Raw genomic sequence first — 72,089 nt, forward strand, 5'->3', positions numbered from 1 at the left:
TTCAGCCATTGTACAATGCACAGCTTTCCTAATTGCCGGATCTTGATCCGTCAGAATAGCTGTAAGGGCTTTACCGCCCATACAATGTAGCCATGTCCTCATCACCCATTCATACGTTTCTGCTGTCTCTCGAGAGATCAATGCACAACCAAACAATATACTCTGTCCGTGGTGATTCACACCAACAAATACAGCAAAGGGCAAATGGAATTTGTTAGTCAAGTACGTACTATCAAAACAGACAACATCGCCAAACTCCTCATAGGCAGCTCTGCTCCTCGCATCCACCCATACAACATCTTGTAAGGAACCATCCTTCCCAAACCTACACAGATGGAAAAAATTTTGATTATCTGCACTCATTTTGTTGAAGTGCTCAATCATCCCATTTGCATCACCCTCGGTAAGCTCCAGCCTCTTTTTCTCCTCCTCAGCCACCGCATTCGTCAAGTCTTTTTGAGTAAAAGTCAACTGATCCACTCCATTCACCTGCCTACCAAAACAACCGTACATCTGGGAAACCTTCACCCTTGACTTCTTCGCAGAAACCACCTGTTTCACCAAGTGCTTATGTTTGGTAACCAAATCGTGCTTCCTGTACATGGAAACATCCTTGGACTTTCCCGGTGTAACTGGATGACCAGTGTGCTCCAACTTCACCCTACGAACAACCCAATTCCCTTCTGCATTAAAACTTGCATACAACTCCACCTCACATCCACACTTTTTTGTTTTCCTTTGTACAACTGTCTCCTCGTCCTGAATCAAACCTTCCTTCAGTGGATCAACTTTACGCTTCCTAGAAGGTCTTCCGTAGCAGTCACAGGTCCACTTAGCATTCCTCCGCTGCTTACAACACTTTCCAGTACCCAATTCCTTCTTCACCTTCACCCATCCAGAAGCAGCCCTCACTATTCCAAACCCCTTTTTCCTAGCATAGCTCCAGAAGTAAGTATCTAACTCATCCCAACTACCAAATACCATGCCCAAAATTGGGGGTGGTATTTCCTCTTCAACACCGAACACAATTTGCACCATTTGCCTGCCCTTCTTTGGTGTTGTGAACCCTTCACCATCAACTACGTTTTCACCATGAACTGACTCATAATCTGACCCCAGATTTTCTCCACCATGAACTGACTCATAATCTGAACCCAGATTTTCTCCACCATGAACTGACTCATAATCTGACCCCTGATTTTCTCCATCATCTCCTTCTCCCATTTCATTCTCCTCCTCCTCCTCCTCCTCCTCCTCATCCCATTCTGTAAATCCATCCTCACTCCCTAACCCCTCATCATACACATATACATCATCCTCACTATCATCTCCAACTGTCTCAAAACCAACCTACAACACATATACATCCACATCTCATTGTAGTGGATCATTATAGAACCAAACAAGACAATATAACCAACAAAAATATCATGCATTCTGCCCATATTCGAAATCACACAACCCACAAAACCAAAATTTTAGAACAAATGCCATCACAAAATACATAAAAAAGGAAAAATCAACATTAATATACATCTACTCCATCAATTGAAACTACATTAGCCTACCATCAATTGCAAACAACAACAACAAAAACGATTACAATTGAAAAACAAACTAATCCCTACTCCAAATTCATTACCTACATTACAATATACACAATACTTACTCAGTTAAATACTACCCCTACCAATAACCCCCAGCATGATTACTCAATTTCAAAATACTCAATACAAACCCTAACCTCTCCTTACCCAAGCTTTACTTTTTAAATTTTACAATTGCTTTCATTCATTACCCCATTCTCGCTAAGAAACTAACAACAACGCTTTAGAATACATAACTTACCATCTCAGAGTCGAATCTCAGCTCCCTTGCGCAACCATGCCCATCTTCTCTATCTTCTCGAATTGCTTCCGCCAGATCGACACCCAAAATATCTTCTACCCGATTTCTCATTCTACTAATCCACTGCTGCACTTACGAATTCACAATTTGACAAAAAAAAATTTGGCTTGCTGAGCTACATTCTTCGTCTCCATTGATGAAGAGCTTCCATTTTTTTTTTTTTAATAAAATTAACTGACATGCAAGTCTTTTTTACCTTAGTGAAAATGTTTTCCCGCTTCTTCTTTTCACTCCCCGTTACACTTCAGTTGTCCCGTTATACTAATGGCCCACTTGCATGATATAAAGTTACAGCTAATTGCAAAATTGCCATCCTATATGCTCCTTCATCCATAGGTGCTATGCGCCAAGACTTAACCATTGAAGGGTAGTTAATCAATAATTTGTAAAAATAAATAAAAAAAAAATTATTATCAAACCTTTGTCATAATTTTATATTTTTAAATCAAATAAAAAGCTCTTTACCAAATCCATATCTCTTAGAGTGCATTTAATATGTTAAAATAATGACCCTCCTCATCCATCCTAAAATAAATAATTCAATGACATACAAGCAATTAATGTTAGAGCAAGTTTAGCCCCAAGTCTTAACACATGGATGTGACATCATTTTTTGTGGTCCCCATTGAAAATGATGTCATCAAATTCTTGTTAAGACTCACTGGTCACTATACAAATTTATCACTTTAGCCCTAAGACTTAAATGTTTGACATATTATATGTAGAAAAATGTAAAAAAAAAAAAAAAAAAAAGTGGGTCACAATCTCAAGTCTTAAGTTGAGTCTTAAAATTTCAAGACTCAACTTGAGACTTGCTTGAGATTTTTGAAGAAAAATGGGAAAAGTCTTAAGTATAAATCTTAAGACTCATAATGATGATGTCACCCCAAGTCTTAAGACTTGAGGCTAAACTTGCTCTTATAATATGAAATTTCATAATAATCTTACAAAAAACTCTTTTTTTCTCCTGACATATTTCAAGTCTCTTATAATTGTAGCTTAAATCTAATCGTCATCCTTGCTATAGAAAATTTTTACATAGAATTTAGAGAGATATATACTTTTTTTTTTTTTTTTTTTTTTTTTTGGGAGCTTAGGTAGTGATGGGAAAAAATCTTTAGTGGAAATTTTGTACTTATATTAGATATTGGGGAACATAAAGGGTTAATGAGTTAAATGACTAATGTGATTAAATGGAATTGAAATATAGAGGGAGAAGAGGAGAAGGTTAATTGTTAAATTAGCGGAGGTTATAGAATATAAAGAGCTATTGAGAAATAAAGTGGGGGAGATGGAAAAGTTTTATGTAAACCTAAGAAAAGAGAATGATTCTAAAGAAAGGTAGAGGGGGAGGAGGACATGTGGCAACTTTGGTTTGTGTTTTTAAATACAAAAAATATAGAAGTATAGATGTGATTGTTTAACTATAAAAATTAGATTATAATTATGATGCCAATTTGCTTTATTTATTAATTAGGGAATTGTGAGTATCTTACCAAGTACTCCTTCTGTCCCAATAGTTTTTTCTCCATTAGTCTTTTCACTAAAACAAGTGTAAAAACGTTTATATTTCTTTCTCTATACGCGTACAAAATTATACAAAAAAAAGTGATATTTATAAAATGGAAAATGTTATACAAAGCCCTTAGGGATACATATAACCATTAAATTTACCCTTAAAAATCGTAAAAAGTTAAGAAATCATGAAAATATAAATACTAATTACACTGATTTACGCGTGTTTTTGTCATAAATTTCTAATTTTATATAATTTCCAAGAGTATATTTAATACTTATATATAGCCCTTAGGGCTACATATAGCATTCCCCTTATAAAATATACAATCAAACAAAATCTCACATCACTATATTACCTTTTTAGCCTTGTCAATTTTGACTCGACCCACAAACTGTACTCGACTTGGCCGGAAACAAACCCGTTTTTATGGGTCTTGAACAACTTTTTTTTTTTTACGTGTAACCCAATTTGCCCCAAACAAAACTGTTTAATTCGTAAATTATTGGGTCTAACCTGACCCGAAGCCGACTCGTGGACCCAATGTAATGATTATTTTTTTAAGTACATTATTTGAAAAGTAATATCTATTTCATTCAATGGCGTATCCAGGAATTTCGAATTGTGGGTTCGGATTCTTACAAAAAACGATGATCATATATTGATTAAATATTCAACACATAAGTTCAATTTCTTTTTACTAAATGTAGATGGATTACACAATTAAAGAAAAAAAAATACAAAAGCATTCTTCAAGTTTCATACTTTGAAAGCATGCTAATACCTTACTAGTTCTATAAATCTATAATTCTATTGCAAAAAATCAATATTACACATAAAGCAAAAGTCCCAAATTCCCAATAAACACAAACTTGACAATGTAAATTTGTTCTAATTATCAATTAAAAGAACAAGTAAAAATTTAAAATTCTAAGTTTCTACAATTCGATCAATTTGTCAACAAAGAGGAGGCCTCGCTACTCTATCTATCACTCCCTTACCAATATGCCAGACTTACACAATTGATTATTTACGTCACAAAAAAGTTCATGCCTTTTTTTTTCTTCTTCTTTTTAAAAATTAAAACTTATAATTTTTTTTTTCAGAAAATATGTGGGTTCAATGAACCCCCTAGATCCGCCCATGAGTTTATTGGTTAATTTTGATCATTTGTGTACCATCTAACATTTCTCTCTCTTTCTCATATATCCATATCATATAACTCTTCCTCAGATCCACATATACCAACCACTTCCTACACCAATTATCGACCCATAGCAATTTCAAACATTTAGCATACATCCTCTTCATGCAACCGATTGACAAATCTATTGATATTATGTCAAAAGATATTATACTCCACATATATAATAATGTTGGCCTCTTCATTAAATTAATAAATTTTGTGATGTTGAAAAGTTTAATTATTAATTTTTAATTATTATTTTATTAGTTAGGAATTAATGTGCTTTGTTGAAGTGGTACTAATGATTTAAAATATGTAATTGGCATGCAATGACTAAAAATAAAAATTAAAAAAATTATATATATAAAAAAAGTAAGGATGAAAAATCAGAAATTTCTAAAATTTAATAAAAAATAATTTTAAACCTGTTAGGTTTCCCCGAACGCAAAATTGTGGGTTAGGGTTGAGCATTTCTCGTCTCGTGACTCAACCCGAATTGACCTGTGATCCAATGTAACACGAATCGAATGATCCGATTGACATGTATATACCTTTTGTACAAAAAAAAAAAATATATAGTGGCATGTTTGTAAATAAATCAATAATTTTGTATCAAATGTGGTCCCACTGATGTTGAGTTATTTACAAAATTATAATGTTGTGACTAAGATTTTGTGTTGATTTATTTACATAAACTAGCCTTCTGGCCCGTGCAATGCACGTAATGTTTTTACAATATGGATTTTATTTTGTAATATGTTTTGATTGGAAAAAGAATAGTTTATAAAAGAGAAGAAGGATGAAAATTGAATGCAATTGTAGAAGATATTAAGTTGGGGGGAAAGTGAATCAAATAATATTCACATGTATTGCATTAAAGCTAGTGGGGTTTAATTATGATAAAGGGCATTTATGAATGAATTAATGAAAAGGTGAGGTGGCATGTGCCATCGGTGAAAAACAAGTTTACATGTGTCATGATGTAAATGATGGTTTGTGTTTTTAAATACTAAGGGCCTGTTCTGATTGACTGAACTCAGCTGAACTAAATTGAACTGAACTGAACTGAACTTATTAATTAGTAATTTTTAACTACGGATTAATGATCTTCGATTATTTATTGATTATTTATTACTATACATATGTGTATATACAAATGTACATATTAAAATATTTACGAAAAATATACTATATAATTATAAAATTTATGGAAAATATATTAAAAACTTGAAACCTCTAAATATTTTAAAAACATATACTATTTAATTTAAAAATAAAATAGTATTATGACAAAAGAACACAAAACACTTACATGTATCTAACCCATTAAAACAAATTTTAAAAAAAATATTTTTAAAAAAAAACACGAAAATTAAGCTAACAGAGGCAACGACCCAATAGTCCAACACCCTAACCCACTCTCTTTAATGTTTTAATTAATACATGTATCTAACTAGTATCTAACCCCAAATTATTATTATTATTATTATTATTATTATTATTATTATTATTATTATTATTATTATTATTATTATTATTGTTATTATTATTATTATTGTTATTATTATTATTATTATTATTATTATTATTATTATTATTATTATTATTTATTATTTATTATTATTATTATTATTATTATTATTATTATTATTATTATTATTATTATTATTATTATTATTATTATTATTGTTAATGTTATTATTATTATTATTGTTGTTGTTGTTGTTGTCGTCGTCGTTGTAATAAGAGCTTAAAAGAATGAAATTTGTCTTTATATCATTAGCAATATCATTAGACATAAATTAAGAGCTGAACTGAACTGAACTGAACTGAACTGAGCTGAACTGAACTGAACTGAACTGAATTTCAACGGAAGAGAACAGACCCTAAGTATAGATGCTACTAGATAAATGTTTTTTGTTTATCACATAGATAAATTGGGCTTTCTTTGAATTTATGGTCAAAGATTTTAAAATTTGACCCATTTTTTTTTGCCAATTATAGAGCCAAATATAGAGACATAGGGATTAATAAGGGTTAGATTTTGTTACGAGTAGGAGATTTTAATTCTCTAGGGGCATGCTTGGATTGAGAGAAATGTATTCATATGATAATAAAAGTCAAACTAAGCAAAATGAAATTGAATATAAGGAAGGAGGAGATATTATGGTGTGATTGTAAGGAAAATTATGTAATGATGGTGTGGTATGAGGTGAAGAAAGAAGAACTAATACCCTCATTTTGGAGATAATAGTTACACCAGGGAGAGGGTGGGTAACTATTACCCTCATTATGAGGATAATATAATTCCTCTCTCTCTTTTCCTCATGGAACAACTATTTCATTTCAATTGTAAACACACATTGTCTCCTACAACAACACTTTTAATTACTTACTACGTATATTTTTTCAAGTTTGATTTTTATTACCCACAAAGGCCACAATCCAAGCATACCCTACGTGGCTACGTGGTGTGCATAACACTATAACATTATCAGGGTCGTCCAAGAGGCAGTGTATAAGAGGGTGCTGACTTGAGCCCTAGGGAAGGAGGCCCAGTCAGTTTTAATTACTAAAAATAAAGTTCTTTAATTGTAGGAAGTTAGAAATTAGGTGAATGAATAAGAATACTTGGTTACAAACTACTCCGTACCTCTTTGTAACTGCACAATCCGCATAACTTCGTCCACTAATTTTTCTCATCAAAATCAGTACTTTCGAAGTAATTGGCACTCCCTACGTTTTATTATGTTAGTCCCAGTATTATTTTAGGCGTTTAAAAAAAAACTATCCATATTGAATATATTCTATTTTAAAGTTAGTTTATATTTCCTATTTTATACCCATTAAATTCTAAGTGGTTAAATTAATTAATCGTTGATTAATGTCATGGCTCTAAGTAAGCAAATCTCACTCTTGAATTATGCAATTATGGCTAATACTTTCCAAAAAAAAAAAAAAAAAAAATCAAAAAATTTAAATAAGGCAAAAAAAATTTATTTTTATTATTATTATTATTATTATTATTATTTTTTATAATGAATAAGGCAAAATTAATCATGAACAACTTTTGTACTTTAATGTAAGATTCCAAGTGTTATTCTTTTATTATTTTATGTGATTGATTGCATATGACACTATCATATTGAAACGGATGGCGTATAAAATATTCACGTGATTATCATCTTTAAACTTTCTTATTTCCCTACCTTATAAAAAGTGGGAAAATACTGTTATGAATAGTGTCAAGACTATTATACCCTTAAAAAAGCTAATTAACATATTTACCCCCAATTAAAATTAATTTTGATGCATTTAAGTATTTAACCTTTCGTATTTTTGTCCTCTATCTCTTTTGTTTATCTTCCTTCTTATCATTCCACTGAAAAGGCCAAAAATCTTCATCCCTTCCCCACCTTATAAAAAGTGAGAAAATACTCTTATGAATAGTGTCAAGACTATTATACCCTTAAAAAAGTTAATTGACATATTTACCCCTATTTAACCTTTCGTATTTTTGTTCTCTATTTCTTTTGTTTATCTTCCTTCTTATCATTCCACCGAAAGGCCAAAAATCCTCATTTCTCAATTTCCTCTTTTCTCACGAACTCCTTTTCTGGTTGCTGGAAAATACTGTTAACATGTCAGTTTCCATTCCCCCGGTCACCACCCATATCATCGCCGCGATAATTCTATAAAGATGATGACTCTGCTGGTTGGTTTTTTTTTTCACTAAAGGAAATGTAAAGTTTGTGCAATCTATTTGTTTATGTTATACAAAGAGGTGAATAAGCATACTATTAGGAGACGCCCGTATCCGGTTAGAGTTGGGGACAACTCAAGATTGGTGGAGTTGACAGATGAATGCAATAATGGTACCTTCGTAGTGGTGGAGTGTAAAGTGTAATTGCTTGAATACCATTAAAATGATAAACCAAAAAAAAAACAAAGTAATACTTTTAATGTAATCTCTTTTAGCTGTGTTTATAGGGGAGTCAAACAAAGCAACTCATTTGATGAGTCTTTTACGGAATGTAGCAGTTATGTCTTACATATGAGGTACTGTAGTCTTATGCTTTTGATTAAGAGGTTGTTTGAAGATGTATTTTGCTTTAGTTACTGTGTCATTGGCTCGATTTTTATCCTAGGAAAAGCTTATAGTTTATGATTATAGAAAAGAGTTAAGACGTACTCATACATCATCAGTTAAATACTCGTAGCTCATAAATGCTATCTCCTCCATTATATGGTCCAAAGACTATCTAATTGCAGGGAAGTATACTAATTCACATAGCCTTTGTGCGAGGGTGTTCAATGAGGGTTTTGTCCTCTCCATAACACTCCTATTATAGTTATAAAATGATGCAATAATAGCATTGACTGCCTTTTTATATAGTAATGCATACATTGGCGAGTTATAATATATATATGATCAATTTCAAAATAAATAATCATAACACAAAACATGTTTCTACAATAAAATAAATTAATACATAATCTCTTATTGATCGACCTAAGACAAGTATAATTCAAAAGCAACTCAAAGTACGTAAACTTTGAGGTTCGAATTTATAACTCCCCTACGATGGCTAGCTGTATCGCGCGCATAAGCTTCCCTAGTAAAAATTAAATTAAGATCTGGAGTGTAATTATATGAACTTATTTTAACTTATTTTAGTTGCAATTTGTATCTAGATTGATTAATTTATTACTCGCTCCATGTTTAAATAAGTGAAACGTTTTCCTTGTGCACGTATGCCTATGGCAAACTTGACCAATAATATCTTTGATTATCAATAGCTAAATAATATAACAATTGAATTTAATAAACTATTCATTGAGATGATTCCAATAAGTACCTACAAAACTATCAATCTCGTTAAAATTTTTTAGTCTAGCTTCGATTTGTTATTTTACCAAATTTCTTTGCAAATGTCGTTAAAAACGGAGATAGTATTTGTTCGAAATAAATTTCTTTGTAAATATCATATAACTTTTACACCCTCAACTCTCACTAAAACGAAATCCAACCATCATCACCTTGTGACCCACTTCCATTGTCTTACTCCACCACCACTTCCACCGTCTTTTTTGTTCTAGGTTCCATTGGCATTTTCGACGGCATTTTCAAGAGGAGAAGACATGGAGTTGGGTTTTGGGGGGTTTGAGTTGCGATGGCGAGTACAGCGGCGAGAGAAAATGGTTGTGGTTTTGGCGGCAACACTATAGTTGGAGTGTAAGAGATGCTTTGTTTGACTTAATGTGAAAATCCCAATTTGGAGGGGTTTCATGGATGTAATGAGGAGAGAGAAAATATTGTAGCCATGGAAAAAGAAGAGGGTCAGTGGCCTGGTCAATAAGAAAATAATGAATGGAAGGTATTAGATTATTATTGTCAGATATTAGAATATCATTGTCAGACATATTAAACTCACGGTGAGTCTAGGGATCTTTTACCAAAATAGCTAATATAACGATATTATTTACCCAAATGGCTAGTTATGAATTTTAATTACAAAACTAGCTACATTATTATCTTGAATGGAAAATTACCCCTCCTTTTTAAAAAACAAAAAATAATACTCCTCAAAATAAAATTCTTTGAATCGGTTTGCTTTAGCTTTATTTTTTTACTTTTAAGTTTTTTTTGGATTTTAATTATTTGGAAACTTCTAATGCCATAGTTCATAAATGTCTATATCCCATTAATATAGGAAAAACATTCAACGCAACAATTTTCAATTGTTTAAAGTAAACCAAAAAATCATCCAAAATGTTTCTCTAAACTTCAACAAACAAAATAAAAAAAATAAAAAACACCGAAAAAGAATCATAATATCTTGATTATTGATAGTAACTAGAGTTATACTATAACTTTAACGAGAGAAACATTTTTTAAAATCCAAACACTTCTCCCAAGAGCCTGGAGATGACAAGAATACTACTTCAATTAACAATTTTTTTGATTGAGCAATACTACGTTGAGCAATACTACGACGTAGTACTTGAATTGAATGTAAAATATTTGTGATACATTTCTAAATATATAAAAGTTTAAAATTTTTTATGATCTTGAAATTAGGATTTATTGCTTATTAGCGGCTGTTAGTAACCTGAATCAGGCTTTCTTTTTTTTTTTTTTTTTTTTTTGAATTAATTTAGCTTAGCTAGTTTTGGAATTAATTTTCATAAATAGCATTTTGGTAAATAGTTTTGTTATAATGGCCATTTTGGCAAAAGATCCGTGAGTCTAGTCTCATGCAAAACCTTCTCTTTCCTATATTGAATATTATCACTTTATTTGTCAAGCATAATGGCAGAATTAATCGATTCAATTAATTTAGAGCCCGGCCCCAATTTGTTATTTTACGATACCCGTAGGCCACCAAAATCATAAATAGGAACAAGCCTGCATAAAATTATATAAGATAGTATTAGACCAGACTATCCTGATCTGACCCGCGACTAAAAAATTGACCTGAAATTGAACAAACATGACCCGACTCGTACCCGAAACTAAGTGGAGTTGACCCAAATACCCAATCGTGACTTGACCCAAAGTTGACCGAAACTAACCCAAAGTAACCCGGCCCGATTTTAACCGAAATGATTGACCCAATACCCAAAGTGACCCAATATGAACTTGACCCAACCTGAACTTAACCTAAAATGTTAGACCCAAATTAACCCGATCCAACCAGAACTCATTCCAAATCTTTGCTGATTCGAAATGATCCAACCCAAACGCCCCATAGCATGTTGTCCATCTTTATGGATCAGAGTTCTGCACGGCTGATTGAGTGTTTAAGACCTATATATAAGATAACGCATGTACCATGCAACTCCTACAATTGTATCAAATTAAACACCCTTAATTCTCTACCTAAATATCTCCCCTTATATTCTCTAACAAACATAGATTTGTTGAGCTACATAAAGTGGATATTACCATTATATGCTACATCCTATTTAATTGTTTCACTTGCAAAACACAAGTCATACGTTAAAAACCTACCTCCTGGACCCTCCCCTTTGCCTATTATTGGCAATCTCTTGAACCTTTTACCTCACATCACCAAACCTCACAAGTACTTTGATGAACTTGCTAAGACTCATGGCCCCATCATGAGCCTTCAGCTTGGTTCCACGACCGCCATTGTCGTATCAAATGCCATGCTTGCCAAACAAGTCCTCCTTAATAGCCATGACACCCTATATGACCTTGATGCTTTTCGAGCTAGCGATCATGATAAGTTCTCCATTGGACCACTATCAGCCTCTTCTCCCATGTGGAGAATTCTTAGAAAAATCTACAACAACCGACTATTGAGTGAAAAGATGCTCGAATCAATGAAGTCTCATAGGTACCGAAAGTTGGAGGACTTGCTATGTTATATGAAAGAATGCTCGCAAGCCAACATTGTTGTCGATGTTGGACAAACGATTTATGATGCTTCTTTCGATATTATATCTAGCACTATTTTCTCTATGGATTCGAGTAGTGATTCAAGGATAAAAGAGATTAAGGATTTGATGGAATGTATCATAAATGAGATTGGGAGACCTAACATAGTAGAATGTTATCCCATTCTTAAATTGATCGATCCACAACGCATTAGACACCGGCTAACAAGTTATTGTGTTAGATTGTTTAAGTTATTTGATGAAATTTTAGCATTGAGACTAAAGTCCAAGAATGATCAAATGCACATTTCAAATTCGTACCACGATGATCTATTGGACGTGATGTTAGATGTTATGGAAGAACAAAGGGACGAAATCAATCAAGATCATCTTTACCATCTGCTGTTGGTAAGTGCACTTGTATACAAAGTATATACTACTCCGTACATTTTAATTGTCAATATGTTAGTCCCATATGGAATCAATCACATAAAATAAGAAAAGAAATATATTTGGAATCTAACATTAAAGTACAACATAATTCATAATTAATTTACCTTATTTAACTTTTTTGATTTTTTATTAGGAAAGCACAAGTCATAATTGTACAATTTAAGGTAAAGATTTCCTTACTTAGAGTCATGTCATCAATCCACAATCAATTAATTCCTATAAAAATCAAGTTATAAATGAAATATATTCAATATGGTAGATCTTTTTGAAACGCCCAATATAGTATGTGGGACTAACATTATGAAACAAATGGATTAATTAATACTTAATAATTAATAAGCAATAATTAATAACTAATAAGTAATAATAATTCATAATTAATAAGCAATAATTAATAACTAATAACTAATAATTAATAATTAATAATTAATAATTAATAATTAATAATTAATAATTAATAATTAATAATTAATAATTAATAATTAATAATTAATAATTAATAATTAATAATTAATAATTAATAATTAATAATTAATAATTAATAATTAATAATTAATAATTAATAATTAATAATTAATAATTAATAATTAATAATTAATAATTAATAATTAATAATTAATAATTAATAATTAATAATTAATAATTAATAATTAATAATTAATAATTAATAATTAATAATTAATAATTAATAATTAATAATTAATAATTAATAATTAATAATTAATAATTAATAATTAATAATTAATAATTAATAATTAATAATTAATAATTAATAATTAATAATTAATAATTAATAATTAATAATTAATAATTAATAATTAATAATTAATAATTAATAATTAATAATTAATAATTAATAATTAATAATTAATAATTAATAATTAATAATTAATAATTAATAATTAATAATTAATAATTAATAATTAATAATTAATAATTAATAATTAATAATTAATAATTAATAATTAATAATTAATAATTAATAATTAATAATTAATAATTAATATTAATTATTAATTATTAATTATTAATTATTAATTATTAATTATTAATTATTAATTATTAATTATTAATTATTAATTATTAATTATTAATTATTAATTATTAATTATTAATTATTAATTATTAATTATTAATTATTAATTATTAATTATTAATTATTAATTATTAATTATTAATTATTAATTATTAATTATTAATTATTAATTATTAATTATTAATTATTAATTATTAATTATTAATTATTAATTATTAATTATTAATTATTAATTATTAATTATTAATTATTAATTATTAATTATTAATTATTAATTAATAATTATTAATTAATAATTAATAATTAATAATTAATAATTAATAATTAATAATTAATAATTAATAATTAATAATTAATAATTAATAATTAATAATTAATAATTAATAATTAATAATTAATAATTAATAATTAATAATTAATAATTAATCCCTCCTTCCCTTTTGATAGTCCCTTATGGACAAATTTTAGTCCCAAAATATTCACCCCATTTGTTTTTTTCCAAAAACCATTAATATTAATTTTTTTACCAAAATTCCCTCCAATTTGCAACAATACTTGTGCAAATTTAAATTTCCCATGTAAATTTTGTTTCCCAATGTACTTTAAATACTTTCTCTCTCTACTTTTTCGCATACCCAATGTCAATTTACTTTTTCAATGTAATTTAAGTATGGTTATTTTAGATTTTAACACCTGCTAAAAACCCGAAAATGGTTTTTAACACCTCCAAAAAAAAAAAATTGATTTTAACACCACCCAAATTTCAAAAAATTGGGTATTACCACCACGTAACTGATTCCGTTTACAAATCCGTTAAGTAGGGCCATATAGACACGTGTCGCTTTGTTATTGGCCAAAAAAATTAAAAAAACTAAAAAATTAAAAAAACAAAAAATAAAAAATAAAAATTTTAAAAAAAATTTAAAAAAAATTTAAAAAAAATAAAAAAACCTAAAACTACCCCAGCCACCCCAGCCCCACCCACCGCGCCACCACCGGCTTCCCCAAACCCACCCCCTGCCGGCGTCCGGCGTCCCAGAGAATCGCCCGGCGCCGGCGACCCCACCCCCACCACCCTTTCCTCCACATATGCATCCCACCCCTTCCCTTTCCCCATTTTCATTTCCCGACCACCACCCCGAAACCACCCTAAACGCCCCCTCCCCCGGAAAACGCCCCTCCTCCCCTTCCTCCTCCCCCGGAAACGCCCTCCCTCTCCTTTCCCCCTCCCTTAATCGATTCCCTACCACCCCAAACGAAACCCTAAAACCCGTTTAGGGTGGTTTCGGGGTTGTGGGTCGGGAACGAAAATGGGGAAAGGGAAGGGGTGGGGTGCGTAGGTGGAGGAAAGGGTAGTTGGGGTGGGGTCACCGGCGCCGGGCGATTCACTGGGACGCCGGACACTGGAAGGGGGTGGGTTTGGGGACGCCGGTGGTGGCGGGGTGGGTGGGGCTGGGGTAGTTTTAGGTTTTCAATTTATTTTTTTTAAACAAATAAAATAGTGACACGTGTCACTGTGGACCACATTTAACTGAATTTTTTAACGGAAACCGTTAAGTGGTGGTAATACCAAATTTTTGAAAATTTGTATGGTGTTAATACCCCCTTTTTTTTTTTGAGGTGTTAAAAACCATTTTCGTGTTTTTAGCAGGTGTTAAAATCTAAAAAAACCTTTAAGTATTCTTATTTGTGTTTATTAATTTCTATGAAAAATGCCCATAAGGGACTATCAAAAGGGGACGGAGGGAGTAATAATTAATAATTAATAATTAATCCCTCCAATTTGTGTTTATTAATTCCCTCCTTCTCCTTTAGATAGTCCCTTTTGGTCAAATTTTAGTCGCAAAATGTTCATCCCATTTACATTAAATACCCTCCAATTTGCAATACTTTTGTGCAAAATTAGCTTCTCCCATGTAAATTTTGCTTTTTTCATGTACTTTTATTACTTAATCTCTCAACTTTTTTTTTGCAAATTTCACGTAAATTTACCTTTTCAATGTACTTTTATTAGCTTCCCCATAGTCTTATATATACTTCATTCACATTTTAGTTTCTTAATACTGATGAAAAATACTCAAAAGGGTCGTTATTTTAGGGACGAAGGGAGTAAATTAAAATAATTAATTATTATTACTATTTTTAAAATTGGGTAATGCTATATATATCCCTTAAGGATATAAATGAAAATTAAATTTCTTTTCCTTATTTGGTATTAGTTTAGGAATGCATGACAAAAACACGCGTAAATCAATGTAATCATCTATCAATCAATAACTATAAACTAAAAGACACATCAGTAATGACACGTGTCATCTCCTAGTGTGTCCTTAGGTTTTTTTTTTTTTTGTTAAGGAAATTTAATTATAGTATAATATCTTATACAAAAATAATTTCTTATATAAGTTAACAAAGATAATTACTTTAAATAAAAAGATTTGATATATCTTTCCACACAAACATTTATGACTATAGTAGAAAATATTAACATTTGTGATATATTTTAATCTACTTCAACGAAGTATTCATATTTTTTCCTAATAAAAATAGTTGTCATTTATTGATTAGAATTCACATCAAAGTAGTGTGTATATTTATTAATTTTTTTTTTATATTTTTAAATTTTTTGTAAAATAACCAATTATATTTAAAAGTTGATACGGAGTATTATTTTTTAAAAATTACTGTGCGTGGCGTGGGACCTGCTGCTTTCCTCTTTTAGATTCTTATTATTCATATCCCTTAGGGCTATGTATAACATTTTCCTTTATTATTTTATTGATGGAATATAAAAGTTGTGTGTATTAAACAAATTAAAAAAAAATATATCAATGCCCTTAAAGGTGATTTTGTAAAAAACAAACAACAACTATATTTATCAAAAATAATTATTTATTAATAGAAAACATTCAAACAACTAATATAAAAATCCAATAAAAACAGCTGGTTAGACCGGCCAAGAGAAATAGCCAACAACCAAAGATGAATCTAGGACGATTTCATAGGGTGGGTTGACTGGTGGTACCTATAAGTTTTTGTTTCAATAAAAAGAAAAGACAAAATAATGTTGCTAGTAAGAATTGAATACGGTATCAATACTAGATTCATTTGAGAGTTTAGGCTATATGGCAAAAACCAACTTAGCCAACACAACTTAATGGTATATATAGCAGCAATATTCTATTTGTATTAAAGAAATTTCTGTTCATGGGGCGGGCAATGGCCTGGGTAGGCCCGCGCCCTAGATCCGTCTGTGCCAATAATCAGTAGCTAGTCAATTGTCAAACAAGGCCTTAAACTGTCATCAGTTTTGTTTTGCTTGACATATTTCTGTATTGCGTTTATCATCTTACTAGTTTAACAGCATTGAACTCTAATGATCAATAAATAATAATTAATAAAGATTAATATTATGAATATATAAATTGATATTATCATAAATATACATTGAGACGATTATAAGAAAATAACACATAACTAGCTATATATACGAAGTACTTCCTCTATTTTTTTAGATGCATCACTTTCTATAAATAGAATTGAAGTTTTAGTTTAGATGCATCAGTTTTCTCTTAATAAATTCTCTTTATCTTTCTCATATCACATGGACCCCCTTTTTATTCTCTCTTTAATCCAAAAATTGTGTAGGATTCCATATTTTCAAAAATGATGTATCTTAAAAAAACAGAGGAATTATTATAATTACAAATCACAAATTAAGCCAAACTAGGGTTTGTAAATAGTGTCAAAAATTAAAGCTCATATCAACTACAAAAACATAGGAAGTAATTGGATAAATGGTCAATATATTTAAAGTAATATAGAGTACAATTTTATATATCATGCATGTAATAATTAATATGTATCTCACATATTATATTGAAACTTTGTTTATTTCTTGATATAAACTTTAGGATCTTCTTGGTTCTGGAATGGACACCACTTCAAAAACAGTGGAGTGGGCAATGACAGAGTTACTTAGAAATCCTATGGCTCTAAGCAAGTTGCAAGAAGAATTAGATGGATTGATGCTAAAATGCAATATGGAATATATATTGGAATCGCATATCTTTGAACTTCCATACCTACAAGCATTAGTTAAAGAAACCCTTAGACTTCATCCAGCAGCTCCATTGTTACTCCCTCGCAAAGCAGAAAAGGATGTAGAATTTGACGGCTTTCAAATCCCTAAGGATACAATGCTTATAGTTAATGCATGGACTATTAATCGCGATCCACATACTTGGTCTAACCCGAATTCATTCATTCCAGAGAGATTCTTGGGGTCGGAGATTGAGGTTAAGAGCCAATTTAGCCAACTCTTTACATTTGGTGGAGGAAAGAAAATTTGCCCGGGGATGCCCTTGGCCATTCGCATGATTTCTTTGGTATTGGGTAATTTGATTCACTCGTTTAATTGGAAATTTGAAGATTTTCAGGAGTTGCAACGGGTTTTAGACATGGATGATCTATGTGGAATTACAATAAAGAAGACCAAATCACTACGTGCTATTCCAATTAATCGTTCGTGATAATTTATGTTGAAGCTACAATTTTTATTTTTTAATTTTTATATATTTTTTTTTTAAATATGAAGCTAAGATTTATGATGCACGTACTAATTAATCCAAAATTAGTTTTTATGAATGTCAATTTCACAACTTCCTCGTTTCCTTATAAGTTATAACAGTACACATTAAATACTTGCATATTTTTTTAATAGAAAAATATTTCAGTAATTAAAAGTCATACAACATCTGATCTTTAATAGATATTCGACATTAACAAATACATAAGATATTGAATCAAATAAAATTTTCCTTCATAAAAACTACGATTGTCGAGTAGCTCTTGCACCGTGGAACATCTCCCGCTTATATCGCTGGAAAATACCCTACAACTTTGTTGGAGAGACAATCTAAGCTGTCAGGATGTTTTCCTTCTGATTCATCTATCTGTATTCGAAACTTGATAACTTTTTCACCAACAAAATAATCTTACGACAATCCATTAGATCTAATATCATGGATTCAAAACTAAGAAGTTTCTCCTCGAAAAGAGGATATAAACCATGTCTTTCAAAGGAGGTCGAAAAACCCTTGTCTTTTGAAGGAGCTTGAAAACTCTTTCTTTCGAGGGAGAACAATTCCTTCCAAAAGGAGGAAGCACTATTATAAACCAAAAAAAAAAAAAAAACTTTAAAGAAACAAGGATTGAGGCTTTCCACCGATTAAAACCGATGAAAACCCCTTCAAAATTCAACAATGGAGGCTAGGGTTTTGGAGAGAGGAAGGAGGAGAGGAGATATTTTTTTTTTTGGAAAATTTGTAAATATTAAGTCAACCTTTTGGCCATCCGCTTTTATTATGTCAACCTTTTAATTATTTATGAACACGTCAACCTTGTAATAGCATTAATTTTTATTACGTTTTTTTACCGGTGACCGGATAAATCCTTAAAATTTTCAAAAAATTTAAAATGAAAAATTGAGTTGGCATTTTAAGTTGTTTTTAACCCCCAAAAAAAATGAGTTGGTTGTTAATCATGCAACTAATTAACAATTTACTCCTAAAATTCACGATCTCCCTCCTATTCTCCACTCTTCCTTTCATCTCCATACTCCAACTCTATTAAAATTTGCACATACTCCATTATTCCTTCCTCTTCCTCTCAAACCCAAGACCCACCCTCACCGCTTCTCACTTGCTTTCACGCATTCTCACACCAGCAAACCCAACAAGCGGTGCCGAAAAACCACCTCTGTGACTCCCTGCCACCAAACAAACACCCCACCATAACCAATCCACCTCTTTTCCCATCATCGTCCTCTTCGAATCACACTCCAGTATTCTCAATTAAATTATGGCCTGTTTGGTATTGTGGATTTCATTTTAAATGATGGAATTGGGCCAAATATGTTGTTTGGCTATACTAAGAATTTGGATTTGTAATTGGGCCAAATCCAAGGTATGTAAGAAATATGGCCATTTTTAGGAATTTGAAATCCATTATCAAATCATGTAATTTCAAATCCAATTTATTTCCCATCTTACTCTTTCTCTCTCCACTAATTTTTTGAGAAATTTTTTCCCTAAATCCTTGCTCTCTCTCCTACCTCTCTCTCCTGTGCCGCCATTAGAGAAGCTGAGGTCAAGCTTTTTCTCTATCTCCAATCTCTTTCCTCAGGTATGCTCTATCTCTCTCCGTTTTGTTGCCATTTGTAATTGTTGTTTATTAGCTAGTTGTAATTCTTAACCCTAATTTCTTTAATTTGATGAGATTTGTCAATTTAATCAACCCTAATTTTTGCAATTTGATGAGAAATAGCACTGATGGCTGCGATTGTATTATTTTTATTATCTTTGATTGTTGCTAACAATTTTACAACAGCTTAGTATGAATTAATTTGCATGATTTTTTTTTCGTGATTTGTGTTGATAGTTTGATTAAATAGGAGCTGCCTTTCAGTTTGATTTTTTTTCGCTCTTTTTTTGTTCATTTTTACTATAAATTTAATTGATTTGTGTGGTAAAACGCTAGTATTTCAGTGCACACTAGGTGTTCGATGAAATGTTAAAGTGAGAAATTGTTTACAAAATAGTATCTTTGCTCTCTGAATGTTGGAAATTTGAGTGTTCTTATTTGAAATGCTATGATCAATTGATTTTCATGTTGTTCTATTGGAGAGCTTGAGTAGAGTAGCTTGGCCAAGATTACTGCCGGAGGGGTATAATAATGGAGTGTATGGCTTAGGCAGTAGTAATACTGGAGTTATTTTGTCAAACTTGTTTCATGAAACTCATGGAGGAGTATGTGCTTCATTGCATAAATCAGTTTATGAAATCAGTTTCAATTAATTTACTATTTTAGAAATTAATATTGATTACAGCATGATAATATGTACGTTATTGGCAATTATTATTAGTAAGTGACTTACATGTAGAAGACACTAGCTAGAATAATTATTACTTGCATTGAGTTTGTTTCTTAGAGAATTCGCCTACTAACCTGTGTACAAGTATATATATGCAAAGTTTGAGTTTGGGTATTTTTTATTCTTCCAGCTCATAATTAAAAAGATGTCAGAGGAAGTCTGTACTCGAGAGTCACTAAAACGTGTAAGGGATGATGACGAAGATATGGAGTTTATTGTCGTAGTTATAGGTTTCATTATGATAGTAGTAGGTGCATGTTATGGTCAAAAGTATAGGCTTAAAGAGGTAACATGGAATGAGCATGAGTGTGCCTTAACTAGAGCTACTTGGATGAACACTTTAAAAAATGATAGGATTTGTCGAGAGCAATTAAGGCTTGACATAAGTTGTTTTAATAAATTATGTCATATTTTGCAAGCTAAGGGAGGTTTAAAGACAACAAGAAATGTCACGGTAAAAGAGATCGTTGCATTGTTTCTTCATATTCTTGCCCAAGATTTAAAAAATAGAACAATTCAAGCTATCTTTGCCCGTTCTGGAGAGACTGTGAGTCATCAATTCCATATAGTCCTCCAATCTATTTTGAAGATTGGAAAGTATTACATCAAGCAAGTTGACCAAATCACTAGTTTTGCCGAAGATAACAAGTGGAAATGGTTTGAGGTAAAATCAATATGACCTATAGCTTTAACGATATAAATTTCTTTTTATTAGCCGAAGTTATGTATTGTGAAATATAATGCTAGGGTGTTGTTGGAGCTCTTGATGGAACACACATTAAGATGACCGTCCCTATTGAGGATCGTCCTCGCTATCGAGATAGGAAAGGTGACCTTAGTACTAATGTCTTAGCGGCTTGTGATTCAAATCTTCATTTCACATATGTCTTACCCGATTGGGAAGGGTCCGCATTAGATCCTCGTGTGCTTCGTGATGCGTTAAGGAGGCCTAATGGGCTTAAAATACCAAGAAGTGAGAGTTTAGATTTTTTTTCTCATAACTTAGTTATTTTATATTGAATCTTATATGATTAATATAATATTTGATAATGCAGACACATACTTTCTTGTGGATTTGGGCTTTTCAAACTGTGAGGGATTTTTAGCTCCTTACAAATGGAAGAAACGACTCTTATGCAAGAGGTAGAACATGATTTGTTAAATATGGAAGTAATCGATGTAGAAGAAGAAGAAGAAGAAGAAGAAGAAGAAGAAGAAGAAGAAGAAGAAGAAGAAGAGGAGCTATTTTATGAAAATAGTAAATCCATTGTTGCGGTTTGGTTTGATTAAAACTCTCTTCTTTCACTCTGTTTTTTAAAAACCTATTTTATGAAATTAGTAAATCCAATTTAGTTTGGTCCATGACAAGGGTCCAATAAAAGTTTAGTTGGATCAGGATCGAAAAGAGCTTTCCAAAGATATATTATATGCCCAATTCTAATGAATAATGAGGAAGTTATGGCCAAATTACTGAACTGAGCCCGGTTTGATCCTTATTTGCGGCCCAATGATCTAGAGGAGGGCCTATTACGCTTTATCATTCCTAATGCAATTAGGATTGATTATAGTCTTCTAGAATATTCTAGAAAGTTCTTTTGAATCCTAATGTGATTAGCATTGATAATTGAGTTTTATGAGTTTTATTTAGAATAAAAGAAGTGTTTTAAATGAAATTACAATTTTACCCCTCGTACGCTTAATTTTATCAAAAAGATATGAAAATGTGTGGAAAACAACCTGCAGCGCCGCACCACAGGCTGTCGCCTGGAGACAAGCCTGTCAAGCCCGTCGCGCGGTGATAGAGGCTATTGCGGCGCCAGCGTCGTGTTTTATTCTTCTTGAAACTCCGATTCTTTTTTATCATATTCTGACTTATTTTCATTATAAATAGCATCCTTAAACCTCCGTTTTTAATGATCAACTCTCATCAAGAATTCTCTAATTCTTCTCTCTCTCTAAGCTAAAGCTTATTCTATCTCTCTCTCTTTCTAAACCAACCCTTTTTACAAACAAAATTCCGCATTCACAAGATCTAGACACACCTAGCCAAGTTCGAAGTTGCCTTCGCCCTAGACGTGAAAGGTTTGATATTTCTGAGGGTTTGGTCCCAAATCTTTATTTCAATTATTTAATTAATTGTTTGATTTTATATTTTCCTTGAAGTTACTAACGTGCGTATTTTGTTATTAGAAAGAGATACGAGGCATCCAAGTAAGTGATTTAATTGTTTAATTGATATTTTGATATAGAAATCATGTTTAGGTTGTTATCTTGATTCCTAGTATCATGTTAGGATGCTTTTCCTAGTATCATGTTAGGATGCTTTTCTTAGTATGATGTTTAGGATAAAGAATAAGTTCCTTAAATCAAGTATGATTTCTATGATGCTTCCTATTTTCTTTCCTAATAGCATGTTAGTATCATGTTAGGGTTAAAGCTTTGATTTTTATTGTTTAGTGACATGATAGGGTTTGTTATTAATCTTGTTAGTATCATGCCTAGGATCTTGCTAAAATTATTATGCTTTAACATGATTATGATTATTCATTATTAGTTTTATTATGTTGCTTGATTATATTTATTATTATTGCTTGATCACACCTTTTATGCATGTTTAAAGGGAATTTGAACTTGTACTCAAGCTTAATAAGATAATTAATAATCTTGTTTAGGGTTAATTTGATTATAATTCAAGTGATTGCCAATAATAGATTTATTTGTGCATTAATATTCAACCAACATAGATTAAACATGTTAAGGGTAAACATATTGATTGCATGTTAGTCAGGAAGCGCACATGAATACAAGAAGAATAAAGTAGAGGCCTATTATTAGGGCAGGTTCAATCTCTTTTAGGTTGGATTTGTACTTTCATCCCCGAACTTCCAATCATGGTTCCAGACCTATTGGAGTTGATGATCTCCTTGATCGTTAAGGTGTGTAACCTTCACCCTATGAACGGTTTATAAGTTCCTAAAACTTGTTGGCGACTCTTTTGCTCTAGCTTCCTTCCCTTTGGATGCCACCGTACTTTAGTGTATAATCACAGTGGGGTTCAAGTTTGGGGTAATGCTTGAAATATTCCCTACAGTTTCTAGCGACTCCACTAAGGAGGAAATCTATTTTAATTCCTAAAATTTATTTCAACAATGATTTAGAATGAGAGGATGAGACTCGAAAAGTTCTAAGTACTTCATGTGCGTAATTTTGATTAACATTATTGTCATGTGCATAAAAAAGGTTCTCATTGGAAAGACCATCCGTAATGAGTCAAAAACATAGAATTTTTACACATAGGAAATTTGAGGAATATTTTTCACAACTAGAATCGAAATAATGCTGCGAAAAACTGGAAAATTTAAGAATACAGAAAGCTGTTGAGGCATGTTGGAACTGGCGTCTAGAAAACAGAGCCTGTTGCCAAAGATATGGCTCTGTCCTGAGCGAAAATCTTGTCGCCATGCGACAGGGCTATATCGCGGCAACAATCCCTTTTGGCTGGCGATGCGTTCTTCCAATACCGAACCAGAATTATGCGTTCTTTTTTCGACTAGTTCTAGCACTGTTGGCTCGATTCTACTTCCTGATTGAGTTTTTCTCACTTTTCTGAAACCCATATGTGTTCTACATATGGACATAACCCTATGGGAATTCATGCTCCATCTACCTGATTGAACGCTCTGAGCAACAAAGGGTACATCCGAGAATGTTGAATTCACCAAACCATGGAAGCGAGTTTAACTCGTGGGGTCCCATCCACTCGCGCCAACCCTTCCAAAGGTAAGGATTCCGCGCGGTGTATCCAAACTCATAACCATGGACCATCTTTGACTAACCCATATCTCGAACTTTAGAGAACTAGAGCCATGGTTAGGTTGCAAACTCATTGCATCATATTGTGCCTACTTCACTATTTGTGCATTATTTGTTGTGCATACTCTACGTGTTTTCCTAACCGTTTGTTTGACTTGTGTTTAAGCCTTAAATAAACTAATTAATGACTAATAGGACTTTGCCTAATTAAGTAATTAATTAATTTGAGTAATTAAAGTTTAATAAATTAATCAGAACTGACCTAGTACGATTTTAGGCCTGTACCGTAGAGTAAAAATACTGAAAGTAGAGCTGTTCATGGACGGGTCAACCCGCTAAACCCGCCCAACTCGGCCCGCAAAATAAGCGGGCTTGGACAACCATTTTGAAAAAAATTGAAAATTTGGGCGGGCTAGGCCCGACCCGTTAATATAAATGGGCGGACACGGACAAGACTATATGTACCGTGGGTAGCCCGCCCGACCCGTTTATTTCAAAAAGTAATAGTTTAATGATTTTTTAGTTAGTTGATTATGTAGTATATTTTAGAAAATAAATACAAAGAGACTATATTGGAATCTAACCTATTATTAGCTACAACTATTTATTTCAAATTTATATTTAATCATTATACTTGTACTAAATAATTTCATTCTTTCCTTTTTTTCACTAACATATGTCATAAGTTATATATGTTTTTTTCTAGTATCATTAGTGATCAAGAAATTTTTAAGATAACTAAATCGAAATAATATTAACATATGTAAATGATAAAAAAAACAATAATTAGTGTTAGATATATGTAAAACAAATATTTTAGGCCCGTGAGCCCGCGGGCAAGCCCGACCCGTTAATAGAGCGGGCTTGGACAATTTATTAAGCCGGCATAAAAGGGCTCTGGTTATCTACAATTAACCCGTTGGACAAAAAATGAAGTATAGGCCCGGCCCGTTTCCCGTCCAAGCCCGCAAACGATCACCTCTAATTGAAAGCAGTCCCAGATTAATGCTCCAGTAATAGCGCAGTAATTTGGGCTGTAGCGCCAAACGCTGCTGTGCAACACCGAGCGACAACCATGTCATCTGGCGCTGCACTGCAGTGTGCGACGACAGTCCTGTTGCTTTGGCGACAGTCCTGTTGCTTTGGCGACAGTCCTGTTGCTTTGGCGACAGTTTAGGATTTTGCTCGAGTCATCACGACGAGTCTAATTAAACAGTTTATTAATCAGTTCGATTATTTTGTTAATGACAGCAACCTTGTTCAGTCCTTAATTGAGTCTAAACACTTAGTCCCATGGTATTACATAAGAGTCAAAGCATGTCACTTGCACTCACAAATAAAGCACAAACTAATATGTATGACCATGTCTAGAGAGTCTTGTATGCGCGTGTTTTCCGTCATTTTTTTAGGGGGGTAAGTCGGATATTAATCCTCCAATTAAACAACTTGCTTGAACCTATATACTTGATTCCCAAAAATATACACCCTATTTTTGCTTTTTTTTTTCCTTTTCTTTATAAACCCGTAAAGTCAAAGTTAATTTGAGTCAAATCATTAAAATAAGTAAAATGGTTTAATTCACAGCACGTGGTCAAGAAAGGAAGGGCGTTTAATCAAAGACAACCTTTTCGTTCAAGTACAACTTTTTGATAAACCAATCGGTCGAAAATGGAAAGCCAAGAAGATAACGGCGAGTCAAGAAGAAGTTAACGAGCTCAAGAAGCAAATGGCTGGTGGAACTGAGTTGCTAAAGACCTTAACCCTCCAAATTAATGACACTGTGAAGCAACAACAAATAGAGCTCATGCAAGAGAGCATGAGTAAGATATCTAATGATAACAGGTTCCAGGGCATTAGCTCGCAAGGGGTCTCGGTGGACAAGGAGCTTCTTTTGCATAAGTTCAATGCCAATGACATCCCAAAGTTCAAGGCCACTGATAACCCTTATTTTCATTTAAGAGCCCTTGAAACTATAATGAATGTTAAGGGGATTGATAGAAAAGTATTTCATTCTTTATTTTCCTTATCTCTTGAGACCATTTGCTAACAATAATGGTTCTTTTCCCTTGACAACGAGAAAACCTCTACTTGGGAATCAATTGTAAACGCTTTCATTGATAGGTATAAATGCAATATTCAAGTTGAAACTGATCATAGGGAACTTGAAATACTTAAACAAAAAGAGAATGAAGGTTTCACTTCTTTCTTCAATAAATGGAGAGAAACCTCTGCTAGGATGATTGAAGTACAAACTGAAAAAGAATCTGTTAGGATGTTCATTAAGAACCTCCAAGAAAAGTACTCCAAGCATCTTAAGTACCCAAGATGACGAGCATTACTTAACTAACAATGAAACTGACAAAGAAATTATTAAAGCAATGGAAACACTTGAAAAGAAAACATTAGTAATTGAGGATACTGAAACGATTGATATCTCAAATGATTCAACCATTAAAAGAGAAGTTAAAATCGGATTAACACTTAATAAACAAGAAAGAACCGAATTAATTAATCTACTTAAAGAATTTATCGATGTATTTTCTTGGTCATATGAAGATATGTCAGGCATTAATAGAGAAATAGCTCTACACACTATACCACTAATTCCGGGAATGAAACTTGTAAAACAAAAGCTACGTCGAATGAAACCCGACGTAGCTCTTAAAATAAAAGAAAAAGTTCAAAAGCAAATAACTGCAGGTTTTATTAGGGTATTAAAATACCCCGAATGGGTAGAAAATGTCGTCCCAGTTCAGAAGAAGGATGGAAGGGTGAGAATGTGTGTCGATTATCGAGATTTAAATAAGGCAAGTCCAAAGGACGACTTCCCTTTACCACACATCGATATCTTAGTATTTAATACAGCAAATCATGCGCTTCTCTCACTTATGGATGGATACGCGGGGTACAACCAGATTCTCATGGCAAAAGAAGACATGGAGAAAACAACATTCATAACACCTTGGGGTACTTACTGTTACATGGTAATGCCATTCGGGTTGAAAAACGCGGGTGCTACTTACCAACGAGCAGCGACTACCCTACTCCATGATATGATGCATAAAGAAGTTGAAGTATATGTGGACGATATGATCGTGAAATCAAAAAATCGCCCAGGACATCAGGTAGCCTTAAGAAAATTCTTCAAAAGGCTAAGAAAATACAACATGATCGAGGTTGAATCCATCTAAGTGCGCTTTTGGAGTCACCTCAGGCAAGCTCTTGGGATACGTCATAAGCTCTAGAGGAATAGAGATAGACCCAACCAAGATCAAGGCAATCATGTCAACGCCACCGCCCAAAATCGAAAAACAATTTCGATGATTCATTGGCCGGTTACAATATATAAGTCAGTTCATATCAAAGTTAACAATGATATGTGAACCAATATTCAAGAATCTCAAAAAGAATGTGCCAGTAATATGGGATGACGAGTTTCAAAAAGCCTTTGAAAAGATCAAAGCCTATCTCGCAGATCCTCTCGTATTAGCACCAGCGCTTCTAGGGACCCCTCTTAGGTTGTACTTAACAGTCACCAAGGAGACAATGGGGGCTATGCTTGCATAAGATGTAGAAGGTAAAGAAAATGCAATCTACTATCTAAGGAAGAAAATGCTCGAGTATGAAGTACGCTACACTTCGCTTGAGAAATTGTGCCTCGCATTGGTGTGGGCCACAACCAAGCTAAGACATTACATGCTCGTGGATAAAGTCTTTGTAGTTTCTCGAATGGATCCACTTAAGTATCTGTTCGAAAAGTCTACACTCAATGGGCGCATATTAAGGTGGATAGTCAATTTAGCCCAGTTCGATGTAAGATTCATGCCTCAAAAGGCTATCAAAGGATCTATGGTCTTGGACTTCCTAGCGAATTTCCCAATAGAAGATTCGACGCCAGTACATGACAACGAATTTCCAGACAAAGACTTAATGGTCACAGAAGATGATACTTGGACTTTATACTTCGATGGTGCCTCAAAGCAAAAGGGGTGTGGCGTTGGAGTACTATTAGCATCACCTAAAGAAGAGCATGTTCCAATCTCTATAAAGCTAGATTTCGACGTTAAAAACAACGATGATGAATACGAAGCATGCGTGGTAGGCCTCAAAACAGCTTTGGCATTGGGAGTAAAGAAATTGCGAAATTCGAAGACTCTTCGTTGATCATCAACCAAATTTCCAAAAGATGGAAAGTAAGGAGTGAAAGTCTAGCCCCTTACCAAACCTATCTGGAAACTCTCACCAACCAGTTGGAAAAGGTAGAATACACCTATCTAAGCTACCTAAAGAGGAAAATCAGTTTGTTGAGAAGCTAATAATTAATATGTTTGAATTATACTGAAAATCGGCAGATTAGGGGGGCTATTTATTTACAAAATCGGTGCAGTTTGACTACGGAAAGGATTCGGAGGCAACGCACTGCAACGCCAAACAACAAGCTTGTCGCCTTACGACAGGGTCTGTCGCCTGGCGACAGCAGCAGCACAAAGCGCGTGGCGACAAGCGGCGCTGCAGCGCTTCCTCAACGTGCTATGCAAACCGCGTTTTTTCTGGCTATGACTGGAATTCGTACAGTGACTTTACAATTTCACCCTTTGTTCAATTACCCCACACATATTAATTTAATATATTTTCTTTTCCTTTTGGATTTATTCAAGCTTAATTAAATTTAGTTTTGTTCCGATTTATCTTTCATTCTTTTCTTTTTGGGGAGAAAGTCGGATACCCTCCATTAGTAATAAAATTATGAAAATTTTTGCGCAAAATTAATCACAAATATTTTTTTGCACATACACATATGCAAATAAAAATGAAAAATAAATGCAAAGATAAAACAGTCATAATAGATAAAAGTCTGTATATACAAATATGTCTAATAAATGAGTTAGTCGGCAAAGTCCTACAAAAGTCAAAATAAAACAACACAGGTACAACTACGGTGCTGAAGGACGCAGATGATGAGGAATGTTCATCATATCAAAGAACTGCGCAGATCGAGGAGTATGCTCCGCATCAGCTCCGGTCTCGCCAAGAGTAGGGAAACTCAACTCAGGACCAGTCCACCCAAGGTCGCCTTAATGATGAATCAGCAAAGGTTGAGGCTGCGGAAGCTGCTACGACGACGAGCCGACCTCGTACATCCCACCACCTACAGGAGCCGATGTCGCCTTTCCTTGGCCCATCGGCCTAGTCCGTGCACCCTTAGATGAAGAACCTGAGCCCTCCACTGCCTTAGCAGCATCAGATCGGCCGCCTCGGCCACCAGAAGCAGTGCGGCGACGTCTCGTGCCAGAGCGAGTCGGCTCTCTCCTCGCCTCGGGTCTCATCCGAGTACGTGAAGGGATAGGTTGTCCCTGCAAAAGCAAATTAAGTCAAATACAAAGAAAATAGAAAAATAAACAATGCAAAAGAGGAAAAGCTACCTCCTGAGCAGCGTCGTCACGACGACAAGAAGCCACGTTCCTCATCCTCACTAGCTGGCTCCGAAAGGCGTCTATGCACCTCGCCATCTCCGACACCACCTCGCGCGAGAATTGTCAAGAAACCGAGTCAGTAACGATACAGGACAAATATAAACAAATGACAAGTAAATAACTCACCCGAGTCTGGTGACGAGGAATAGATCGCTCTACGAAGCGCTGATCCTCAAGAGTTGGGGGATCATCTCCTCAATAGGATCGTACATCCCTTGATAGCTGATGGACATCCGGGGAGAAACGAACTCATTAGGCTCAGTCTGGCAAAAAGCAAACCAAAGTGAATAAAATACCACTTGGAGGCTACTTAGCAAAGAAATAAAAGACAAAAATCATACCGCCGCCTCCTCAGACAAAACAGGGGCTGGAGCTAACAACGGCAGCAAGTCCTCCTCGTAGCATCGCCCCGAGCTAGCATAAGTTCGCCAAGGGGTACCAGAAGGCAACCTCTCCGCCAAGTTAAGCAGCATCGCATCATGGAACATGTGGCGTGGAGGAGGAGCAGGGACGACGAAGATCTCTGAAGAGTGCTGAATAGCAACTCTCTCCTAGGTACACCGCCACCTCATATGTCCCCTGAAAGTAGCGACGCTCGGAGGTGTACTGCGCAGCCAGCACGGGAATAACCAGACCGTCCCAAGGCTGGTATAACACCTTAGGATCCTGCAAAATATGTTTGTAAGATGAAGCCCTACCGAAAAACAATATAAAGGATGAAAACTATTCAAAAAGAACATACCAAGAGGATTAACTCTCGGACATGGGCAGTAGCCGCCTGGTCACTAAAATAACCTCCCCAACAAGCGCCAACAGGGAGCTCACGAGGAGATGGTCTCACTGGCGCAAGCGAAGGAAAGTACTCGTAGAACCAAATCTACAAAGATATAAAGATGTCAGTAAATGATAATAAAAGTCTAGAGCTAACCTTTAAAGAGATAAAGTATACCTCTACGACTCTCCAGAAGCTAGAGAGTGAGATGTTTCCTGTGTAAGACCGGTGGCGATAGGAGTCTTGCAATCCCCGCAAGAAGTCAGCGTATGCCAAGCTGGCCCAATCGTAAGTCCCGATAAGCTGAAGATCGCGAAGAGCATGAAGGTAGTAAAGAAGTACCCGACTACCCTTGTCAGGGGAAAAGGTCCCTAACAGCAAAATAAGTGCAAAGATGCGCACCCGCTGCTCTAGGGTGGTCGCATCGTCCTCAAAAGCCATCGCCAAAATCGACCGGCGAATGCACCTGGAGCTAAGTCGTGATGGCTCCACCTCAGCACGGGCCCGAACAGCGATCGGACCCAACTGCTCCTTGACTATCGAAGAGAAAGCACTAATAGAGCTGTCAAACGGCAGCGCAGTCGAGCGAAGTCACGAGATGAGACTGAAGTCGACTGGAGTGACAGTCATTCCACCCCAAGGAAAGTGAAAAGTGTTGGTAGTGTCCTAGAAGAACTCCACCAAAGCATGAACCACGTGGTGGCTCGCGTCGAACGAATACACACTACTAGAAAATAGCTTAATTCCGACAGACTGCTTCCGACGGACCCAATATTCCGTCGGAAAAAGGGATATTTTTGTATCCGACAGAATCGATGAATTAGTCGGAAATTTCCGACGAAATAAATATCCGTCGGAATTTTTGTATTTTCCGTCGGAAATTACCTTTTCCGACGGATTTATAGTCCGTCGTAAGTTTCCGACGGAATATTCCGTCGGAACAAATAAAAAAAAATAAAACACATTTACCTCCTAAAAAAACCCTAAAAGCATCCGCCTCTTTCTATCTTTCCTATTCTCGTTCTCCTATCTCTTCTTCTCCCTCTATGTCCTTCTCTCTGTATCTCCTCTTCTTCTCTCGATCTTCCCTCCTCTCCTCCTCTCTCGTTCGCTTTTTCTCACGTTCTCCTCTCTTTCTCTTTCCTCTCGTTCTCCTCTCTTTCTCTTCTCTACTTTCCCCTCTTTTACCACCACCACAGCAACATAAACACCGAACTCAACAAGTAATCACCGACATTAACAACAACAAAGGTTAGGGGTTATCTTATTTCGTCCATTCTCTCTCTTCTCATGCTGAAATCAAAGGTTTTTAGGTCGAATTCGACCATGAAAACTCTAGATCTAGGGTTTTCATGGTCGAATTTGACCTCTTAAACCCATTTTCGAGTGTGTGGTCGAAATAAGGTATGTGTCTATTTTTTTTTTCAATTTTGATGTTATTTTGTTGTTTTATCGGATTTTTTTACAATTTATGGTGGTTGTGGGTGGTGGCTGTTGGAGATCGTGTTTAGGGGCTTGGGTTGGGATTTTATTTTTTTTTCTTTATTTTTTTTGTTAATTTCTTGGTTGGGATGATTTTCGGTGGTGGCGGTGGTGACTGAGGTGGGTGGTGGGGTGGTAGATCTGGTTAGGTAGGTGGTTGTGGTGGTGGTGGTTGTAGATGGGTAGATCTAGTTAGGTAGGTGGCTGTGGCGATTTAGGTGGGTGGTGGGGTGGTAGATCTAGTTAGGTGGGTGGTGGGGTGGTTGGTGGGTAGGGGTTCTGGTGTGGGCTGGTGATACGATTGGTGGGGTTGGGTGTGGGTATCGTGAAAGTTTGGCTGGTTGTGTGAGGTGGGGGTAGGTGGTGTTGGGTGTGGGTATGGTGAAAGTTTGGTTGGTTGTGTGAGGTGGGGGTAGGTGGTGTTAGGTGGCGGCTTGCGGTGGTACGTGGTGGCGGTGTGCTTTTTTTTTGTTTTTTTAAAGCATTTTCCGACGGAAATTCCGTCGAGAATTTACGACGGAATTCAATTCCGTCGGAATTTTCCGAGGGACTTTGCCGGGCTTGAAAATACTCTCGGCGGACTGAAATCCGTCGGAAAACCCATTTACGACGGAAATTCCGTCGGAAAAACACCCTTTTCCGACAACAACTTTTCCGACAACAGGTTACGACGGAATTCCGTCGGAAATGGGTTTTCCGACGGAAAACAAGGTGTTTCCGACGAAAAATTTCCGTCGCAATGTACCTGTTTTCTAGTAGTGACATGGCCTGAGTAGCCCGGAACAGGGCAGTCAGCCCACAGGACTCCCAAAGCAGTTGCAGCCCCTCATCGCCATAAAAATACTTGTTGTACAGCTTGCCTATGGTCTCGTTCCCCGAACCATGACTGCGCGTCCTACCACAAACAATCCCACGACGCACCCTCTCAAAAATATGGTGCTCGAGGGCAAAGAACAACGTCCGCTCGTCCCACTCATGGCGGAGACCGAGAGAAGTGGATGGATCTGTGTCCTCCTGTACGGGCTCGTGCTCCCGTCGTGTGTCTCGGGACCGAGAAACGGAACCTTGCTGTCTAACCATACTACATTGTGCAAAATTAATAAAAAATTAAGGCTCTATAGTGTCTAAGGTTCGCCTAGCCGCATGATACTGTGTTCGCAAAAAACAGAGTACGTAGTACTGAAAAAGAGCACAATTTCAATTCAAGCATATATGGCATTTTTCAAGCAATCAAACAATTTCTTGCAATATTACGATAATTATTGTGACAAATTGGACAAGAATTGCTAGCAAAAACATCAAGAACAAGCCACATAGTTCTCACGACCTTAAAAGGTTCAACAATGGTGAATTGCTCATTTCTTCACCAAATTGAGTCAAACAAGTCTCAAAATACTCCTAAGGCAATGTACAAACATAATCAAGAAATTTCATGGCATAAAATTTGACAAATAAAGCAAATTGAGCAATATAAGTTTCGAATTTTTAAGAAATTTGTGAATAAACATGTGCAAAATTTAGCAAAAATCGAGTGATTTTGGAAAAAACTTACATAGATCAGCAAACTAGATGAACAAAGCTTCGATTTGTAACAAATTTGAGCGAATTTGGTTGAGAAACGAGCAAGAACGGACGATTTGAAGTTTCGTGGCGAAATTTCGAATGAAAAAAACAACAGCAGTGAAATGAGGAAGAAAGGGGTTTTATTTGGGAAACCTGAGTGCAGCGCCGCACGACAACTTTGTTGCCACACAACAGAGTGCAGCGACAGGCGATAAGAAGAAATTACGGCGACGGCAATTTCTGGCAGACGTTGCAACGGCGACAAAATGTGTGGCCTCTCTGAATGATGATTTCGACCTCGTACAGCAGTTTAGGTTTCTTGGTACGTCATTTAGCCCCTATAAGCAATTGACATGATTTAGTAATCGGCTCGTTTACAATCACATTAAGTGATCGACCTGATAAATGATCGTCTCACTTAGCTTAAAAGGCCTAAACATTGGCTCATCGCAAAAGTACCGACATAATGGTTCATAAACAGCAAAGCACCGACATATTGGTTCACAAACAATAGAAACACCGACATACTGGATCACAAGCAGCAAAAGCGCTGACGCACTGGCATAGCAAAAGCAAATTCAAGCGAACTTTAAAGGATCGAAAAGTGTTGGTCTTCGGTGATATTCTTCAGAATATTATCGCAACAAATGAAGATTGTTTCAAGCGAAGCAGTCTTTGATAGGATTCTCTGGCTTGCAGAAGACTATCACAGTGGAAATTGAAGGCAGTTACAAGCATAGTAGTATTTACGCGGTATCCCCTAGCTTGAGGAAGATCGTCAAAGCTCTTTGTTCAGAGACGCGTGAACATATTTAAAAAAGCTCTTTGTTCAGAGACGCGTGGATATATCAACATCAAAACAGCAAGATAGCGTTCCCTAGCTTGTGGAAGGTTGTCACAACGACAATGCAGCAACAAATCACTTACTCCCAGAGACGTGTGGTGTGCTCGACGGTGTAAGATACGCGTTTCTTAACTCTTTTATATGTTTTAAATAACGCTAGTTTGCAGGTATCGGCGTTACAAGAATGATTTAGGATCGCAGAACGTTCTGAATCATTCTCCGTCCCTATCGATACTTTGACTTTTGTTTTCGAAACTTGCGTTTCTCCAAACTCAGTCAAAGTGGGGGCTTCTGTAGACACCCATTTGTGTCTCCCCAAAACCAAACCCGGTGAAGAATACCTTTCACGTCAAACCTTAATCGAATGAAGTGAAAGTGTGGAAAGTTTAGTGTTGCGGTTAATTTTTATTAAAATTCTCTTCTTTCTCTCTCTTTTTCGAAAACCTATTTTATGAAAATATCCAATACACTTTAGTTTGGTCCATAACAAGGGTCCAATAATAGTGTAGTTGGATTGGGTTCGAAAAAAGCTTTCCAACGATATATTATAAGCCCAATTTCGATGAATAATGAGAAAGTTATGGCCAAATTACTAAACAGGGCACGGTTTGATCCTTATATGCGGTCTAATGATCTAGAGGAGGGCCTATTATGATTTATCATTCCTAATGCAATTAGGATTGATTATAGTCTTCTAGAATCTTCTTTTGAATCCTAATGTGATTAGCATTGATAATTGAGTTTTATGAGTTTTATTTAGAATAAAAGGAGTGTTTTAAATGAAATTGCGATTTTACCCCTCGTACGCTTAATTTTATAAAAAAATATGAAAACGTGTGGAAAACTGCCTATAGCGCTACACCACGGCGACAGAGGCTATTGCGGCGCCAACGTCGTGTTTTATTCTTCTTGAAACTCCGATTCTTTTTTATCATATTTCGGCTTATTTTCATTATAAATAGCATCCTTAAACCTCCGTTTTAAATGATCAACTCTCATCAAGAATTCTCTAATTCTTCTCTCTCTCTAAGCTAAAGCTTATTCTCTCCCTCTCTTTCTAAACCAACCCTTTTTACAAATAAAATTCCGCATTCACAAGATCTAGACACACCTAGCCAAGTTTGAAGTTGCCTTCGCCCTAGACGTGAAAGGTTTGATATTTCTGAGGGTTTGGTCCCAAATCTTTATTTTAATTATTTAATTTAATTGTTTGATTTTATATTTTCCTTGAAGTTACTAACGTGTGTATTTTGTTATTAGAAAGAGATACAAGGCATCCAAGTAAGTGATTTAATTGTTTAATTGATATTTTCACGCCCAAGACCATATTATCAATGCTCGGTCAACAAAAAAGTGGAATGAGTTTAGGGATAGACTTGCTAAGAAGATGTTTAAAGAGTATCAAGGGAGGATACTTCGAATTTTGACTACTTAATGAAATGGATAATAGGTGATTAATGGTTTTTATTTATAATTATATGCTACTTTAAGTATACAGCTAGGTCTGCCTTGAATTTGTTGTGTTTTTTCTGATTATATGGTTTTTATTAGGTCTATTTTCATTTAAGGACAGTGTTTAGTGCTTGAATGTGTTGTGTTTGCCAACATTTATTGCTGATAAATTTACCTAAGTTATGCATGATACGATATATGCATCACAGATTATTTTTTAGCTGACTTCTGTTTATCTTGGCTGTCTGCTAATGTTTACATTGTGATATTTAGGAACAATGACTTCTAAAAGACAAGGCAAACAACCTATGGGTCCTCCTAATAGAAGAGGATATGTTTCGTGGAATTCAAAAATGGATGATATACTTACTAATACATTGTTTGAGCAAATAAATGAAGGGAACAAGGGTGATGGATATTTCAAGTCACAAGCATATCAAGCCATGGTTGACAAGTTAAGGGCTGACTTGGGCATGTCTATAACTGAATCGGATTCCGGTTTGGAAGAAGCACTATTCTGTTATTACTAAAATTCGAACTTACACGAAGTTTAAATGGGATGAAAAAAAGAAGATGGTGGTGATCCCTCCAGAACAGCTTGCTGATTGGTATACGTACTGTACGGTATGCTTCATTTATTCCTTGTTTCATTGAATAGACTATAACATGCAAGCTTGTTTCTGGGAATTATTTCATGATGGCTTTTTGTCCATTTTTGAGTAGTTATATTTAAATCAGGGACCATTCTTACCAACTAAAAGGAACTCTCAAACATTTGTCAAAAAGTCAGTTTTTCTGATCTTCTTAAGACCTGTTGTGATGTTGATTATACAAAATACAGAGTTGTTGTTCAAAAAACAGAACTTCCCAAGCCGCTGCATATCAGAACAAATTATTGATGATTATATGTTAAATTATTGCAGTTTTTCTGATTATAGTTTGCCTTACATTGATGTTGATTATTGCTAATGTAGGAAGCTACCTAAGCCGCTGCATATCAGAATAAATTCATTGAGAATTGGGATGATATTTGTTCTTTGTTTGCTTCAAATAGAGCAATTGGGGAGGGAGCTGGGCATCATGATGAGGCTGTTGATGCAATGGACACCGAAATTAAAGGGGTTAGTACCTCCGAGACTTCTTCTGGAGGATCAAACAAGAGGCTCAAGAGAGATCGTCTAGCAGATGCAGTGAGTTGTTTTGCAGAGTCATTCAAGGACTATGTGAGCAGAACGCAAGGGCCACCGAAGCCAAGTTCACAAGAGATCTACGAGGTAGTCTTGAGTGTACTTGGGATCTCGCGTCACCAAGTCCTACAAGCTGTGAAAAGGTTCATGAATGGGACAGATGATTTCGAAATGTTAAAAAATCTATCGGAGGGGGAAAAATTAGATTGGGTTTTATTATGTATTAATGATTAGTATCTTTATTTAGATGTTTGTGAACTAAAACTACTAGCTAGATCTTGATATGTTGTCTTTTTGTTTACAGTTTGTTACAAAATATACCTTGGTTTAAAATTCAGAATTTGAAATTCCTTGTATTTCCAAATAGCTATTAGAATTTGATATTCAGGATTTGAAATTCATTGTCTTGCCAAACAACTTTTAGAATTTGAAATTCAAAATTGTAAATTCTTAACTTTCCCAAATATAGGACTTGGAATTGAATTCTAGGAATTGAAATTTTAAAATTGAATTCAACTAATTGAAATGAAATAAGTGTATCCAAACGCAACCTTAGGGATTTTCAATTGCATTCATCTTGGAGAAATTTGGAGTATGTGGGTTGTTTATCAGATTTGGGATTTTTAATTTTCAAGGAAAGGTAATTGGGGCTTTATTTTAGCTTTAAACTAATATAAGAAAGAAGAGGAAGAATGGAGAAGAAGAAGTAAGAAAGTGGAAAACTGGGGAATAAGAGAAAAGATAGAAATCAAATTAGCTTTTTTACCTTCATCTTAGTTGTCCAGGTAACCAGTTGACCTGTTTTAATAGGTCTTTTTTTTTTTTTTTTTTTTACATAATAAAAATTAATACTATTACAAGGTTGATGTGTTGAGAAATAATTAAAAGGTTGACATAATATAAGCGGATGGCCAAAAGGTTAACTTAATATTTACAAATTTTCCTTTTTTTTTTCTCTTTGCATAGTATATTATTAAGAGGAAATATCCTCCAAAGTTACAATACTTGGAGAAATGAATTAAGATGTTCATATTTCCTAAAAAAAAATTAAGATGTTCTTATTCCACATTCTCACGCCCATATAAAAGCTTCTCAGGTATAAATTTACTCAAAAAGTAAAAGTTATTCAAATTTGACTACAAGTCAATTTGTAAATTGGGTGTACACAAGAGTGTTTTTTGAAAATATATATATACTACCTCCGTACAAGTTATGTGCAACGATTAGACATTTTCCCTCTCTACTTTATGTCAAATCGTTGCACATAACTTGTAACGGAGGTAGTGTGTGTGTATATATATATATATATATATATATATATATATATATATATATATATATATAGGCAGCAATTACTACTCCCTCCATTTTTAAATACTTGCTCCATTTTTCCATGTGCGGAGTTTTAGGATAATTAGAGAAAGTAAATATGGAGATAGTGGGATATGTAAAAAAATAAAAAATTGTAAAATGCAAAAGTAATTGAGAGAAATGGAGGAGAAAATATGAAAATAATAAAATATTATTTTATGGTGGGTACCCTAAGGGCTTGTTTTCATTGACTGAACTGAACTGAATTGAACTTATTAGAGCTGAACTGAACTGATCTGAACTTATTAGAGCTGAACTCAACTGAACTGAACTGAACATAAATGAACTGAACTAAACTGAACTGAAATGAATATTTTATAAGAGAAGGAAATTAAGAGTTGAACTGAACATATTAGAGCTAAACTAAACTGAACTGAACTTATTAGAGTTGAACTGAACTCAAAATAATCGTATGAGAATAGGCTCTAAGTGAAAGAATTTTATTAAATATTGTAAAAGCTTTCCAAATAAGGAAATGAAACAAGTATTTTAAAACGGCTGAAAATGGAAAGTAAAGCAAGTATTTAAAAATGGAGGGAGTATGTTATTTTTTTAATAGTACATTTGGATAACTTAGGCCCTATTCTTTTGAGCTGCTCTGCTCTACTGAAATTTCCTATGCTCTGTAGTGTAGGTAAACATGGGCAACGGGCCGTGCCGTGCCGCGGCGGGCCGTGCCGGCTTCGCGGCGGGCCGTGCCGTGCCTAAATTTGGCACACCCCAGCCCACGGCACGGCACGGCCCACGTGCCTGGCGGGCCGTGTCGTGCCGGGCCACGGGCCAAACCGTGCCACTTTTTTTTTTTTTTTTTTTTAAATGAACGTAAAAAAAAAACGATATATAAATATTTTTTAGTACAACTTAATTTTATATAAATAATGTTATTAATTTATGTTAATGTTAATGTTAATATATTTTGTTTTGAACAAACTTTATTTTAATTAAGGTTATAAAAATTATTTATCTAATTATGTTTAAGTTTATATAAATAATTTTATTAATTTAGCAAAAAACAACAATACATATAATAAAAATTAAATTACCACTGCCATGCCAGACCGTGCCACGTGACGTGCCGGCGTGCCGACCCACGGGCGGCCACCGTGCCTCGTGCCGTGCTCGTGCCGATTCCCAGATTTTTGTTCACGGCACGGCCCACAGGTGGGCCGCCGTGCCGGAATCGTGCTGGGCCCGTGCCGCCCGCGTGCCGGCACGACCCATGCCCATCTTTAAGTGTAGGAAAGCCCGGTCATACTCTACTGAAATCTGTTCTATTTTGCTCAAATTTGCTCTGCCCTACTTTGCTCTACTCTTCTTTTCCCATAAACTCAAAAGAATAGGACATTATGATATAAACCTAAGTGAAAACTACTCCATAATTCGTATTATAAATTCTCATAGATTTGCCCAAAAACATCAATCAATAACAAGAGTATTATGATATTGTTAATACTCAGTATGATGTTACTATTTTATTTACTAGTATCACACTTTTTATAATAGAATTAATTTGTAAAGAAAATAACAAGAGTATTATGAGATGGTCTAAGGCCCTATTGTAGGCGTCGTTCGAAGTGCGCCTACGTAAAAAGCATGTTGTGAATATGCTTGACACTCATAGGAAGTGGGAATTGACATATACGATTAGGGACAAAAAAGTAGGGAGCCGCCAACAAGTTTTTAAGGAACTTGTAAACCGTTCACGGATCATAAAAAGGCAACCACGATAAGGGACAACGATAGGCAACGACGATTGACCCGTGAAGGTTACACCCCATTCATAATCCATGAGATTACTAACTCCATATGGTTCGGAACCACGAAAGGAAGATCGGGGATGATGGTACGAAGTGAGTCATGGAGTCACATTCGCCCGTATTGGCCTCTACTCGATTCTTATATTGAAAAGCATTCCTGTGATCTCAAAGGCATACAAACAATAATTCAATTCGCTCCAAACTATTATTTAACTAAATTGGTTTAATATTAATGCACACATAATTCTAAAAATTTGGTGATCACTTCAATTAATAACAAGATTAAAAAGGATCCTAAACCGGTTGTCCAAATTATCTTATTAGGCGTGATTTTCAATTACATATTCCCTTTAGCATGCAATATGGTGATCAATAAATATAATAGAACAAATATTAATATTAAAACCAATTTAATCACAATTCCAACAACACAAAATCGTTAGAAAAATAATAATAATAATAAAGGATCATGATCCTTACTTTGATTCTGTTTGTTTGCAACTACAAAATAATAAACGAGTTAGTAACTTCAAGAAAATAATAAAATAATAACTAAATTAAATTAAATGAAATAAAGTTGATTTTGGGGCCAAACCCTCAAACAATTCTACCTTTCATGCCTTGGCTTAAGGACAGAACCTCGAGTAAAATATGGACTCCTTTGAGTGCTTGAAGAAGGAATTTTGAAGTGAAAAGGGTAGGCTAGTGTTTAGGCTAATAGCATAGAAGAGAGAAAATAAAAATAATAAAATTCTCGGTGCCTCGTTCATCAGAAATGAGGGGGTATTTATAGGGAAAATGTGCTGAGGGAGCACACGGAACCCTAAAATGATAAAAACCATAAAAAAGTATCCCGTGACACGGTCAGACTGTACCGTGACACGGGAAGCCCCACCGTCAGACGGTACACTTTCCCGTGACACGGTACAGTTTTGGAGTGACGCGGGAAATTTTCAGAAAACGGGATGAAAAACGCGTTAAGGGTTTACGCGGAAAGGACACGGAACGTCCCATGTCACGGCAGACCTCCCGTGTCACGGGAAGTCCCACCGTCAGACGGGAAGGATTCCCGTGACACGGTGGCAGCCTGTCGTGGCGCGGGAACTTCCAGTCCATTTTTCCGTCTAAATTCATTTTTAACCCTAATTTCTTTCGGCTTTTTAAGTGCCGATTAATAATTTCGGGCTTTTTTCCGGCTTTTATTATTCGGGCTAAAATAAGAAAATAATTAAATAAAAATAAATAAAAGGTTCGGGCCAAAAATAAATAAAAAACAATAAAATAAAAAGGTTTGGGCCAAAATAAGTTGGGCTGAAATTAAAACTATGCTTTTACCAAACATCAAGACTAATCCATGGACCATTCAAGAATTTTAAGCACTCTCGGGATTAAATACTAAACCCGACCAGTAGTGGCGGTGAAAGGTTATTTATCATCGGGTTTGGTTTTGGAGAGACATTTTTAGGTGTCTACAGAAGCCCCCACTTTGACTGAGTTTGTAGAAACGTCAGTTTCGAAAACGATAGTCAAAGTAGCCGATAGGGACGGAGAATGATTTAAGACGTTCTGCGATCCTAAATCACTCTGCATACGCCGATACCTGCAGAAAAATGTTAATTCCACAGATAAAAGAGTAAAAGGATAGAATACGTATCTGGCACCAGTGTATCGGTGACAAACGAATTCAGCAACTTCCTAAGCTTGAAGGAATCCACCGAGTGACATTTGTTGAAACGCTTTCCATGCTTGAGGAAAGCCGACTGAAGAGTTTGGTAGTTTTCTAAGCCTGAAGAAAGCTACCGGATAATACTTTCCATGCCTGAGGAAAGTCGACAAACGAATTTGGTGTCTTTCTATGCCTGAAGAAATCCACCGATAATGCCTTCCATGCCTGAGGAAAGCCGACAAAGGAATTTTGTGGTTTTCTATACTTGAAGAAAATCCACCGATAACGCTTTCCATGCCTGAGGAAAGCCGACTTGGCGGTTTTCTATACTTGAAGAAAAATTCACCGATAACGCTTTCCAAGCCTGAGGAAAGCCGACTTGGCGGTTTTCTATACTTGAAGAAAAATCCACCGATAACGCTTTCCAAGCCTGAGGAAAACTGACGATTGCTGAAATTGGTAAGTGTATGATGGTTTGATTATCCCCGAACGTGGGCCGCAGATGATTCACAATTTTAAGCCGATTATCTGACCATATTAAATGCTTAAAATGCGGAAAAATAGACTTTGACGCTTGCCAGGGGTAAAATGGTAATTTTAGTCCCCCTTAAATATCAGTTGGAATTTTCCGCGTAATTCTAGCGAAAAATAACCGCTCAATAATCTCGAAAAATCAGTCAAACTAGTCAAAAAGGCCAGGAATATTCCCTGACCAAGTGCAGAATTGTCGCGCCACGTCAAATACTTCCCGCGACACGGGAATGACTCCCGTCAGACGGGACAGAATCCCGTGTCACGGGAACTTTTTCCCCCCTTTTATTTTATTTTGCTGTTTGAATTGGTCAACGCGCATCGCCAAATTGTGCCGTTACAAAATAACGGTAACCGTGGCACGGTTAACGGGGTCCGTTGCACGGTTACTTTTTGCTTTAAAATCACATCTTTGCTTCACATCTTCGCCATTTCTCATCTCCTCTATATTTCTCCATTTTCACTTCTTGCTTACAAAAATTGTCGTGCCACGTTTAAGGTAAACCGCCGGCCGTCGAAGCTCACCGTGACACGGTAATCGGCAACCGTGACACGGCGGTTCTGCAGATCTTTTTTTTTTCTTTTTTTTTTATTTTTGCTGCGATTTGTTGCTGCTGTTGTTCGCTTCTGCTGTTGCTGTCTCCGCCGGAGCTGCCGTCTGAACCGCCAGAGCTCCGTCGCCTGTGAAGCTCGCCGTGACACGGGACAGCCTCGCCGTGTCACGGATTTTGTTGACCGTGTCGCGGCGGTCCTGCTGGTGGCCGGAAGTTTTTTCGTGCTTTTGGAGTTCAAATTTTCACCAATTTGCTGTAATTTCTTGCTATTTTCCTCATTTTCGACCCTCTACAAGCATCCATGTAAGTTTCCTTTGATTTTTGCTTTGAATTTGCTTCACATAAATAATTTCATGACAAACCCTAAAAAATCAATTTGGGGGTTTTTGATTTTGAAGTTTTATGTTGAAATTCTTGCCATGATTTTACTTGTATATGTATACATGTGTGTTTGTGAGAGATTTGAGACAAAAATTGCATGATTTGATGGAGAATTGAGCAAATCACCATTTTTGGGTGCTACTTTGTGAAATAATGTTCATGTTTTGCTCTTGAAATGGTGGTGAATCTTGTGAAATGATGTGTTGATTCATATTTTGCGTATGTACTATATTTTCATGGAGAACATAGTATCATGCGGCTAGGAGAACTGTAGTATTAGTTTGTCATGGAGAAACTAAATACCATAATTTTGCCAATTTTTAGCCTTGAGGTAAAAATTTAGCATATAATTAAATAACTTAGGAAATGATGCTAAGTATTTTTATTTTTGCAACTTGAATTAAATGTTTAGGAAATGATGCTAAACATTTAGATTTTGATAATAGCATGCCTAGACGACGAAATTGCGATCTTTCTACCCGCGGCCGGCGTCGGGCTTTCCGGGAGGACACTCCCACTGTCCCTGAGGGCATGGATGACGACGTCTTAGAGTCCGAGCCTCGGACTTCTACGAGTAGGGGTAGGTGGGTTCCACCTCCGTGGACTCCGGACCAGTTGGTTTTCTGCCGTGAAAACCACGTCTCTCATCGCGCACTCTCCGGCATAGTCGATGGCACGCTTCGCCAACATGGTTCCGGAGCTAGCGATTTGATCCCTCGACTTCACCGGGTCATTACGAGGGATCCTGCTACGAGCGCCTTATGGGAATCGGCTGGCTTGGTCGATTTCTACGCGGCGGTTGTAGGGTTTCGTAGCCCCCGGGGTTGCGGCGCGACAATCGTTCGCGCATTGTTGGAGTATTTCTGGGATACTACCAACACCTTTCATTTTGCTTGGGGGGAGATGACGGTGACCCCTCTAGACTTCAGCATGATCAGCAGGCTGCGCTTCACCGGCCGGGCTGTAGGTCAGATGTCCGATCTATCTTGGGGATCGGCTGAGGTAGCTGATTTGTTGGGTCCGATTGTTCAGCACATCAGGACCCGACCAGTATCTCGAGGTGGTCCTAGGAGTGGACGATCAGAGCTGGCTTCAGTTCTAGCTCGCGGCTTCGAGATGGAGGATACGACGGCTGAGTAGCGGGTGCGGATCTTCATCTTGATCCTGATTTCTATGACCCTCTCTCCCGACAGGAGTTCACGCGTGCTCCGTTACTATCTCCCCTCTTTGGCCAGGATCCCCGAGATAGGATCCTATAGCTGGGCCAGTCTTGGGTACGCGGATCTTCTTTTGTCTCTACGTCATGGTTGCCGGCAGCTGGATGACGAGTCCCCTATCACCGTTTATGGCCTGTGGAGAGTCGTAGAGGTGATGATCTCTTCCCTTTTTGTTTCACTTTAGCTTGTTCGACTCATGTGCTAAAGATTATTTTTATCGCAGCTATGGTTCTACGAGTACTTCCCAGGCTTGGATCCTCGCCGGCGTCGCGGAGCGGTCCATGATTTCCCTGTCGGGGCCAGCTGGCGTGACCGAGGAGAGTCGCGGGTGGAGTCCGTTCCGGCACTTCGTGGGCTACTACGCCGAGGCACCTCTTCCGTTGGCGTAAGGATTAGTTTTGTTGTGTTCTTTCCTTCTGATGTTGTTTCCGTTGTTTCACGCCTAACCTTTTTTATGGTTTCCAGGTTCCCATCGATGTCCAGTATCGTCCTTGGGCCGGGATGACTGATCTACCTGAGGCCCTGCGTCTTTCAGCGTACCGTACCGTTTTGGTTGGTACCGGACGCTTTGTCTGGTATTTGGGGGAGCGAGTCGTCCGTCAGCATAGCGGTGATCGCTTTGTGGTGCCCTCATCCCCACCAGAGTCGATGCTGGACTCCCGCTTGATCAGAGAGCTGATCAACAGGGGAGAGCGCTATACTCTTCCATGGCAGGAGCTGGTTCACATGGAGCGTGACTATGCGCGGGACTTCCTTCCCTCTCTAGCTCCTCCACCCCGTCTTTCTGAGGTATGATTTCTTTTGAGAATCTTCTTTACTAGTCTCTGTTTTTAAATAGTCGAATAACTTGATTATTCGATCATATTTTCAGACGACCATCCGCCCTGTGGGGAGGATTGAGATTCCTCCTCAGTCTGTCCGCTATCTAGGGCCGATTGGTATCACGGAGGACCATATTGCTGACGCGCCGGAGAGTTATAGACAGGCGCAGGAGTCTCTGCCCGAGGTCTTTGAGCCGGTGAGTTTTCTTCGACGCTTTATCTATCCTTTTAATACTGCTTGTTATTGACTTTTCTTTGTTTTATCCTCAGCCTAACCGCCCAGAGATGATGGGATTCATGAAGCTGGTGGACGCCCTGAAGTATTGCATCATCAAGCTTCGGTGTGGTGCGAAAGTGCAGCTGGTACTCAAGAAGGGGGGGGTTGAATTGAGTATAGGGCAGTGTTAGAAATTATTGGATTTTCTTCTATTTATATAGGGGGACCAGATGACGAACTGGTCCTGCAGCGGAAACAGAAAATACAATAAATAATCAACACAAAGATTTAACGAGGTTCAGCTCAACTCTGAGCCTACGTCCTCCACTACCCTAATTACTTTTATTAATCAACTCTGAAAAACAAAAGCAATTACAAAATGATCACACTCGTGATCCCCACACCTAACTCTAGGTGTCACTTCGCACTTGAACTCACAAGCACTTGCACTCACACTCGTAAATGCTACCCAATCACTAACCTCTTAGTGATTCAATACAAACCCTTTGTTTCCCTCTAAATGCTTCCACTCAAAGCTTACAAGAGATAATTACAAAACAATTCTTACTGTGTGCATAAATAGTTTGTAAGAGATGAACTAACTATTTCCCTTAGAGTGTATTTCGAGCTTTCAAAGATAGAGAATTTTTTTTCAGAAAAGCTCACTCGAAATTCTGATCGAGTTTATGCTTTTATAAGGTTGGGAGATAAAATCTTTCGTGATCTTTTCAGATCATAACTTAGGTAAATAGAATATCTTTTATTTTGTAAATAAGAGACATTCTAAGATATTATTCTACTTTCCATAAATGGGTAGAATAATATATTCTAAGTTATATGCGAAATAATTCATCTCCAACTTTGCATAAACTGAATCAATTAGTTTAGTAAATATTCTCTAAGGATAGGAAATATATATATTCCAGAAAATATTTACTGAACTAATGTCCAGGTTCATGAAACAAGCTACGAAGCAGCTGTTTCCTGACCTGTTAATGTCCTAGGGATCAGGTCAACTTTTCCTGATCTCTACAACACTAAATACTCTAAGTAAGGGATACAAATAGCTCACGTACAAACATCCATGCACACTTAACATTATAAAGACTACAAAGATCAACTATCCTAATCTAAGAGACTTCATAATCTTCAAGTCTTGACGGCCTTCCTTGATAGAACATTCTGATACAGATTTCTTGAATGCTTTGATTCAAAAGGACTTCATATTGCCTCAAGTACTTGGGATAGCTGTTCGTGTTCAAAATGTCAGTTGATATAATATAAAACCAACAAGAACCAGCTAGTCAGCTGTTTGTCATCACTCAAAACCTTAAGTGACTCAACAAATTCCCCCTTTTTGATGATGACAAACACTTTGAAGTTTCCTGCACCTGCACGTTAGTGAGAAACAGCAAAGTAAAGAAAGTTCTAATCTACACTTAAGAAGACAAGACTTTCTATTAGACTTTCTGCACAAGGGATATCTTGTGTAAAAGACTTATGACACTGATGACTGACCAGGATAGCCATCTTTATTTAAAAGAAACAACTTGTTTTTGGATTTTTGTAAAAAGACACTGAAACAGTTAGTTAATCTAACTGTTCCCTCTATTTTAACTTGTTTTTGTGATTATCTGACTCAAGGAAATAAAAGACTCAATCTAATTGTCTAACAAGGCCTTTTCAGAAACTTCAACCTGCTTTTCCCCCTTTTGGCATCATTAAAAAGCATTCAAAAAATAGAATTGCACACCAAAATATCGCAAGTAAGCCAAAAATCAGTAGTTTCAACCACTGATCAATCTCAATGCTGCAGGTTAGCACAAACAGGTTATTCAATCACATAAAACTGAAAAAGCTTAAAACTGTTCAGGATTACACACCAGAAGGTTAGAAACATAATAGAAACCACACTGCATTAGAAACAGTCTAGCAGTGTGGGGGAACAGCAAATATTATGGCAGTTAATGGAAGGGGAGGGGGAGACTGAAGTGATCATTCATCATCATCTTCATCCTCTTCTTCACCCTCTAGGTTGATCTCCTCCTCGAAGTCAGACCCTTCCTCATCTGTCTTTTCTTCTTCCTTCTTCTCCTTTTCTTCTGTTTCCTCTTTCTCTTCTTCTTCTTCCTCTTCAGATTCATTTTCTTCTTCCTCAGAGCCTTCTCCTTCTTCAGCATCAGGACCCTTCTCACTGGAGGATTCCTTATCATCCGTCTCAATGATCCTACAGTGTGCGGGGTCAAACTTCATCCCAGACTCTGGGGGCAACAGGTGATCAATCACCCTGCAAATAGTGAGGAATTTCCTGTTGTTCATAAGCTTATCAAGCTTCCTTTCTTCTTCAGCCTGCACTAGACTGGCAGCCAACTTTATTATCCTCTCATCCTGCCTTTCCAACTTGGCAAGAAGCATTGCCACATCCTCAGGAGTGATTTCCTCCTGGTTCCCTTCATCCCTTGGGCTACTTTCTTGACCTACAAAAGTCAGCCTCTTTCCAGAGTAGTCAATCTTCTTCTGAGTGAGTATTTTCTTGGAGAACAACTGAAGACTCACCACCTCACCAGAAAAAGAAAACTTGGGATTCTGCTCCTTGATGATTTTGCAGATAAAGGAACCATAGGGCAGGGAGTTGTGGGATGAAGCATGGCAGTACAGCATGTGCTCCATCATTAGAGCTAGCAGATTTACCTTAACCTTTTTCATGATCAGATAGATCAGGACCATGTCCATGATCCTAACAGTACCTCTGCCTTGACCCTTGGGCAGAAAGACCTTCAAACACATGGAGTGCAGAACCAACATAATTGCCTCCCTAAAGTCACTAGGGGAACCAGCTTCTTCCTTCTTTCCAAACAAAAACTGAGTAACTACCTCAGGTGTTACTCCTCCCATTAGGGGCCACCCATCACTGCTATATCTACCAAAACCATCTCTAGGTATACCCAGCAACTCAGATAAAACAGACTCAGAAACATGTACAACACTACCAGAAACAGTTGATACCACAGACATATCAATGTTTTGCTTCAGATTAACAAAGAACTTACGAACAGGACCAACAAAAGCATCATTTAAATCATTAAACAGAGACATCCATCCTTGGAACTCAAGAAGTTCCTTAACTTGACTCAAAAAAAGAATATCAAAATATTCATTCTCAACACCACAACCAGATAACACAGTCCTAGAACTTAAAGAAGTTGCACCAGTACTGGGGGTAACAGGTTGTTTACCTTTAGCAGCCTTGGAGATACGGGAAACAGATGATGTTGCTTTCCTTTTCTCTCCTCTCTTAGTCTCAGATGGTGTAGTCTCCTTCTCATCTGAGCCCTTAATGACCTTTGAAGCAGCCCTAGTCTGCCTTTTCCTTACAGAACCAGTAGTGGTACCAGCAACCACCTTGGTCACCACTACATCTAGATCCTCCTCCATCTTCTTGTCCTCCTTCTCCTCATCCAATCCTTCATCAGCCACTTCCTCTAACTGTTTTTCAAGTTTCTTGGCTATCTTTTTATCAGGTTCCCCCTCAGATGGTGATTTGGGGTTTGAAGAAACGGTTTCAGTTATTTGAGTGAGGGTTTCGATGGATTTTTCTTTTGGGGCCTTTTTGGATTTGGATTTTTGTGGAGATGGGGTTAAAGTTTTAGTCTTTGATGGTGAAACAGGTTTTTCCTTCAAGACATTCTCTTTTGAAGGAGTTTGTCTCAAGGGAACGGCCTTGATGGGTTCAGTTTCAGAGGGGTTGATTTCTGGTGTTGCTTGTGAAGGTGTCTGCTCAGAGACGTTCATAAGAACATCCTTGATTGTTTCTTGAGATTTTGAAGAGGGGGAACTAGCCAAACTTCCTTTGGAACCTCCTTTCCTTCCTCCTTTCCTTCCAGTTCCAGCCTTTCTCACCATTGTTGCTAGTCTAAGCTTCAAAGAATTGATCTTGTGTAGAGAGAGAACTTGAGAATTTTTGATGAATGATGAATAATCACGGAGCAAGGAAAGGGAAGCAAATATATAGCAAGAGAAATTATAGAGACAAACAGAAATAAAATCAGAGAATCAGAAGATATTTGGAAGTTATTTTGATTTGGAAATAACTTCCATAAATGAACAACTGGCCATAATTGCAACTGTCAGATCAAATTGCCGTCAGAGGAAAATAACTGCCATATTTGAAAGATTTTAAAATCAAATAAGAATATAAAAAAATATTTTCTCACGGTTTAATTTGAAATTAATTTCAAAATTAATCCGTTCGTATTTGCTGCTGTTTCCTCTACTGGTAGGGTTACTGAAACAGTTGCTTATCTGTTCAATATGACCTTCAATCCTGAAAGTGATTAGCTACAATATTGCTCACATAGAGATAAGCAATTAACATTGAGATAATAGACAGATTGCAAAGGTATGATGCACGCACACATTTAAAGAATACTTAATTAGCCAATCATTGGGGAAAACAGCTGAGAGAGGTCTCTTAGTTTGACCTAGTCAGACCTAACATGACTCTAAACTTGCAAAAAGACTCTTTACCCAATGGCTTAGTGAAGATATCTGCAATTTGTTCTTCACTGTTGCAAAAACTCAGCTCTACAAGACCTTTCTCAACATTATCTCTTAGGAAATGATGTCTTATCTCAATATGCTTTGTCCTGGAATGCTGCACAGGATTCTTAGAAATGTTAATAGCACTTGTATTATCACATAAAATAGGTACATTTTCATAGAAAATACCAAAATCTTTCAACTGGTTCCTTATCCACAACAGCTGGGAGCAGCAAGCTGCAGCAGCTATGTATTCAGATTCTGCTGTAGATAAAGCAACAGAATTTTGTTTCTTTGATCCCCATGAAATCAAACAGGGACCTAAGAAATGTGCCATACCAGATGTGCTCTTTCTGTCTACTAGGAATCCAGCATAATCTGCATCTGTGTATCCTAATAGTTCAATTGAACCACCTTTGGGGTACCACAAGTACAGATCATCTGTTCCTACTAAGTATCTAAGTATTCTCTTGACAGCCTTTAGGTGAGATTCTTTGGGATTGCTTTGAAAACGTGCACACAATCCCACAGAAAACACTATATCTGGCCTACTAGCTGTCAAGTAGAGAAGAGAACCAATCATACCTCTAAACAGTGTAGCTTCCACACTCTCTCCTTTATCATCACTGTCTAGCTTTGCATTTGTAGGTATTGGAGTTGCATATGATTTATTGTCTTGCAATCCATACTTCTTGATTAGTTCCTTTAGATACTTCTGTTGATGTATCATGATCCCATCAACTGTTTGCTTGATCTGCAATCCTAGGAAGAATCCTAGTTCTCCCATCATGCTCATCTCAAATTCACTTTGCATCAGATCTGCAAACTCACTACACAAAATTTGATTAGTAGCACCAAATATTATATCATCTACATATATCTGTACTACAATCAAATCAAAATTCCTGGTTTTGATAAAGAGGGTCTTATCAACCGTTCCCCTTCTATAGTCATGTTCCATCAGAAAGTTGGACAGCCTTTCATACCAAGCTCTAGGAGCTTGTTTAAGACCATAGAGTGCCTTGTCCAGCTTATATACATGATTTGGGAATTGACTATCAGCAAAGCCAGGGGGCTGCTCAACATATACTTCTTCTTTCAAATAACCATTAAGAAATGCTGTCTTAACATCCATTTGAAAGAGCTTAATGTTCTTATGAGCAGCAAAGGCAATCAAGATCCTTATTGCCTCAAGTCTAGCTACTGGGGCAAAGGTTTCATCATAATCAATGCCTTCTTGCTGATTATAACCTTGCACGACCAGTCTAGCTTTGTTTCTGACTATAGTACCCAGATCATCCAATTTGTTTCTGAAGACCCACCTGGTACCTATGACTGACCTGTTCTCAGGTCTTGGCTCAAGATGCCACACTTTATTTCTTTCAAATTGATTTAATTCATCTTGCATAGCCAAAACCCAATCAGGATCTTTTAAAGCCATCTTGTAGTCAGTTGGTTCTATATTAGATAAAAATGAGAAAAATGCACAAAAGTTTTCATAAACAGCTCTCCTAGTCTGAATACCTCTACTGATATCACTCAGAATTTGTTCAGTAGGATGAGAAGATTTATATTTAAAAATGCTAGGCCTAGGTGCATTCTCATTTAATCCATCAGAACCATCATGCATCCCTGGTTCATTTGTGCCATCGAATTGGTTTTGCACAGATGGACCAGTATGCTGAGATGTTCCCCCTACCTCCCTTACCTGGGTGGAAAACTTGTCCTGAAAGTTTTCTGTTCCCCCTGAGGTGTTGCTTTCTCCATTTACTTGGGGGCCTTCATCTCCATCCTCATGAGTATCTACTTGTTGAGGATCTCCTTCATTGTGACCAAGTCCTTCACCAGCAGCATCTGGTGAACCAGTAGGTGAACCTGGCTCTTCTAAGGAAACAGCAGTTGATTCTCCTGTAAAATACAAAAGTCCTATCTCATCTAAGTCATCAACCTGCACATTCTCACAACACATATTAAATTCATCAAAGACTACATGAACACTTTCTTCAACACACAAAGTTTTCTTATTGAATACTTTATATGCCTTACTGTGAGAAGAATAACCAAGGAAAACAGCTTCATCACTTCTTGGATCAAATTTATCCAAGCTGTTCTTACCATTATTATGCACATAACACTTACAACCAGAGGTTCTGAAGTATGCTATGTTTGGTTTCCTTCCTCTAAGTAGTTCATATGGAGTCTTCTTCATTTGAGGCCTTAACATCAACCTATTTAACATGTGACAAGTTGTATTTACAGCTTCTGCCCAAAAAGACTTGGGGAGACAACTCTCAATGAGCATTGTTCTTGCCATTTCTTCCAAAGTCCTGTTCTTCCTCTCAACTACTCCATTTTGTTGAGGAGTTCTTGGGGCAGAGAAATTGTGAGAAACTCCATGTTCCCTGCAGAACTCTATGAAGCTAGAGTTATCAAACTCTGATCCATGATCAGATCTTATGGCAGCCAGTTGATGATTGATCTTGTTCTGAACCTGCTTTACTAACACAATGAACTCATCAAAAGTTTCATCTTTAGAAGACAGAAATAGAGCCCATGTGTATCTGGAATAATCATCAACAATGACACACACATATCTAGAACCATTTCTACTTTGGACTCTCATGGGTCCACATAAATCAATATGAATAAGTTCTAGAGGTCTGCTGGTACTGATAGTTTTCTTTGGCTTAAAAAAGGATTTGACCTGTTTCCCTTTAGCACATTCTTCACAAACTCTATCTGCTTCAAACTTGATGTTAGGCAGGCCTATCACCAATTCTTGAGACCTGAGTTTGTTAAGAAGTCTAAAGCTGACATGTCCCATCCTTTTATGCCAAAGCCACTGGTCCCTATCAGAAACAGCACTCAAAAAGATGGACTTGTTCTCAGGGATTTGGTTTAAATAAGTAATGTAAACGTTTTCATGTCTGAATCCCTGGCAGACAAGTTCATTTGTTTGCAAATTCACTATGTGACAAAGGTTGTCTTTGAACTCAACTTTATTACCTTTATCACATAATTGTGAAATACTCAAGAGATTATGTTGTAAACCATCAACATAATATACATCACTAATAGCATGGGAAAGTGACTTACCAACCTTACCAATTCCAAGAATGGTACCTTTGCTGTTATCACCAAAAGTCACCTTTACCCCTTCATGAGCTGTAAGTGAGAGAAACTGTTTCCTATCCCCTGACATGTGTCTTGAGCAGCCACTGTCCAAATACCAGTAGGTATTGTCTCTCACTTCAGCCTGCACAGGAAATTCAAACATTAGCTTTAGGAACCCAAATCTTTTTGGGTCCCTTTCCAACAACAGATTCAAGCAAGTCTTTTCTAACCCAAATCTGCTTAACATTTTTCTTATTTTTATCCAATCTACTTTTCCTGTCTTTACACTCATATTTCTTATGGCCATTCTTGCCACAATGATAGCATACATGCATGTCTTTTGCTAAGACATACTTACCTTTCTTATATTCCTGTAACCATGTAGTATCTCTAGGAGACCAGTTCCTCCTGTTCCCCTTCCTAGTATAACCAAGTCCCCTTCTACCACTGTTTCTAGCAGTTAAAGTTAACTGGTTCAATGAGTTCTGGGATTGGAGGACTTTATCCATTCTCTTCTTAAATTCTATGAACTCTCTGTCCTTTAAGTTCATTTTCTCATGCAGGGATAAATTCTGGTCAACAACTATCTCAAAGTCAAGCTTAGCTCTTTCAAGCTCAGCTTGCAATTTTGAAATATTTGAATCATGCAAAACTACAGAATCACATGAATTAGTCTTTCTAAGCTGGGCTAACTCAACCTGCAAGCTACAAATTTTAGCTTCACATTCATCATGCATATTACTAGAAACAGTTTCAGAACCAGTACTTTTGCTGTTCTTAACTAGGACATATGCTTTATATAGTTCCTCTACATCATCAACTAACAAGTTGAATCCTTCTAACAGTTTAGACCTATTTAGAGCACTTGCCCTAGATTTTATACTATCAAAGTCATACAAGTCATCACCACTATAATCAAGCACATTAATGACACAACTTGTGAACTGTTTCTCACATTCATCATCACTGTCATCACACAAACCCATATCAGATTTTATTCTCTGAATTTCAAGTTTGCTTTGATCTAAAGCAATCTCTAGTTCAGCTACTTCCTGCTTCAAGTTAGCACAGACACTTTCCAACAGATCACAACTTGAATTAGCAATATCATATTCTTTAGACTTTTCTTTAAACTTTCTCTTAAAATCATGATAAGCAATTCCAAGTTCTAAACATTGATCTAAAGCACTACTAGCACATTCCATCAAGTTTTCTCTATCATAAAAGAGCATATCCTTTTTGATCTGATCAATGTTTACCTGATGTTGATCTAAGGGGTGCTTCTTTGCCATGAGGCAGTGGACATCTGAGCTGGTTCCTCTGCTGTTCCTGGTACCTTCTTCTGAACTTTGATTCAGTATTGCTGTCATACATACATCTGACTGACTTGAATCATCTCCCTCTTCATCACTGTCTGTATCTCCCCAGACAGCAGCAACCATGGCCTTTTTGTAGGCCATCTTGTCTGCTTCCTTGGACTGGTTGTCCTTCCATTGAGGACAATTCTTCACAAGGTGTCCCTTCTCACCACACTTAAAGCATCCTGTTGCAGAGAAGTTGTTAGATTTTTTATTTGATGCATTATTAAACTTACCCTTGATGAATTTTCCCTTCTGGTTTCTGAAACTTCTTTCAAACCTTCTAGCCATCATTCCTATCTCATCATCCTCATCTTCGACTGTTCCCTTTAGTGCAATTCCTTTTGCTGGTACCTTCTCTGACTTAGATCCAACCAGCATTTCATGGGTCATGAGGGAACCTATCAACTGTTCAACTGATAGAATTGAAAGATCCTTTGCTTCATAAATGGCTGTAACCTTGGGAGTCCATTCACCTGTCAAACTTCTCAAAATCTTTCTAACAAGATCTTCATCAGTAAAGCTTTTACCAAGAGATTTTAAATCATTTACAATAGTCATGAATCTACCAAAACAAGTATTAATATCTTCATCCTTAAACATATTAAAAGATTCATATTTTGACATAAGTAAATCAATTTTAGACCTCTTTACCTCACTGGTACCCTCAAAGGCAAGTTCAAGGGTATCCCAGATCTCCTTGGCAGTGGTGCATGCTGAGATCCTGTTTGTCTCATTCTCAGCAATAGCCTGTTGCAGTATTGACATAGCCTTAGCATTTTTCTCCAGCTTTTTGTAATCAGTGGAGATGTATTCATCTTCAGTCTTTGGGACTAGCTTCCCTTCTGGATCAGACTTCTCAATGGTCAAGGGACCATTCTTAACAACCAACCAGCATTCATAATCAATGCCAATGATGATGTTCTTGATTCTGTTCTTCCACCATGCATAGTTCTTCCCATTGAACTTTGGTGTCTTGTTGTCATATCCCATAGCATTCATTTCCTGAGTACTCATGATCTACTTCTCTAGGTGTTACCCTTACAAGAAGCCGAGGCTCTGCTACCAATTGAAAGTGCAGCTGGTACTCAAGAAGGGGAGGGGGGTTGAATTGAGTACAGGGCAGTGTTAGAAATTATTGGATTTTCTTCTATTTATATAGGGGGACCAGATGACGAACTGGTCCTGCAGCGGAAACAGAAAATACAATAAATAATCAACACAAAGATGGATCTGTTCTGACTCCTTTGGATCCTGGTTCATTTTCAGCTCCGTTATCCGGGATTCCTCCACCGCTGTCGGGCTTGTTCTCGGTTCCGAAGTATGGGACGATGCCTTCACCGACGATTTCAGTGTCTCTGGGCCAGTCTACTCCGTTTTCCGGTTGGACGGGTCCTGCCTTGAGCTTGGCTACTGCTAGGGCTACGGGGACTAGTAGGGACGCTACTCCCCGTACTCGGATGGTCGAGGGACTCTTCGGTTCGCCGTTCCCATATGCACAGGATGGACCACATGCACAGGGTGGAGATGAGACTGATTCTGGCTCTAGGGACTTTTGACCGAGGGTTTTTGTTTGTACATACTATGATGACACTTGACATATTTATGTATTACTACTCTTTGTACATTATTTACGGTTTATATATTTATTATTGTGTGTTAGTGTGTGTTTGAGACTCCTTGTGTGTGATTGTGTATTTATTAACGACACGACGAAAAAAACATAAGTGGAGTAATGGAGGGTACCGACCTTCCCCAAAAGAAAAAGAAATAAAAAGACAAGCAAAATAAAATTACTTTCCCCAAAAGAAATAAAAATAAAATGATAAAGAAATAAAATAAATGAAATTACCTTCCCAAAAATAAAATGATAAAGAAATAAAATAAGTGAAATTACCTTCCCCAAAATAAAAAGAAATAAAAAGACAAAAAAATAAATAAAGTGATAATAAAATCTTAAAATAAATAAATAAATAAAATAAAGATAATAATAATAACAAGAATATAGATAAAAAAAAGTGAGAATTTTATTAGAAATAAAACTCTCAGAAAAACTGAAAAATAGACGGTGAAGATAAAATATTATAAAAAAATCCGGATAGATACGGGAAAAGATGAAAAAAAAAAGAATGCGTGAAGTGCCGTGTCACGGCAGGGCTTGCCGTGTCACGGCAAAGGTTCCCGTGACACGGTGGAACATCCCGTGTCACGGGACGCGTATTATTCAGCGGTGTGTTTTACGCGTATGAAAAGATAAATTCTGGGCAGTTTCGAGCACTTTTGCTATAAAATAAGACCAGATTTTCCATGATATGCATAATTACGAAACACAAAATAATTTAGAATTTCATATTTCAATAATCATGTCTCATAATTTTGACAATACATTGCGCGACTGGTCTTATTCTTTGACCAATGCTGAAAAAAGAGAGTTAGAATTATTTCATGTCAGGGGTTTGCTAGCCCTGCGACACGTAGCTATTGAACATGATTTTCTTAGGGCAGCATTAGATTATTGGAGTCCAGAAACACACTGTTTTAAATTTGATTATGATGAAATCTGTCCTCTGCCGGAGGAATTTGGTGCAATCTTTGGATTTCCTACTAGAAATCTTATTGCCATGCCTACCCTACGTGAATATTATTACCAAGATTTTGAACGCCATCTGAATCTAACAAATCCAAATTTAAATAGAATTGTTTGTGGTAATGAAGTAGACTTAGAAAAACTTGCTAATTTATATTTTAATCGCCCTATCTCTGAGTCTTATCATGTATATCGTAGAAGGGCATATGTTTTTTGCATGTTTAGCAAGCTACTATTTGCAAACGGTAGGGTAGGACATGCTTGTCTAGCGTCTGTGCTTGAGCATGTTGAATCCGGAAGATCTCCTATGCCGACGTGCCTTGGAGAAACATTTCGTGGTCTTGACGAGGTAAAAGCTAACCGGAAAGCCATCAGGAAGGGCTCTCTGGTACTACTGCAGGTAAAAATACGCTTTGAGTAGCCCCCGTGACACAAAACAGGCACCGTGTCACGGTGGGTGTCTGCCGTGACACGGCAAGGTTTCACGGGAATCTGCTTGATATATATATATATATATATATATATATATATATTTCTTTCTTTTTTTTTTTTTTGCTGTCGTGACACGGGGACTTCTCCTGTAAGACGGGATGAAATCCCGTGTCACGGGAAAATTTTACACTTTTTTTTTTTTGACTGATTTTTTTTTTTTCTTATTTTGCAGATTTGGTTGATGGAGCGTTTGGAATTATTTGAAGCCCCCGACGATATTGAAAAATATGGCCCTAACGACCTAGTCCGTAGGAAAAAGAATTACATTGCAAACATGTCGTATGAAGACTGGAAAAATTTCTTTGCAAAGAGGGAATTTTCCATTCGTTGGGTGGTGCCTTGGTGGAGGCTTACTAGGATGGTTGGCACGAATGAAACTCCATATTGCCGTGTTCCTAGTATCTCAAAACTGACCTTTTATTGCCCTTCTCGACTGATGCGGCAGTATGGACTTGAACAAGTAATTCCACGCTATAACGATAGTCCTCGTGAAGTATCGTTGCATGAAAGTAACGTTCACAAGTACGAGGCTTATTGGATTGGAAGACCTTTGTGGACCGTTTCTGCAAACAACCGAAAAAGTTCAAGAGAGGTGAAAGGGGTGAAAGTTCGACTAGGGGTGTGACGGTTCGGGCTACAAAAGACACATTAATGGTGAAGGCCGACCTAATTGAGCAAGAGAAGGATGTTCCTAAAGAGAAGAGAGATTAGATCAATAGTGCTTTGCATTTTATGATTTATAATTATTATTTAAAATAAGGCATATGATGCCAATACTTGTAGTCGCATTTATTTTAATAATAGCACCTTTATTTCAGCCTTAAAAATAAAAAATTACAATGACTTTTATTTTATTATTTATTTATCCGAGTCAAGGAGTCGGACGCAATGGAAGAACGAAAATAAAAACTCGAACAATTAATTCGCAACGAATGCGCCAATATTCCAAAAATAAGACGGAAAAACTGAAATTCCACCGTGTCATGGTGAAAGGGTCCCGTGACACGGTACAAATTCCCGCGTCACGACAATTTTTTTTTTTTTTTGCTGACAGAGGGTGACGTGGCACGGGACCTTCTCCCGTCAGACGGGATAATTTCCCGTGTCACGGGAGTTCCTCTGTCCTTTTTTTTTGTTCAGGCCCACCGTGTCACGGTGAACAGTACCGTGACACGGTAGGTTGTCCCGTGTCGCGGCAATTCCTTTTTTTTTTTTAGGCGTGACGCAGTGCTGAACCGACGCGCGTATTTGATCAACAGAGGGCGGATTTTTTTTTATTTTAAAGTGGTCGGGCCCCCTTGAGGGGTTGCCTACGTATCCTAAAAAGGAATCAGGCCAAACGTAGCTCTATTGGGTCATGAACCCATGTGACTAGGCATAGAATTTCTTGAGTTGATCCAAGTTGGTTAAATTATGGAAGCCGTTACCATCCATGTCTACCAATTGTGCCGCTCCGCCAGACAGGATGGCTTTAACAATGTACGGGCTTGACCAGTTCGGTCTGAATTTTCCTCTTGGATCTAACACATTTTTACGAAGTGCCTTAAGCACTAGGTCACCCTCTTTGATATTTCTGGTCTTGAATTTTTTATTAAAATGTCGTGCCATACGCTGTTGGTAGGTTTGGACATGATGCAAAGCTGCCAAGCGTTTTTCATCAAGCAAGACCAGTTCGTCGTATCTTGCTCTAATCCAGTCGACTTCATCTAGTTGGCTTTCCAATGCGATTCGAAGAGAAGGTATTTCGAGCTCGATTGGTTGTACAGCTTCAACTCCATAGACCAAAGAGAAAGGGGTGGCCCCTGTCGATGTACGAACAGAGGTTCGATAACCCCAAAGGGCGAAATGTAGCTTACTTGGCCAATCTTTATAATTTTCTGTCATCTTTTCGATGATAGTTTTCACATTTTTGTTGGCCGATTCGACTGCTCCGTTTGTTTGTGGTCTGTAAGGTGATGATCGGTGATGTTTGATATGATATTTCTGTAATAATTCCGCGCATTCGGCTTGGAAATGTGTTCCATTATCACTGATCATCTCATGTGGTACCCCATAGCGGCATATGATATTTTTCTCAATGAATTGAGCTACGTGTTTTGCCGTCAGCTTGGCATATGAGGCAGCCTCGACCCATTTGGTGAAGTAGTCGATTGCTACGAGAATGAATTCATGCCCCCCTTGTCCTGGTGGTGTTATTTTTCCAATGATGTCAATGCCCCAAGTGGATAAAGGCCATGGAGAAGTATACGTGTAGAGAAGCGAAGGTGGAACGTGCTGTAAGTTTGCGTAGATTTGACACTTCATACATTTCTTGACGTATTCGTGACAATCTCTCTCCATAGTAGTCCAATAGTAACCTTGTCGTTGAATTTTCTGGACTAACATCTTTGCATTCATGTGAGTTCCACATATACCAGCATGAAGGTTTTCCATGGTTTTTTGTGCTTCTTTCTTGGCTATACATAAGAGATTCCTTCCCATTGCAGTTCTCTTATGTAGTTCTCCCCTGATGAGCACATACTGTGAGGCCAGGAGCCTCAAAGCACGGCGTGCCCTTTTGTCAGTATTAGGAGGGTATTCTCCTCTTGTCACATAATTAAGGATGTCCGTATACCATGGCTCTTCGTCTTCTTGCTGTGGTTCTTGTTCATCGTCAAGTGCATGAACATAAGCTGGTTCATATCTTCTCTCTATGGTCAGTGGCATTCTGATTGTGTCGGCTGGAATTCGCACCATTGATGCTAATTTAGCTAGTGCGTCGGCGAACTGGTTTTCTTCTCTTGGCAAATACGTATATTCCACTTCATCTAGTTGCTCCGTGAGAGTTTCTAAATGAGCTTGATACGTAGCGAGACTTTCACTTCTCACTTTCCATCTCTTGGAGATTTGGTTAATGATTAGTGAAGAATCACCGTAGATTCTGAGTTTCTTAATTCCCAAGGCGACAGCTGTTTCTAACCCCAAAATGCATGCTTCATATTCCGCGGCATTGTTGGTGACATCAAAGTCGAGCTTCATGGAAATTGGGATGTGCTCTTCATTGGGTGATACGAGCAATACTCCTACACCACATCCCTTTTGGTTTGAAGCTCCATCGAAATAGAGCGTCAAGCTATCATCTTCGGTCATGAGTAAATCTTCGTCAGGGAAATCGTACTCATCTTCTTCTTTTTCAGCTTCTTCTAGCGGAAAGTCTGCTAAGAAGTCAGAAACTGCAGAACCTTTGATGGCTTTTTGTGGCACAAATCTCAAGTCAAACTGAGCCAGATTGACTATCCACCTTGATAATCTGCCGTTGAGTGTTGCTTTCTCGAACAAGTATTTGAGAGGATCCATCTTGGACACGACATGCACTGTATGAGTGAGCATGTAATTTCTTAGTTTCTGTGCGGCCCATACAAGTGCGAGACACAACTTCTCGAGTGGTGTGTATCGCGTCTCATATCCTTGAAGTTTCTTGCTCAAGTAATAAATTGCATTCTCCTTGCTTTCGATCTCTTGTGCTAGCATTGCCCCCATCGTTTCTCTTGTGACCGTAAGGTAGAGTCGAAGAGGAAAGTCAGGTATTGCTGGCGCTAGCACGGGTGGGTTTGCCAAATACTCTTTGATTTTGTCGAAAGCCTTTTGGCAATCATCATCCCATGTGACTGGGACATTCTTCTTAAGCTTCTTGAATATAGGTTCACATATTGTTGTGAGCTTTGATATGAACCTACTTATATACTGCAACCTTCCAATGAAGCCTCGAATCTCCTTCTCATTTTTGGGTGGTGGCATGGCCATGATCGCTTTTACTTTTGAAGGATCTATTTTAATCCCTCGAGAACTGATCACATATCCAAGTAATTTGCCTGACGTGACTCCGAATGCACATTTTGCTGGATTTAATCTCATGTTGTACTTACGGAGTCTTTCAAAAAACTTGCGAAGTGCAACAATATGGCCTGGACGATCCTTAGACTTGAAAATCATATCATCGACATAGACCTCCACTTCTTTGTGCATCATGTCATGTAACAATGTTGTAGCTGCTCTTTGGTAGGTGGCACCCGCGTTTTTCAACCCGAATGGCATTACCGTATAGCAATATGTACCCCATTGCGTGATGAATGTGGTTTTCTCCATGTCTTCTTCGACCATCAATACCTGATTATATCCGGCGTAACCATCCATGAATGACAGGAGTGCATGGTTTGCTGTATTATCGACCAGAATGTCAATGTGAGGTAGAGGGAACCCATCTTTTGGGCTTGCTTTATTGAGATCCCTGTAATCAACACACATTCTGACCCTTCCATCCTTCTTTGGAACTGGAACCACATTTGCTATCCATTTCGGATACTTGGATACTCTGATGAAACCTGCGGCCAATTGCTTCCTGATTTCTTCCTTGATTTTGAGAGCAACATCTGGTTTCATTCGGCGCAGCTTTTGTTTGACAGGCTTCATACCTGGAATGAGTGGTATCGTATGCTAAGCTATATCCCTGTCAATTCCTGGCATATCTTGGTATGACCAAGAAAATACATCAACAAATTCACTAAGCAAATTAATTAGCTCTTTGCGTTCATCTTGACTTAGTGTTAATCCAATTTTTACGTCTTTAACACTCGTATCATTGGAAATGTTAACTGTTTCTGTATCTTCAATAACTGCTGTTTTATTTTCGTGTTCTTCCATTGCTTTTATTATTTCTTTGTCATTTTTATCATTAGCAAAGCAATATTGATCAGGGCTAGGGGAATGGCACGCATCATAAGAAAAGGTACTCATTTCATTGAATTCATTGGCTAATACATCAAGAGAGGCAAGGTCGGCTGCGACCTCACCAGGATTATTTGGACTAGAAAGAGAGGACTCAACAAGAGACTCAGGGTTGAACTCTATAGCAGAAAGAGGGTCGGCCTCAGACTCTAAGGACTCGTCTACAGACTTAGACTCAGACTCGGACTCGGACCCAGACGATTCAGACTCATCAAACATAGGACCCTCGCCAGCGGTTATTTCCAACTTCTCTCCACTCGGCGTAGTGATCTTCAATGTCTTGCGCCATCCCCTTGAAATGTTGTCAGCTTGGACGATTAACTCGGAGGGGTCAAAATCCTTGTTTGCTATGAAGGCTTGAACGAGCTCGGAGTTATCATTGCAGACCGGCTTGGATTCATTTTTCTCCATTCCAAAAAGAAGGTTGATTCCCAGATCATCCGAGTTCAGGCTAGCTGGCTTCTCGGCTGTGGAGAGCTCTTCATCGATGAAGTCACAATCGAGGAACACCTCGAATCCCGGTTCACGGATCCCATTATGGACAAATGGTTCAGGGAATTCATAGCATGGGAAGTCTTCCCCTTCTTTGATGTACTGGCCATTGAGGGTGAACGGATATGGATCCATGGCCATTTCCGTCTTCGTGATTCGAGCGTTGTTGCGAGCCTTCATTTTCAATGCAGCTTGTTTCAGATCTTCTTTTGTTGGCTTGAATCCCAAGCCGAAAGTATCCTTCTTGAGCGCACCAGGATGGCCCCAAGATTTAGCCATTTTCTTCTTTAGCCCAAGGGTCATTCCAGGGAAGTGACCTTGCTTCTTCAGAATGGCGTTGATACTGGTGTTTGAATAGGGATCGAAGTCAAGATGGCACTTTTCCTCTTCTTCGATCACAAGAACATCATCTAGTGAAAACCCCCAAAGATCTTCATCTTCTTCGTCATGTTTAACATGGACGATAGGAGTATCAATAACTTGAATCCGCATTGGAGAAGCATCGATAGTAATCGGAACCCCTCCAACTATGGCTTTCACTTTCTGGTGAAGCGATGACGGAATCACCTTTAGCTCATGAAGCCAAGGGCGTCCTAACAACAGATTGAAAGAGGCCTTAATGTCCACCACCTGAAATTTGGTGCGACGTTCAATGGCCCCAGTAGTTATATTCAGTATGATAGTACCCACGGCTTGACGGCGAGTATTATCGTAAGCTCGAATCCCTTGAGTGGAGGGAGTCAATTTTTCATTCTTTATACCCAACTTCTTTGCAGTACGGAGTGGGCACACATTAATTGCAGAGCCATTATCAACCAGGCTCATGGGAACATTCATCTGCCTACACACTACAGTGAGATGTAAGGCCTTATTATGTTGATCCCCTTCCGGGGGTAGATCCTTATCAGAAAAGGAAATCAGATTGCTAGTACTCGGCAGCTCAGTAGTGAAAAAGTTGACCAATCCTTGAGGAGTCATGTCATCATCGACTCCTATTTTCACCAGAGCATTCATCACAGCCTTTCGATGCTCGTGGGAAGTGGCCAAAAGCTTCCATACATTCATCTCCACCTTGGTCTTTTGCAGTTGTTTGACCACATCGCTATTCACAGGGTCGATGGGATCAACTATCGGATGTGATTGTGGTGGAGGTGGGTTAGGTTGTTGCAACCGTCCACTTCTGGTGAGAACCTTGACCTCAAAGTCCCCCCAAACATCTTCACTGGTGCCGAGAGATGAACAGGCTATGTCTTTGAGATAGACGTCTTCATCATCACTATCCTAGATCCCATTCACTTCTTCAGTACTTGAGATAAATACAACTTCCGGCAGAGGTTCATTCACAGGTTGAATGAGTATTGACGGATCAAAGGAGACTTCATCTCCCATGATAGCCAAAGCATCAGAAAGAGGACCTGTTTGAATGTTAGGCTTCTTGCCCCCTGGAGGGACAGGAAGTTGGTTAGCATCAATCAGGTCTTGGATTGCATCTTTCAGCCTCCAACACTTCTCAGTGTTATGACCCTTGCCTTGATGAAACTTGCAATAAGCATTGGGGTCATAGCTAGCGGTCCTATTCTCAGGTCGAGGTTCTGGAAATGGTCCGATTGGCATAATCAGTCCCTGACCATGCAAACGGTCATAAGCAGCATCATAAGTCATTCCCAAAGGCGTATAAACCCTCCTTTGCCTTTGGAATCTTTGAGGAGGAGCATTAAGGGCCAGCACATCATTGATGTTGATATTGTTGGTAGCATTATTGGGCTTAGAAGACGAAGAAGAAGGAGTGTCGTTCTTCTTGTTTTTCCAAGTGTTGTTGTTATTGTTGCTACCAACAGACTTCATCAGTTCATCTTCGATATTGATTCCAATATCGTATACAGCTTCAAAGGTACTTAGAGGCAGAAACTTCAAGTGTTGCTTGTATTTGTGAGTCAGATTGGCAATGAACAAGCGAACCATTTCCTTCTCCTTGGGCGGATCCACCAAGAGCGCAGCTGTTTCTCTCCACCTGCTTAAGTAAGTGGTGAAGCCTTCATTCTCTTTCTGTTTGAGAATGGAGAGTTCACGTTCAGAAGTCTTGGCTTGGATGTTACACTTGTACCGATTCATAAAGCTTTCAGCAACATCCTCCCAGGTCGCGACATGCTTGGATTCCAAAGAATAGAACCACTGTTGACAGGCATGCTCTAAGGAAAGAGGAAACACCATAAGGAAGAGTGTCACATCTACTCCCTTAAGAGCCATAGTTGCAGAAAAAGCCTTCAAATGGAAAAGCGGATTATCAGTAGGCTTGAATTTGGGAATGTCAGCAGTGGAAAACTTCGCAGGAAGCTTCTCTCTTATGGACGAAGAGGTGACAGGCTGTACCACATAAGTGAACTCTTTAGAAATCTTGCTCATCTGTTCCTTGATCTTGTCCATTGCAGCAGTAGTGACATTGTTTTGATTGTCTTGCTCTACAGTGCTGACTCTAGTGGTGAGTGTCTGCATCATGTCAGACAATCTTTCGATTGTCCTGTTGAGGTTCTCAATGTCTTCCTTAGTGGCCATTGGTTGAAAGTAGACTGGAGACGGATCTTGTGGAGATGATTGAGGTGGTTTCCTTGTACGCCTCTTTGGTATAAGAGATTGTTGAGGTATGGACTCGAGCCGTAACAATCTACCCCTGTTTCTTGTCCAAGTGTTGTGACACCGAAACAAACACACCTTTAATGACCAAACTTAACCTTAACCTATCCGGATTAAAAAGAAAATTTATTTTTTTTATTAAAAATCTATAATTTTGAAACTCTACTTATTATATTTTTTTTTTTTTTTTTTAAAAAAAAACATGGGAGGATACCATCCGACTTACTCCGAAAAAAAAAAACGACACAAAAACGAGACTTCCCTAAAATACGGTCAAAAAGTGGTGCACGACTAAAAAAAAGTGTGTGAACACGATATGTGAGTGATTAGGTGAGGTTATAGACGCGTGTTTTGACCGTATAGATAGACACGACACAAAACTGGACACAGCATTCGCACAAAAATCGAAAAAAAAAAACTGCTGGACACTTTCCTGGGCACCGTGTCACGGTACAGATTGTCGTGACACGGTGCAGTCTACCGTCAGACGGCAGGCAGCCCCGTGTCACGGCACTGTTCACCGTGGCACGGCAGAAAATGTCGTGACACGGTGCGCAGTTTCAGGTCAGTTTTGTGATTTTTTCAGATTTTAATCGATTTTAGGTCCGTACTAATTACTATGTGAGAATAAAAACCCTCGGTCATGGGTTAAACAAAAGAGCAAACACATGAGGGTTAGCACCAAACAACCACATAGCATTTAGGCACGATGATGTAAAAAAAGTTCGCAACCTAGAGTCGAGATCTATGTTCAACTATTGGTCAAGCTTTGGGTGTCAAAAGGGTACCATGGTTACGAGTTTGGACGCGTTAGCAAGGCAACCTCCCTTGAGGGTGTATGCCAACAGGCAGCTCCGCAAGTTCGTGATGAAATCGAACTCGACTCCATGGTTTGGGTGGATTTAATAACTCGGATGAACCCTTATTGCCATGAGCGTTTTTGGGTCGATAGAGCTTAAATCCCCCGGGGCTAAGACGCATGTAGAACACATACGTTTTTTCAGAAAAATTGAAGGAAGTCGACTGTGAGGAAAGAAAATAAGCCACCGGGCTGATTTTAGGACTGCCGTGACACGGCAGAAATTCCCGTGTCACGGTACTGTTAACCGTCAGACGGTGCACTGTACCGTGACACGGCAGATTCTGCCGTGGCACGGTAGTCAAAAGATCTGACTGGTGCCCTGTTTTCCTTCGCGCGCAACCAAGTTATCCAATTTTTCCTACGGGACAGACCTGAATGCGACGCTAAAACGTCTATGCAGATGCAAAAATGCCAAATTAATCACAGGAATATTTTTTCAAGAATCTTTCAAGTCTCATCCACTCATCTTAATTAAATACCGATCACTCAAATCGATAAATAATTAAGAATCCTCCCCAGCGGAGTCGCCAAATTGTAGGCGTCGTTCGAAGTGCGCCTACGTAAAAAGCATGTTGTGAATATGCTTGACACTCATAGGAAGTGGGAATTGACATATACGATTAGGGACAAAAAAGTAGGGAGTCGCCAACAAGTTTTTAAGGAACTTGTAAACCGTTCACGGATCATAAAAAGGCAACCACGATAAGGGACAACGATAGGCAACGACGATTGACCCGTGAAGGTTACACCCCATTCATAATCCATGAGATTACTAACTCCATATGGTTCGGAACCACGAAAGGAGGATCGGGGATGATGGTACGAAGTGAGTCATGGAGTCACATTCGCTCGTATTGGCCTCTACTCGATTCTTATATTGAAAAGCATTCCTGTGATCTCAAAGGCATACAAACAATAATTCAATTCGCTCCAAACTATTATTTAACTAAATTGGTTTAATATTAATGCACACATAATTCTAAAAATTTGGTGATCACTTCAATTAATAACAAGATTAAAAAGGATCCTAAACCGGTTGTCCAAATTATCTTATTAGGCGTGATTTTCAATTACATATTCCCTTTAGCATGCAATATGGTGATCAATAAATATAATAGAACAAATATTAATATTAAAACCAATTTAATCACAATTCCAACAACACAAAATCGTTAGAAAAATAATAATAATAATAAAGGAGCATGATCCTTACTTTGATTCTGTTTGTTTGCAACTACAAAATAATAAACGAGTTAGTAACTTCAAGAAAATAATAAAATAATAACTAAATTAAATTAAATGAAATAAAGTTGATTTTGGGGCCAAACCCTCAAACAGTTCTACCTTTCACGCCTTGGCTTAAGGACAGAACCTCGAGTAAAATATGGACTCCTTTGAGTGCTTGAAAAAGGAATTTTGAAGTGAAAAGGGTAGGCTAGTGTTTAGGCTAATAGCATAGAAGAGAGAAAATAAAAATAATAAAATTCTCGGTGCCTCGTTCATCAGAAATGAGGGGGTATTTATAGGGAAAATGTGCTGAGGGAGCACACGGAACCCTAAAATGATAAAAACCCTAAAAAAGTATCCCGTGACACGGTCAGACTGTACCGTGACACGGGAAGCCCCACCGTCAGACGGTACACTTTCCCGTGACACGGTACAGTTTTGGAGTGACGCGGGAAATTTTCAGAAAACGGGATGAAAAACGCGTTAAGGGTTTACGCGGAAAGGACACGGAACGTCCCGTGTCACGGCAGACCTCCCGTGTCACGGGAAGTCCCACCGTCAGACGGGAAGGATTCCCGTGACACGGTGGCAGCCTGCCGTGGCGTGGGAACTTCCAGTCCATTTTTCCGTCTAAATTCATTTTTAACCCTAATTTCTTTCGGCTTTTTAAGTGCCGATTAATAATTTCGGGCTTTTTTCCGGCTTTTATTATTCGGGCTAAAATAAGAAAATAATTAAATAAAAATAAATAAAAGGTTCGGGCCAAAAATAAATAAAAAACAATAAAATAAAAAGGTTTGGGCCAAAATAAGTTGGGCTGAAATTAAAACTATGCTTTTACCAAACATCAAGACTAATCCATGGACCATTTAAGAATTTTAAGCACTCTCGGGATTAAATACTAAACCCGACCAGTAGTGGCGGTGAAAGGTTATTTATCATCGGGTTTGGTTTTGGGGAGACATTTTTAGGTGTCTACACCTGTTCTTTTGAGCTTCTGGGCAGAGCAGAGTAGGGGTCAGCAGAATAGAGCAGATTAAATTTCAGTAGAGCAGAGCAGAGCAGATTTCAGGATAGCAGAGCAGATTTTATCTACTACTACTACTACTACTAGGTGCATATTAACATATACGATTTAGGTGAGTGAAAACATAAATATATGTGTACCATATTTAATATATGTTAATAGTAGAAAAATAAAAGACAACGGTTTACTTATATTTATTTCACAAAATTTTATGATTTAATGAGTAATAATGATTTTACTTATAAATTTGTCTTAATCATATATTTTTTACCCTAAAAATAATCATAATATAAAAAAGTAATACTTGAAAACAACCTCCTTTTTTTTTTTTTGTAAATCTTAAAATGTATGGAAAGATTTGAAAAATAATTCAACTCAATGAACTAACAATCAATAGCCACATAAAATGTTTCTACACATTGCGATTCTAATATCAAATGTTTACAAAATAAATTTTTATTAATTGTTGTTGCTATTGTTATTGTTGTTGTTATTATTATTATTATTATTATTATTATTATTATTATTATTATTATTATTATTATTATTATTATTATTATTATTATTATTATTATTATTATTATTATTTATTTATTTATTTATTTATTTATTTATTTTTTTGAAAGAATTGTTATAATTATTAGAAATTATTAATTAATAATATTATTAAGTATTAATTATTAATAGTTTGAATTATTAAATATTATTATTGATAATTATTATTATTTATTATTATTATGATTAATAAATATTAATTATTATTAATATTAATATTATTAAAATTATTTTCAATATCAATAATTATCATAATTATTCAAAATAATAAATTATTATCATCAATACAATATTAATTATTATTATTATTGAATATTAATTATTATTATTGAATATTAATTATTATTGTTGTTATTATTAATTATTTTTTGAAAATAGAACAGAGCAGAGCAGAGCAAATCTCTTTTGAAAAGAGCAGAGCAGATTTAATTTGAGCGGAACAGCTCTAAAGAACGGGGCCTAAGTTTTTTTTTTTTTGGGCACACTTAAGCTAGTCTATTAACTATTACTAAAACAAAACTTTGTTGATGTCATCATTGTCCATATGTCACTCTCATAATAAAAATTTTCCCGCCTAAATGCATGATGATGTCATCTTCTTTTTTTTTTTTTTTTTTTTTTTAGCTATTATATTTAATAGATTTTGAAATTTGAATAATAGAAACTTATATATTACAAATACAACATATCAATTTATCCTTAAAAAATGAAATAATTTTAAGTTGTACACTAATAAATAGACTCCTACATTAAAATATGTATCAGACAAAGTTGAACAGGTATTATATCATAATTTTGATAAAAATCTAAAATTTTCAAAATACAGATATTTTGTACAAGGTGCATATTCTTATTTATATTTATCCATTAATGTACAAATTATAAAAATAAATTTTATATAAATCGTGCATCGTACGGGTTCTAACTTAGTTTAAAAAATAAAGTAAAAACCAATGGAATAAATTTTTTTTTTTTAATAAATAAGTTTACTGTGGGTTTCTGGTGCGGCTGGCCGCACCATGCGGCATGTTTCCAAATAAGCAAATGACAAAGTAACCCCCAGACAAAGTAACCCCAAGACAAAAGTAACCCCTTACTGACTTAGTAACCCTTGACCAACTAACCCCTAACCTAGTAACCCCTAGTAACCCCAAGTAACCCCTAACCGACCTAGTAACCCCAAGTAACCCTCGACCTAGTAACCCCAAGTAACCCCTAACCGACCTAGTAACCCCTAGTAACCCGAAGTAACCCCTAACCGACCTAGTGTAACCCCTAACCGACCGAGTAACCCCAAGTAACCCCTGACCGCCGACCTAGTAACCCCTAACCGGACCACCTGGTAACCCCTGACCGGATCTAGTAACCCCTTACCCTCCACCAATTAAAAACTACCACCAAAAACCACCACCAACGAACCACTACCAACCTAAATGGTTTTCCAGTAGCCCTTAACCCACAAACAAACCCCGATCCAACCAAATTATTAAAAAAAAAAAATCAAGTCAAACAAATACCTTAAAATGTTAACAATGGTTTCGAATATCACTTCAAATATGGCTAAAAAGGCCAAATTTGACAATGAAAATTCTAGATCTAGAGTTTTCATGGCTGAATTTGGCCTTAAAAACCTTGAACTTGTTCTCCGGCAACGGAGTCACTAAACCACCACTACCCTCCCAGCGAAACCACTACTTCCGATGAATGAACCATCGACGAACGAACCATGAAGACAACGATTGCGAAATTTGTGTTACGTTCTCTGAGAAAATGAGATGAAGGTTCTAGCTTGAAGAAAAAGAAAAGAGGAGAGAGAAAAATAATTTTTTTTAAAAAAATTGTGCCAGCCACATATGAAACTGAGTTAAGTATAAGAATGGGGACTAAGTTTTTAGTTTTTTCACCTTTTGGGACCTTAGTTTTTTTTATTTCACCTTTTGGGACCTCTAGTTAATAATCCAGCAAACTAACCTAAGTTTAACTCATCGGAGCAAAAACTTAATCCCTTAATTGAATTTCTGTACCTTTTATTAAATTTCTTGTAAAATAAACTTAGTCCCTTCATTTAATACATGGCAATTCCAAAAACATAAGTTCTTATAATTTTTTCTCGATGCTCGGATTTTATTTTTTCACCATAAGGTTTTGTTTCAAGGTTTAAAGTGATTTATGTTCTTGATAACTTCATGTTTTTTTTTTCTTTTGATTTGATTGGTTTTATTTTCTGGATGTGTTGATTATATATGCAATTTTTTTGGTATGTTTTTATTCTCTTCAATATATTATATGATACAAAGATTTGATTTGTATGTGTTCAACTTAGAAAATTGATTTTTTTTACGGAGTATTTTATACGCGTATATAAAAAGAGTTTATTAAAGCTCGTTTTGTGTAGTTTAAGTTTCCTTAAAATTTTTAAAAAAATAAAAAATAAAAAGTTTATTTTTTGTTCCAGTTTTAAAATTAACAAATTGGCATAAGTATGATTAACTTTATAATCAGTGTTATTTCATATTCTTATGAACATCATTAAATATTGAAATTGAATAATGACAATAATGAAAGTGGAAGCATTAATAAAAATATAAACTTAGTCCCTCACGTTTTATGAATTAGGGAAGTAAAAGTAGTAATAATTATAATGCTAGGATTACATTTTCTCGTATTTTCCACCTGTATGTGGGTTTGGGGTGTGGAAATGCTAATTTACCCTTTGTGATTTTATCGGATATGAAATCAGTTCATCATACAAGAGATTTCCCATATGGATGTGGCTCAAATGTCCCTAAAATAATCACTCAGATTAGTGGAGAATTGAGTAATTGGAGGAGTGTTGTTAGGTGTGGAAATACAAATTTACCTTTTACTTTTTAGGGGACTAAGTTTTTTAATAGGGGACTAT

The 72,089-nt window shown here is 36.8% G+C and overlaps 2 protein-coding genes and 1 pseudogene across 2 annotated transcripts in view; 2 read left to right on the forward strand and 1 right to left on the reverse strand.

Annotated features, from left to right (window-relative positions):
* LOC145557650 (protein FAR-RED IMPAIRED RESPONSE 1-like) overlaps positions 1 to 1,959 on the reverse strand; it is a 2,157-nt gene extending 198 nt beyond the window's left edge. Inside the window, exons 1-2 of the mRNA XM_081618828.1 lie at positions 1,849 to 1,959; positions 1 to 1,350 (exon numbers count right to left, since the gene is read on the reverse strand). The exon at positions 1 to 1,350 is cut by the window's left edge and continues 198 nt beyond it. Of these exons, the coding sequence (XP_081474954.1) occupies positions 1 to 1,350; positions 1,849 to 1,959 (1,461 nt within the window). The remainder of the gene's footprint in view (positions 1,351 to 1,848) is intronic.
* A 9,422-nt stretch (positions 1,960 to 11,381) lies between these two features.
* LOC145557651 (cytochrome P450 76AD1 pseudogene) lies at positions 11,382 to 18,437 on the forward strand (annotated as a pseudogene).
* A 1,261-nt stretch (positions 18,438 to 19,698) lies between these two features.
* On the forward strand, positions 19,699 to 21,584 carry LOC145557652 (uncharacterized). Its single transcript, XM_081618829.1, has 3 exons — positions 19,699 to 21,101; positions 21,185 to 21,410; positions 21,493 to 21,584. Exons 1-3 carry the CDS (start codon positions 20,583 to 20,585, stop codon positions 21,582 to 21,584), a joined length of 837 nt encoding a protein of 278 aa, XP_081474955.1. The 5' UTR covers positions 19,699 to 20,582.
* The last annotated feature ends 50,505 nt before the right edge of the window (positions 21,585 to 72,089 follow it).

Source organism: Chenopodium album, chromosome 9 (genome assembly GCF_948465745.1).
Source record: "Chenopodium album chromosome 9, dcCheAlbu1.1, whole genome shotgun sequence".
Taxonomy (NCBI): domain Eukaryota; kingdom Viridiplantae; phylum Streptophyta; class Magnoliopsida; order Caryophyllales; family Amaranthaceae; genus Chenopodium; species Chenopodium album.

Bases quoted from the DNA above. Each gene is read 5' to 3' on its own strand.
- LOC145557652 (XM_081618829.1), top strand. From the start codon at position 20,583: ATGTCAGAGGAAGTCTGTACTCGAGAGTCACTAAAACGTGTAAGGGAT. The intron at 21,102-21,184 runs GTAAAATCAATA...ATATAATGCTAG, and splicing joins ACAAGTGGAAATGGTTTGAG to GGTGTTGTTGGAGCTCTTGA. The intron at 21,411-21,492 runs GTGAGAGTTTAG...TTGATAATGCAG, and splicing joins TGGGCTTAAAATACCAAGAA to ACACATACTTTCTTGTGGAT.